Source organism: Poecilia mexicana, unplaced genomic scaffold, assembly GCF_051168715.1.
Source record: "Poecilia mexicana isolate PSO_F unplaced genomic scaffold, ASM5116871v1 scaffold_2, whole genome shotgun sequence".
NCBI classification, from domain to species: domain Eukaryota; kingdom Metazoa; phylum Chordata; class Actinopteri; order Cyprinodontiformes; family Poeciliidae; genus Poecilia; species Poecilia mexicana.
In genome coordinates this window covers 4,708,455-4,769,402 of record NW_028263371.1, presented here as the reverse complement: position 1 = coordinate 4,769,402, position 60,948 = coordinate 4,708,455, and the positions used below count along the sequence as shown (strand labels likewise).

Genomic DNA, 60,948 nt, shown 5'->3' with positions numbered 1-60,948 from the left:
TCAGATTTTTTTTTTTTTTGTCCTCAGTCCAGGTCAGACAGACCCGTTTGATGCTGTCTCAGGTTCAGCAGTGGCAGGATGTGCATCAGTTGCAGCCCGTATTTGTGCAGTGGCTCCTGCACTGGTAGCTGTGTTTCTGTTACAAATGTGCACAAAACTTTGTCGATAATCCGCTAATGTTGGCAAAAAAAAAACACAGTTTCACAATTTGGGTCTTTGTATTACATAAGAAACGCAATTAAAATCACACTTGTGTACATTTGTTCATTAAATCACCATGATCCACGACCCTCCAACCACTTCCTGTCGTCTTCTTCGTGATTTTCACCAGTAGTAACCATCCGGTTGTTGTTTCATTCGTTTTGCAAAATAAACCAATTTCGAGGCCAAAAACAAATAAAGCAAAAGCACCTCATCCTAGTATCAAAACTTTTTTCTTTTTAATCAAAAAGCTTTTTTTGACTAATTTGGCGAGTTTCTCTTATGCAAATTCAATGTACGCAGCTACTCACTCCAGCGGTGATCTGTAAATTGTGGATCTCTTCTAAACGCTTGAACATTTTTTCTACTGCATATTTTCCTTCCAGTTAACTTTAAATATTCAATTCTGTAAACAGCCAAATTCCTAAGAAATATTTTCAGTGGCTTATCGGTTACTGACTGCTTGAAAAATTTCAACTCAGGTCTCCTTCCTGCGATTATTTAACCCACAACAAGACAATAATATGACATCTCTAAATTTGAAAAAGCACTTCCATTTGTCTTATGCAAAGTCCAGGTTACCGGGAGATTGAATTTTGTCCGTTTTCGTTCGCTGTTGAGTCCAAAATGAACAGAAATAAACCTCCGGCAGGCCACTCTACGCTAAAGGTGTCAGCTGATACCGAGTAATAAATGAAATGTTTGATATTCTTCACATGCGCCAGTATTTACATCCTGACTGTTTGGTGACGTTTCCCCGCCCTCGCAGCCAGGCGGAACATCTGCAGAACACCGGGTCCTCTCATGAATCTTTTTTTAGGGAACTTTCGCTTCCTGGCTCTTGCCCGTTTCCGCATTGTTGCGCCTCTTCAGCCACTAGATGCCCGAAGCGTCTCTCCTCCCTTTGACGTGTGAGCGATTTATTCTTTTCTAGCTCTCCTAACAGGCGCTTCTACTCCGGATCGTAGTCCCATATTTTTTTTTTCCTCTTGTGTCCGGAACCGAACTGCGCGCAAAACATGTCTCAGCCGCAGCAGCTACGAGACGAGAGGTGAGTGTCCGCAAAAACTGGTAGTGAAAGGAGAGAGTTCAGTTCATTTGATCGTTCACCTGATTTCTGAAGAGGTAATGAAAGTTTGTGACAAAAAAGTTTTTCTTTTTCTTTTCTTTTTTTTTATTAAGTTGCGCAATGTTTGCATTGTTTTGTGCTGGAAACGATTAAGAATTTAATTCAAATTCAGCCCCTTTTTTGGATGCAAATAAATTTGGTTCTAATAAGAACAGAAGAAGCGGAGAACTGAACATTGTAACTCATCACGTCTTTCCATTTTGCCAGTGACTTTGACCAGCTGCCAGACAACATCCCCATCAGCGCCACCATCGCTGACATCGAGGAGAAAAAAGGTTTTATTGATTACTTTGTAAGTCTTAACGGATTTATTGTCATAAATCATTCAGGAAAACAAACCTGGGCAGTTTAAACGTGACGTTAACAGCCGTTTTAAAAATCCCTGACACTTTTAAAAGTTGCAAGCTATTATTGGTTGTAATAATTATAAGCACTTAATATAACTTGTTTTAATAACCAGAAACAATAAGATAGAGTAAAACATAGATGAATGAATCAACTTGTATTTTGAAGACATTTTCACATGGCTTCAGAGTTTGAAATTAGCTTGCATAAACAGCAGTAATAATATATAATATTTTCATGCAGCAAGACTGTCAACAGCTGGGAGGAAAAAAAATCACAAAACCAAAAATTTTATTTTTCAATTTGAGAAGTGAGAAGAAATAAAAGATTATCCTGACTGATTGTTTATGACCAGAATAGAATTGTTTATATCACTATGTTTAATGTATTTCTTAAATGCGTGTTTTTTATATGTCCATATTATCTTATTTTTATTCTCTGTGATTTAAAAAAAAAGCCTTTACTGTCCTTGAATTGGAGAAAATACCCAGCGATTCCATTGTTCGTACACTACCATGTATCTTTGTTATAAAGTCTATTCGTTTCTATGATTAGTATAATTCTCAAACAAATTCTGTAATATAGAAAATGTAATTTAAATTTAGATCTCTAGTAAACTGTAAAAAAACAAAAATAGAAAAGGTTGGGTTAACTGAAGAATGAGAAAACTTATTGGGCCCCAAATAGATTCTGCCCAGGGCCTCCTTCATTCTGGGGCCAGCTCTGCATGCAATGTTTAAAATGTTTTTAGTGCCGCAGTGACGTGTTTTTCTGTTTCTGTTACCTTCCTAGAGGTTTGTGGTGGAGGTGAAGACAAAGGGAGGCAGTAAATATCTGATCTATCGGCGCTACAGAGAGTTTTTCAGCCTCCACCAAACCCTGGAGAGCAAATACTCCCCTGATGACCCGGACCGGCCCGGGCCCAACAACTGCGTCCTGCCTCCTCTTCCAGGTCAGCTGATAGAGAGACACACAATTCATCAGGGTGTCACATCCCATGTTGCTTAGATACGTGTCTGTCACGGCCTATAATTATGTCATTATTATTGTCAAATCAGACTAATGTCCCTGAGAAATCCCTAATATGAGGGTTTTTTCTAGTTGTGATTCTTTCTCCCATGTCAGACAGAATCTACACAAAAAATGGGTGGAATTTTTTCAAGCTAAAAAACTTTAGCCTGAATTTTAGTTCAGATCAGTTACAGAACAGCAGTTCATGGTGAGCGTTTGATTTATTTTAAGAACTGGTCAAATCTACCAAGGTGTCTCGTTATAAGGCAACTAAACACAGTTCCTCTGAGGTCATTCCTTTTTTTCACCTTATCTGACTGTAGTGCAAGCGTAGTGTTGGAGTGTTGCCTTTTTTTGCAGTCGCCATTCCGGTTCTTTCTTTCATTAACAAATGCCACGATCAAACGCAGAGAAAGGCGACTGCTACCAGGCTGTTCGTCATCCGCCGTGCTGTTGTGACAAGTAGAAGCGGTGATGACGTCACGCGTCGAGACGTTCTCCATACGTTGCTAGCTGGCTAAAGACTTCTGTGAAACGTAGAACAGGAGCGACGCCAAGTGGAATAAACCACATTTTGTCACACCCTCATCATGTCTTTGCTATGTTAAGCTAAGCTAAGTTAATGTTATCTGTGTATCACATCTCAGTAGCATGGCTGTTAAAGTTCTTCACATGATAAAAACGACATACAGTCACCAGCTATGAAACAACCAAACATTGCGTTTTTCATCTACCATAATATAATAAAACATCTTGTGATGTCATCAATGTAAATACACACAGAGCAGTATTTTATCGTGGGGTTTTAAACGTGTTTAGCCGACGTGTCATTCATATTTCCTTTGGATATTTTTGCACTTAGTGTGCATAACAAAGCAGACTCTCTCAGATATGATAATTATTGGAGCACTGATTGCAGTTTTCTGGCCGATCACCAATCTTCAAAACACCTTTGTTGTTCATTCTGATTGTTTTTTGTTTTTTTTGCAATATTTTAGTCTGAAAAGTGACTAAACATGGTGACTAAGGTGACCTGGTTTCTGTCAGTCAGTCCTCTCTCCTAGCAGAGCAAAAGGCAACAGTGGCTGAATTTTAGACCTTTGGATCAGTTTTAGATGTAAATATTGACCAATCAGATCACCCAGAATTAAGGAAATCTATGCCAATATACTGCTGCATTCCCTTAATAGCAATCAATAGGACTTCATCTTGCTTAACAGTTACATTTCCTAGAAATGTGCTGTCTGTTCACTTTAATGTAACAGCTATGCTATAAAGGATTGAATATATTACACAAGAACAGATAAATATGATTATGTTTTACTGCCAGTGGCAAGATGCAGAATAAAGTTATCTGTGGTGAGGATAATTCATCCTGAAAGTCCAGAACACCAGGGAAGTCTTCATCGATCCTCCTACTGCAGATTTCTCAGAAAACGCTAAAAAAGAAAGATTTTCCCAGAATGAGTCAAGAACACACACCAACAACTCCCAACACACACACGCGCACACACACGCACGCACACCCACGCCTCATCATTGACCTTGTAAGTTAACAACTAGCATCATTATTTATCAGTATTTTTTTCTTTACAGCAGGACTAATTTATTTTGATTTGTTTGAATACTTTCCATATTCTACTTCATTGAATCCCTTTGACTGTATGGATGCGCTTTTAGAAAAAAAACCCTGCAAAAATTCCTCACAATTTAATGAAAACATTTTCTTCCATTAGCGGTGACTAATGGAACAAAAACATTTACTACTGTTTGTGTGGAGAAGAAAAGAAGAAGTGTAATCAGCGTGGTGGCTCTAATTTCTGGTTTCACCGTCGCCGTGGTGATTTTCTGCCACCGGCCAAACAAAGAGGAAACGATCCGAGGCGCTCCGCCGCGCTGGAAAAGCCCCGCCGCTCTCTAACCTTTACATTAAAATGTTTATCCATTACGCTTTGTGTGCACAGAGACAAATAGATTTTATAAAAAGTCTTTCTCAGCGCAGCATCAAAACATCATGAACGCAAATTTAAAAGCAGATGAAGCCATTAGTTGTGTTTAACACTTTTTGTCACTATTTGTAAATCAAATATATCCATTTAAATCCTGAACTGAAACACAAACTGGGATTTAGAACTTTAGTTTTTCAACCGGGACAAACTTAAAGCTCTCATATTTTACCATCTTGGGTGGCTGTTTGCTGTAGAAAGAAGCTACAATAGCAAAAACTAAAAATAAGAATTGTGGCTAAATTAGTCAGAAAAGCATCTCCCACCTCTGCTGCTCCAACTTAAAACTTTCTTCTGTAAATTCTGTTTGCTGCGTAAAGTTTCTTCACCGGAAAACAGAGAAGTGTGTGTTACACCGACAAATATTTCATTTTTATTGTTTACCACTAAGTAAAGATTATTTTTTTCCCAAAATATTTTAATCTGTCAATACATACTAAGAGAACAACAACAAAAATCACTTTTAGTAACTTTTCACAAAATGTAAAAATTGATCAAAGTTGCCAGGTTTCAATAACATCCACCTTAAAAATGACTGGATGTGCATGATATTCAAAAGAATATATGGAGACTTGAGGGTCTGAGACACACTGGGCCTGTTTAGTCCACCTTAATCCTGTTTGTTTGCCTGTTCAGTCCGGTTTGTTTGTTGAGGTGTGGATGTGCAATCGGGAACCAAAAACCTTTAAAAAAAGAAGCATCACTCTAATTTTCAAAGGCATCAGAAACAGTGCATCCTCGTTACGTTGCCTTCGTCTTTTCTTTGCCTTTGTTCAGCTCGTTGTTTTTCCAGAAGTCTGTCTTTCTGGGATTTGTCATCAGCGTCTACATTGATTATGCCTGGAAGCCACTATTTGAACCAATAATAAGCTGGCGCCTTCAAGTTGGTGGCATTGATCTGGAGGGTGGAGGTCGGTGTGCGTATGGACTACATAAACCCATAAACGTCGTTGACATGCGGTAAACAACGTCTATGTGGAATCCGTCTTGGTTTAAGGCTTCATTTAACAAAAAAAAAAAAAAAAACGCAGTTTACTTAAACAACTTGGCGTCGTGTTTTCTGGACAAAGTGGTCTGATTTTCACATAAACGTTGACATTTCAAGAAATCCCAGCATCGCTCTCAGTCCCTCCTGATTTGACCCGATGTGTTTCTGGGTCAGAAGCGATATCTACTCCCTCCGTCAGGTTCTGGATCCGCCCCCAGTTCTCCTCCCATCGGGACGCGACCCGTAAAACATCCACAAGACGAACACTGAAATGTAGATCTTTCTTTAACCCAATTTGTTCTTTGAAAGTCCGTAGTCAAAACGTCTTTATTGGGAACAATGTAACACGTTAAAAAAAAAAAAAAACCTTAAGGCTATGATGTGATTCACTATATTAAGAAAGTTCTACTTTCCCACAAACTCAGATATAGCAGCTGCCACTATGGAGTCTGCTGGTTTAATTGGACTGCCAGATCTCATCAGGATGGAAAGGGAATAAGGAAGACAGTGGGGAGAAGGGGCTGATGGGAAGACGGGCTAAAAGAAAAACAACACAGACTCACTCGCCGGTTTAGGCTTCTCTGATTAAAGGGGGGAAGCACATTAAGACGTTCGTGTCAGAATTTGCGTTGGCTTGTTTCCTCTTTCCCCACTTCCCAGTTGGTGAGGAAAGAGGATGACCGACATTACAACACGTCCAAAAGCCAGGGGGGTGGATGACGACTGTTGGGGCTAAATTTAATTAAACAGCATCGATACATGGATGAATGTCTGGGGAACAATCTACAATCATAGCCAATCTCAGACGAATCTGAAATGTCGTGTTCTTAGTTTGAGTAAAACACACCTCAGTACTTCCTGTTACTTGTTTGATACAGAGACAAAAGGTCAACCTGATGGATGTTTTGACCATTATTACAGCTTAATATTAAAGGGTAAACCTCATAGGATTGTGCTCAGATCTTCCAAATAAATACAATTTTGAATTTTTGCTTGGAGTGTGTGGGCATGCTGATACTTTCACTGCCCTAATCACTGTTTAACTTTAAAAACAATATTATTTCTGTAAAACGACACTTTTCAAATCGCTAAAACTGCTACTGGGTGGTGAAAAACAAGTATTCATCACCCTTCAGATTTCTTCTGTTTGCTTTATTTGTCTCAGATCATGATGGATTTAATATTGGATGAATATAACCTCAGTAATTACAAAAAGCAGTTTTTAAAATAGCGATTCCATAGATTAATGGTAAAAAAAAAATACAAACCAGCCTGGCCCTATGTAAATAACAGTGCAATTTCTCTAGCCACATGAAGTGTATTTACCACCAAAACTTCTGAAATAAATGAAGTCATAAAAATGGCTCCTGTTCAATAGCAAGAAGTAGGGATAACATAATAAAAGGCAACACTGTGCTGCAAAATACTATTTAACTTTGTCAAACTCAAAACGTCAAACATCGTGTTGGTAGTTTGGTGGTTCCATCCTGATGTGATAAAATCCTGACTTGGACTTTAGGACATAAACTATTTGCTCTATTTGTTGGAATCATAAATTCTACCAATAAAAAAAAAAAGAGAGAAACCTCTTACAGAATAATGTGCAACCATCAGTTTGTGACCTTTAGCTCAGGAGAACTCGGGTCACGCAGCAGAACAATAAAAACTAAAAACTAGCCGCAGGTTCTTACACCGATAGTGGAATCGCTCTACTTTGATACCAGATGCAGAATTGATTTAATAAAGTCAACCAATTAATTAGGATACCATCTTAATATATTGATTTTATAGAGCAAAACTACGCTAGCATATGAAGCCAACCAGCGCTGCTGTACGGTACGTCAAGACACATCAAAATAAATCACTGCCCATTCTGTAAGCGGGTGAAAACTTTTTTAAGCTGCAGTAAAATAACCTCTGCTCACTGTCTTTACAGTAACATGTTGACAATAATCCATAGTTTATGCAGCCTTAGTACATCAGATACGTGTGGTAAATTGGGAGTCATGTCAAATCTTGAACATAAAGACAAACACCTGAAGTGCAACAATTTCTGCTCCCCTATAGGCAACGTCTGCAAGGAAAAATATCTTTTAATTCCTCTCATGTCTTTGTGAATTTTCACTTTGACTGCAGGAAAAATCTACATCGGCAACAAAAAGGAGATTGCAGAAAACCGGATCCCTGAACTCAACACGTACATGAAGGTAATCACATTTGATTTTCATGTAAAGCGCTTCTTTTTTTTTTTTTTTACGTTTAGTTCAAAGGAGAAGGAATTGCTGGCGCGCTCGCAGTCTTCTGCGCCGTGCGATGCAGAAACCTACATCTTAGTGGGCAGGACGATGCAGTAGGTGGATAAGCACCGACTCAGATATTTCAGCAGTAGTTTGGAGATGGAGCTGAACGTGTAGGCGTTTCTGCTCTCTTCTCTTTGCTCTGCCCTGTGCCCACATCACGTCTGACTGACTTCAGTTGTGGGACTTTTGACATGTTTTGCTGCTGCTCCATTGCTAAAAACACGATCAGGTTCTGTTTCTCCCACTCACTTTCTTCTCTTCTCTCCTTCACTCTTGTTCTACAACCTACGTTGCTCTCACTTCTCACACTCTTATCGCCTTTGCTTGCCTTGCACGTGTAATTCTCGTCATCTCCTCCATTTTCATCCACCTCACTGCTACACTTTGCCTTGTCCTTGCCTTTTCCCATCACTGCAGTTGTTGTTAAGCCTTTCAAATATTTGCTGGCACTTCCAGATGTTAACTGACAGAAGATGATTCAGGTGTGCCAAACCATGTGAGTTTTACTGAACCCAGGGCAGAAATTAGCAAACCCAATGCTCTTGCTACAATCCTGTCCTTGACTACTCTACTTTTTTTAACCCTAGCGTGGTCTAAAGAGACCATCATTTGGACCCCATGAGTTTTTTACTCAGTGTGCGGTCCAACAGGGTCACACTGACCCCGTGTGCACTTTTACAAGGTTTTTGTTTGTTGTTGTGTAGTTTTGGGAACTGACGGTCTGGCGGGACAAGCCCTCTGCTTCCCCACTGTCAGACTGTGACATTTGTTGTGCTCCTCTTTATTGTTACGCTAAGACCACAGGAGTTTTTTTTTTTTTAATTCTTTCCGTAAAAGATTAAGTGCATAGTTATCCTTTAGTTAACTTTTATGGCAAACAACCAAAGCAGTTCAGTGTTGTACTGTTTCCAGTTTGCCTTCATCAAGACACCTGGTTTCTCTACAAATTCATACATCCACCCATCTGCTGCCTGTTTGCCTAGCCAAAATTGGCATGCAGAGTTAACAAGAACAGTAAAGAAACCCGGATATGCTTCTTCACAGTGACACTCTACAGCTCTCACCAGGGAATCTTAAAGGCATTTAAAGACAAGAAGGGATAAATACTCCCTCCAGTGGGTTTTGCTCCTGCATTGGGGTATCCTCCAAGTACGACATGGTGGAAAACCTCCAAAGAAAGTTACCTAGGAAGGAAGCTCCCCTTACTGACCTCAGCTGCAGAGCAACAGCAGTTGTACTTTGAGTTGTCTCCAAATGACTGAACTCTCTAAGGTTGAGTCCAGCCATCTAAGTCTGCTGCTTGTATCTGTGTTGATGATCAGAATGTAGCTAAACCGGTAATTCATCACCTTTACATAGCAGGGAAGCACCTACATTACTACTGACAAACCTGTCAGTCGATCCATCTCCCACTCCATCCTACCATCTCTCATGAACAGAACACCAAGAGACTTGACCTGATGAATAAAGCTGACCCTTGACCCTGAGGGAGCAGTCCACCACCACAGAGTGGAGCATGGGATGAAGGTGGCAACAGTGGTAGGAGCTTGTCCTGGAACCGATGGGTTGCCAGTTCACTTCCGCCAACCCCACTCTGCTCCTTCAGACTAGCCAGCAGCAGTTAGCAAACACCTGGTGGAGCTGAACATCTGCTGGGCTCATTATAGGAGCTACTTCTCAGCTCAACGCTGGTGAAAATTATGTTAAAGGGTTAATAGAGGAGCCATGTTGTGATGACTTCCTGAAGGCGGAGTTTCAGAAAGAGCAGGAGTTTTTTAAAGAGACAGAGGCCCGATTTCAAGCGTTAAGTTGCAAAGTAAAAATTTTTTTAAGTCACATATTTGATATACAATATATAGCATTTTCCTAACAACTGAAGTTAACATAGTTAATTGCTTGTGCTATAAAATGGCACTTTATGCCTGGAAAACACATAACACTTTAACCCTTGTGTTTTACACACGTAAAACTTGTATCATTTGCCATAGTCCTCAACGTTTACCTCAGTCCTCGCACACACAAGGGTTAAGTCACAAACATAACAAAAACGGTTCAACAGAAAAATTTTATTAATATAGAGATAATATAATAATTATTTTACATGGCAAAAGAAAAAAAATATTGGGGATTTTTTTCACTTTTGTGAAAACCCTCATCCCTGTACTCTTTATTCCAGAGGTGTGCAGATTCGTTTTTCTTAAATCCAGTTTTTGTGCCAAAAAAGGTGCTAATATGATTGTTTGTTACATTGTTCATGCATCTGTTTCCTCATCCTTATTCTTTATCCTTTTCATATCATTGAGGATAGGGAGGCACTGCATCCTTCCAGTACCCTCCACCCCCAACTCATCCTTACTTCTCTCTCCTCAGAGGCTGCTTGGTCTTCCAACATGGCTGCTACTTGATGATACTCTCAGGATGTTCTTCTATCAGACGGAGCAAGACAGTCAGCACGCGCCTCGGGCCCTGAGGCGTCTTCGTCCACCCACCCGCAAAGTGTAAGCCTGGCCGCTTCAAAATAAAAGCACTACTGAACAGACTTACAGTGTTGCCTAAAGCAAAGTGCAGTGAACCTTTCCCAGTGTTTAAAGCAGCCTGACAATATTACAGCCAACACACCAGTGCCTGGATTCTGGTTGGGAATCTGGGAAGTAGGTTACAGTCTCTACGCTGATGACGTTCATCTGTTTATCTTATTATTTTAACCAGATCATATGAGTCGGTAGCGGTCACAGTTATTTGGCAATTGGTTTGCTGGAGCTGAGATTTTATTTTAAATCTGATCAAATGTTAGTATCTGTGAGCAAATTCAGTTGAGACTTGACAACAAAGTTTGTCTTTGCCACAACTTTCTACTACCAGTTTTTGAAAAAGTATCTTCTGCTAAGTATTTGTAGACGCTTCATCCCTTGGGGTCAGCAACCTGTTTTTGCTTTCAAGGTATGTAGGTCAGAGTTAAGTACATTACAAAACACGTTTCTCTGAAACATGGTCCGGATTTAGATTTACAATGTTTGAAAAAACAGCCAATTTTTAAACGTGAACGAAGGACTAAGCATGACCCCAGACCTTTGACCACTTATGTCACTGTCTTGACAAACATTAATTGAATCAAAATATGGTTGTGTTTATTTCAGACAAATTAGGCTACCGTAACTTCTTTAATGTGACCTGCTTTTTTAAGAGCTCTCTAGGAATCCCATCAGCTTTTTGTTGTGTAACAAAGGAACAACCCGAGCTAATAGTCAAACTATGAGGAAGCTCCTGTGATCATTTCCAAAGGAATTATGAAATACTAAAACGGCTTTCAGAGTTGAAGATGCTGTGGGGAGTGTCAGTTTACAGTACGAGTTCATGATAAATGATGTAAATGTTGCTGGATGTCATCAGCGGTCTGATGTCGGACGGAGTCACAGGGATGTTGGAGTGATGTTGACTCCAGTCAGTTCAGTGGAAGTGAAACTTCTCTGCCTTAGTCTCATTAATCATATGTCTGACTGGAACGATTGACACACTGTAAAAAAAAAAAATACTGGCAGCGGTGGTTTTTATACTATATAAATATGTTTAAAGAAATATGTTAAAATCCATAAAATCCAAAAATCCACAGCTAATACCGTATTTTTACTGTAAAATTCTGCTGCTGGTATTTTATCGTAAATTAGAGACAGGTCATGTTTTTTAAAACATAAGATTCTTTATGTTTATATTAAATTTTATATACTTATATATTTGTGCTCTTGTTTAGGGTCTAATTAATACTTTGTAGAATAGCCTTTATCTGAACAACAATCTCCAACTATTTTATCACGTTAATTATTATTATTATTATTATTATTTATTTATTTATTTTATTGCAGAATTGCTCAGGCTAAGTCAGATTGGATAAAGTGCATCATAAAATCCTTTTTGGGGGTAAACATACTGAGAATTATGTCTCTATATTTTTCCACTTCACAGGTATACAACAGGTTTGTGTTGATCTATCTTATAAAATCCTAATAAAATACATTAGGATTGTAATTTGACCAAAATGTGAATGTTCAATTGTATGAACAGGCCTGCAAAGGCTACATATTCTCACATTCCTCTCAGTTTCTGACTGCGTTGAGCTAAGAAGCAGAGAAACAACGCAACGCAACGTTACACAAAAATCTCCTTCCTCTTACCTCACAGCTCTCAGAGCCTCTCATTGGCCTGTTTTCTTGTGGTCCATTCAGAGTTAAGTGAAGGCTCTCTCAACAGGAAATTATGCAAAGCTTTGACTTCTTCCCCTGCCCTATTCCGACCTTAAACCAGTTCAAAGAAAAATTCACCTTTTTTTTTTTGGAAACATTAAAGAATCTGACGTTTCCTCTTTTGAGAGTCTTACTCTGAGACTGTTACTATGTTTGAAACCATTTCTCTCGTTCGGCGTTCCCGTCAACTCTTCAGAGCAGAGATACTTCTTGAGGTAAATAGGACGTTTATTTTTAAACCGGTGTGCTTTTTTTTTTTTTTTGACAACCTGATGCATTCGTTTTCTTTTTAATCATATCGCATTGTGTTTTTGCTGGAGCATGAAGTCGCTGTGATTTCTACAAATTTTGTTTTTGACCAAAAAAGATAATTTTGTTATCTGTATAATACAGGCAAACCAATCTTTTTTGGGAGGATTTCGATTCAATTATTGAAGTATTATGAGTTTTGATTTTCTTAAAATCATTTAGATGTTAAGAAAAAATGTAATTCTACACATACCTTGTTAATTATGAAATTTCTGTACACTATTTGCATTTTTTTTTCATATAAAGGACGAGAAAGAATAAAAAGGCCAGATTATATTTATGCTCGTAGTAAACTTAATACTTAAGTGATTTGTTAAAAATTGATTTGAGGTTAAATTCATTTTTTTTTTTTTTGTATGATGAGGACATTTTGGTGCCAAATTTGAATCTAAGACATCCAAATATTTCATATAAAAAAAAGCCTTATAATGTATTTTTGCATTTTTGGAAAATAAAATTCATAAATCTCATGACAGCACATCTAATTTCTCAGGACAGATTTCAGGCAAACCAATAGCACATAAACGTCTAAACCGCTCCGATGTCCCGACCAAAAATACACACATTAAGTCGTCCTCTCGCTGTGAGCCGTGGATTATTTTTGGAAAAGCTTGCTCTATCAGTTTGCGTGTTTTTCACCTCTGTCTTCTTCTGCAGACGACGTTCAGTTGCGTGACTCTTTCTACGTTTCTCTTTGTGTTCTAGGAAAACAGTAAAAGAACCAAAGATGGACCTCTTCTCCTCCCCCAGGGCAGAGGTACATGCAGCCACATTGGGGTTTTTTTTCTTCTTTTTTTGTTGCTTTGGCTACGATCACATCCCACAGAGCTGCAACCTCGTAGTTAAAGCAACCACGCAGAATGCACTAAATCACCCAGAAACATCCTGTGTTATCCTGTTAGCAGCACCCAGTTGGCTTCAGTGCAACTCATGATACACACACACACACACACGCACGCACGCACGCACGCACGCACGCACGCACGCACGCACGCACGCACACACACACACACACACACACACACACACACACACACATCAGTAAGAGTCCTAACACTACCTGAATTAAACCCTGAGTCGCTACAGAAGTTTTAAAGGGCATAGAAATAATTTTAAAAAGTCGATTAGGCTAATTCTATACAACAATTCTTGCAAATTAATAGGAAATACATCAAAATTTGAAACGGCACATAAAATTCTACACAATCTGAAAATGAAAAAAGTGAAAAGAGTTAAAGAACTAGAACTAACCATACAGTAAAGTAACACTGACATCTTTCATACGATGCTGCTTTATTCAAATTGGAAAAAAAAAGAAGAGGAAATGAGATCCATCTTAAACAATTGAGTTAATTTGTTGAATGTAATTAAGTTAGGTTTGCCAGCCTTAATTTATTTACGTTGGTTCGACATGAAAACTTAACAAACCAAATATTTTACCTGGATGAACTCAGTTTGACTACTTAGAAAGAATTGAGTTAATTTATTACAAGTTGGATGACTTGTTTTCTCATTTAAAGCTTTTCTCGGATTTTCTTCCAATTCCTCAGAATAATTTGCTGTCCGATCATAGTTTAGGTTTGAAGAGCCACTTCACTGGGAGCTAATATCTCCCCGATCCTGGGGAAATATTAATAATAATACTTCTTGTGGGAAAGACAAATTTACAGGCCTGTTGAACTCTGTTTCTTTCACAAAACAATGTCTGCATTCTTATGAAAGGTTGGCAGGAACAAAGCTCCTTAAAAGTCAGTCTGGTTTGTTGAACTGTCATCTGTGTGTAAACATAAACATGGTTAACATCAGATGCATTGCAGTGAAAATGGTTACACACACAAACAGAATGGACTAAAAATAAGTGAATTCAATGAGACACTGGCTCATTTTCTTGAGACAGAGTCTCTAGAAAATGCTTTATCACTTTAGGAAAAGCCTGTTTAACTATTATTGCTAATCATTTTGGTCCTTTTAAAGCACAGCATATACATGTGATGTATTCCAAACGTTCTGCAGTAGATTTAACACTAACTTTCTCAAAATAACAGGCGGAAAAGATAAGTGGAAATTTTTAGACTCCTGTGTCAAACAGGCCTTATGATTTTGAAGTGTTTCAGTGCATTTCTCTTCATCCACTTCACTGTGACCTTTTTGACCTCATCAAAAGTTCCTGTCTCGCTTCACTTCCTGTTTTAATTTAATCTCCTTGCATTACCTCTACATTATTCTCCCTTCAAAGCTCTCCATGACACCTTAAACCCCTCCTAGGTTTGTCCTTCTGTTTTCCCCTCACACAGGTTTTCTCTACGCAACTTTGTAACCTTCTTAGCCTGAATCCTCTCTGCTGCCTCCTCGTCGCATTCTGTCATTATTGTTCTGTTCTTTGCTAAAACTGTTTTAATGCAGCAGTCGTTCACCTTACAGCTGAACAAGTTTGGTTGGGAAGCTACTGCAGCAAAGGTAAGGTAAACATGCTGCAGAGGATCTGTAGGCTAGAGGACATGGAGATGACGCTTGTTAATAACTATCTAACCACTAAGTTATCTAGCTAATGAGCTACGTAGCTAATGAGAAATCTAGCTAATGAGCTAGCTATCTAGCTAAAAAAATATCAGTTTGTCTTTCTTGGTGGTGGGACTCAGTTAAACTTTTTGAATTAATTCCAGGGTCTGTAATTAACAAATTGAAATTAATTGCATTTTTATTGAAAACTATGAACTGAAAAAAATATTTTCAAACCAAAACAATCATTTGCTGCTAAATTATTGAATAAATTCACATATAAGCTCAACAACAAAGTTATTTAATTGGTTTTAACTTTTAATTTCAAGGTTCCAGCTAAGAACTTTTGAATGTTAAAAAAAAAAAGTGATTTATTATATACTTTTTTTTTACATGTTTAAATCTATGTGATTACTTTATCAAGGTTCAGGTGTGCAAGTATTTATTTTCCTTTTGAGAGTGCGTCCTTACTGTGTGGGCTTTTCAAAAGGCTGCAGCTGAACGGATCTGTACAGGGTTTATAAAGTCCAATGGTTGAGCGACCATATCTTCTGCAAACTGAGCATTGAACCACAAAATGTTATTAAAAAGACAAAAAAATTTTGTTTAAAAACATGTTAACTTGATTAAAAAGTAAAAATTGAGGACCTTCATGAAGACATGAAGGTCTTAATTTGTTGGGAATAATCAAATGGATTAAGCCAGTCTGGTTTTCAGCATATTTGCTGTAATTCAATTTGAAAAGGACATTTGAGCCAAAAATCTTGTGTTTTCAGAGTGTTTTTTTTTTTTTTTTTTACTAAATAATGACTGAAAATCAAGAGATACTATACTTATATGTCTTACGTTTAGAAGAAACATAATGCTGTTTACTGCAAAAACACAAAATGTCAACAAGAACTTTTCAATTAAAACAAAACCACATTGCTGAAAAGTTAGTTTGAAGTTGGTTTTGTCTTAATTCAAGTGTACTGAAATATTTGCATTAGAAACTAGACCAAGTGGCTACATTAGCATCAGCACGTTGCTAACATTCATGATTTCAACAACCAGAACAACGTCTGGCTCTGAAGCCAAAAGTGGTGTCGTCCAATCAGAGATGTCTGAGGTTTCCCACTGGGACCTAGCTCTACCGTTTTGCTAATGTCGTCGTGTCTTCTTAATTTGTAGCTGTACTTGGCTAATGCTGTTGTGTTTTTCAATTTGTAGTTGTGTTTAGTGGTTTGAACTTCAGGGCCACCGTAGAAAACCTGTCAGAGGTTCACTTTCCCTCAGTCACGACTGTAAACATTTGTTTAAAACTGGAAGAGACAAACTTTGCACATTTTGTCTTCTCCTTACTGTGGCGCTGTCAGTGAGCTCTCAGTATACATTTTCCCTCTTGTGTAAGTGGCTCGGGCTGCTAGGCTAATAGCCTGCATGCTGAGTGCGTGTCTGCAGGTGAAGTGAAGCTCTTGAACTATCCGTGCTTTATCCCCTCGCTAAAGCATTTAGCTTTCCTGACCTTGTGCTGCACCAAAAACCATGGGACTCTAATACACACACACACACACACACACACACACACACACACACAGTACATTTTCTTTACTGCATACTGAAATAGTCTTTAATCGCCAAACTTCATTTCACTGCCTCCTCTCTGTCTTCTTACCCTCTCTCCCACACAGAAGTAAAACACTGATGTACTCCACTCATGAAGCTGCCAGCCTACTCAACATTTATTTTAGCTCTGTCTTTTTTCTCTCTTTTCTCTCTGGAAAATTGAGTGATCCTCTGTGCATTTTTGGGGCTATGTTGTGTGTGTTCCCAGTGCTGCTGGAAAGAAGCTATTAAGCTCTATCTGAGCAATGATCAATGGTTGGTCTGAGCCTTATGGATAACAGGAGAACACGGGCATTTGTCACTGGAGAGCACTACCGTCTTCTCTGCAACACTTCCCACTCCGCAAGGATTTATTCCAGGCTTTGCCCCAAACAGCGTGATGAGTAATTGTTGTTAGCTGTGCTACTATGAGCTTTAAACGAGGTCAATGAGACAAGCTGCTCTCGGTTGGCGGGAGTTTCGTACGGATAAGCTAGAGGCACGGTTTGTCCAGTGAGGAAAATGAGCATAAGTGAACAGAAAAGCAAAATTCAAGAAGAAAACACATTTTAAATTGCTGCCAGAAACGGGTTAGATAAACACCTTGATGCAGCGCATGCTAGTAAATATGGCATTGCAGAGTTTTTGCAGATTTTCTAATGAATACTAATTAGAAAAGAGGTGGTTTAATATGTATGTACAAATATGCAGAAGAATAATCAGCCTCAAAAACATGGAGGTCGTTTCCTAAGATAAATAATAAATATTGAGGGAACTCATCTTCACTCTGTGTAAAACCTTTAAACTAGGGATGCAAACAGATAATTAACTTACGGTTACTTGTTGATTAATTGTTTATTTTATTAAAATTAGTTCCAATTTATTAACTGATAACGTCCATTTAGGCCTTCTTTTAGTGTTGTAGTTTGGCCGCCATCCAGCAGAGGGCGCTGCTGGTCGTCCATAAGCTGCAAAGCCATAGCCAGCTGATAGAGGATTCAAGATGGCGGTGACATTGAAGAACGGAAAAGAGAAACGGTCCAAACAGAGTCTGGTGAGGGATGGAAAATGCACTTAAATAATGTTTTGAAATATAAAAACTCGACCAGCTCACCTTAATAGCTCTCATTCAGCCGAGTTACATGACAGAGCATCAACTCCTGATTCAAAAATTACTTTTGTGCTACGAAGGCGAGAACATGATGACAGAAAATCAGAGCCTGACAGAAAAAATTGTACCATTATGGAAAAAAAAAAAACAACTTAACAAAAAGCATGGTTTGTTTTGAGGGCTTTCGTGAATTAATAGACTTCATAGAGCGAAGTTTTAACAATACCTTCTAGAGTTCTGTCTGTTCTTCTGTACTTCATACAAAAGTACAGCCAGTACTTAGCTCTCTTCTCATGAGGAATTAAGCATATTTAATTATTTTCATCTTTTATTTTTATATTTGGCAACCCAAGATGTTCCCGCTATTAAATTTAGATGTCTCACGCTATTAAACTTAGAAATCACAATTTTCTGTTAATTTAGTCAGTATTAAATACAGCTGAAAAATTAATGTTGTTTTTTTTTTATTATTCAACATATTATGAAACATGTTGCCCTTTATGTTATGGAAAGACATTCGACCCTCTTGATACAAGAGAAAACAAAAGTTGTGAAGAAAATGTCCGCTTACCAATTAATCATTGGTCGACGGATAAGATCAATTAACTCTGGATTAACTCATTAATCGATAACTTGCGTCAAAACTAATGACAAATAGTGAAAATTGGCTACGTAATTTGAGTTTTAAGTCTTCGGACATAAAACTGAACATTTTTGTCTCAACTGATTATTCAGTTGGTACTCCAAGTGAAAAAGTAGACTTCAAAGGAAAATATTGTTGCATTGTTTCCACCTTTTTACAATTACTCTTTCTTGTTGCTCTTTAGTTTTACTATATAAATTAATTTTCTGTAAGACCGTCAATTGCTATGGATGGAGACAACAACAGAGACGACAGAAAAACAATCTTAAAAGGATATTAGGATGGAACAAAGATGATAAGGTCATAGAGCGACAGAAGGCATATGGAGACGGTAAATTGCTTTGTCACAGCGTATTTGGTGTTTAAGTTGGAAATGGTGGCCTCAAACACATTTTCACATCATCTGCAAATTACTGCAACCTGAAGGTCCACACTGTAATAAAACAGTGTGAAGAGCCATTTATTAAAAATAGCGGCCCTGGATTCATGCGGCGAGAACAAGTGTGTGTGTGTTGTCCTCTGGGTGAGTGTAATCTCAGCGGATTGTTAATCCAAGCTGCTCCCTCTTTCCCCAGCTTCATTAATCTGCCACCAGTATGTGTCTCATTTTCTCTTGACACACATCCACACACACTTCCTCTCCTGTGTAGCCAGTGAATGAGACACACAAGAGAACATGTGGAGGATTCTGAAGGAATGTTTCTTAAATTGTCGACATGTCGGACCCAATTTCTGATGCAATCTCTCTTTTTGGCTTTAGCTATTCATTTTCAAAGCTTGTGCATTCACGCCACTCTACGTACGTACATGTTTTACAGCTGAATGTATGGAAAGGAACATGACCTCTTGTCTCAGTGTCTGACATCAGATTGAACCGTTCCTGGTTCGGATCAGTTCGGATTGCCTAAATTGTCATTTATATTGTTTATCAAATACCAAAGTTTATCACATCACTGCAAAAATAGAAAATCTTACAAAGTACTTTTGGCCTAGTTTCTAGTTCAAATATCTTAGCAGACTTGAAATGAGAGAAAACTAACTTACAAGTAACTTTTCAACAAAATATAAGAGCTTGTTTTAGGTCAGTTTTGTCTTAATATTGATGAAAAAGTTCTTGTTCCATTGGCAGATAATTTCACTTTAACATGGGGGAAAAATGTCTTGTTTTAAGTGAAATTATTTGCCAGTTGAACTAATACTTTTATATCAATATTAAGTAATTATTTACTTAAAGCAAGTAACTACATCTTGCATTAAAGGTACTGGTAAGTAATCTTTGTCTTATTTCAAGTGTACGGAGATATTTGCTCTAGAAATGAGACCAAAAACACTCGGTAAGATTTTGTGTTATTTCAGTGATACTTTTTTTTATTTTTTATTTTTTTACCTTCTTCAAATTCAGAAGTTTACTTTTGTGTTACCAGTATGGTTGCATTTTAAGTCACTGTCATTGTAGAGTAACTTGTCCTTTAAGCAACGCAATATTTTGGGGATTCTGTCCCATCCCTTGTGACAGACCTGGTGTTACTGTTTCAGGTATTTGGGCCACGTTGCTCATAATTTTCAACTTTCTTTGGAACTTTGAGGTGGCCACTCTAAAATATTGACATATTTTGTCAATATGTTGGTAATGTATATTTAACAATATATGAATATTTTGTCAAATATTTGGCTCTAATATTTGTACTTTCTGGCTTTTGTTACTACCAAATTAGCCAGATTAGCTATATTGTACCTATTCTGGCTGAATATGTCGAGTGACTGTCCATTTGGAAGACCTTTCCGAGTGTCTTTTCATCCCAAGTCAGGACAGGATTTGTTTCATCTAATGATACAAACTAGTCAGTGGGGTCAGAGACAAAGTGTCACTTGCTGCGTTTCCATTACGAATGTGAACGAAACTTTGTCAATATTCTGCTAACGCCCAAAAACACAATTTCACAATTGGTGTGGTTCCATTTAAATAAGAGACGTAATTAGAGTCACACCTGGATAAGTTTGTTCACGAGATAAATCCCTAAAAATCATGCTGCGCCGTTGTCCTCACACCACTTCCTGTCGTCTTTTTCTTTGTGACAACATCCAGTTGTTGATCATGTGACGTGTGTGATGCAAATAAAGTGTTCTCATTGGAATTTTGCACAATAAGCCAATTTCAATATGGCCAAAAAAAAAAAAAAATCTACCTCTTACTGGCGCCAAAGCAAGTCAACATGTTACTACACAGCGAGGTTATTGGTCACACTCCACCTCTTACATCCATTTCCTGTGTAAAAGCCATCATCTTCTCTGTAAATAGCATTCTAATGCAAACACAAATATGGTCCTAATCTTTATAAATTAGCATTAGCATAAACTGAGCTGACATTCTTGAGGTTGTAAAACTGGAGAGGAGAAAACAAATGTTTTAAATGTTTTAAGTTTAGCAAAATGACAATATCTGTGCAGAAACATGAAGACAAAACATGTTCAGGTGAGACAGACTTGTAAAAAGTGGAGGCAAACTGCACTTAAAGTTAAAAATGAGGTTAGTTTCCCGCTGAAACATACTTACAAAATGTCACTTTTGCAACACATAAAAAGCAACTAGCAGTTAAATAAATGATTAACTGATTTCCAATTAAATAATCATAATTTCTATTGATCTGATCAGTTTGCCTATTTTTGTCCTTTTTAGCCACAATAATATTGCAAATTACAAAAATAACCTTTTTCCCTTTTATTCCAGAAACATTGTTGTTACACCAATGGTACCATCACCATTTCTCTGTGAGAAACAAGCAGCATAAAAACAAGCAGCATCGATCAACTCTCTGCAGCGCTGGCTGCACCTCTGCTTAACTTTTACTTTTCTTATTACCCACCATCCTTTTCCTCCTACTCTTCATCCTCCTCCTCCTCCTCTGCACCTCCCTCCCACTGCTTTTACTGCTCCTTGTTCTTTTTTTGGTCACGGTTGTAATTCTCTCTGCCTTTTCTCTCTTTATTGTTGCTGCTTGCTTTCCTTTTTTTTGCCTCTTAGTCTTTCAAGCTTGACTTCAGCAGATATTCAAAACAAAAATGAACATAAGAAGGGTTTATTTTTTAGGTAAATTGTGGCCAAAAAGTTGCATGGTGAATGAAGTAGTTTGTGTGAGTGGATGTGTCTAAAAGGCTTTATTTAATTTTTTTTTTTTTTTGTCTAAAACGCGTTAATGGAGTCTGGTGAGCTCTACTTTCCATGCACATTCACTCTGACAGGCTTTTATTCCACACACTAATGACAACCTGGGAGGTTAAGAATTCATCCACCTTTTCAAAACGCCTTTTATTGCTTTCCAGCATTTTCACATCTGCTCTTCACCTACACAGTTTTTGCATCTATTCCATGAACATGTAGCAGCTCAGTCACAGATTGTACCTCTGATGGCCTCAGCTTCCTAACTGGATACATTTCTCCTTTTGTTTGGGAATACTGATTATTTCTTAACAGATTCCAGTTAAGAAATATCACCAGGTGACACCAAAATGTCAACTTGCTGCTTTTGTTTCTCTGTCAGTCTTGGGTAGAATAGTTCATATTTGAACTGGTCTTCAAATAATTTGTTGAACTCTGAATTTTCAACTTATTTTACCGTGCCTTCATTTTTAAATTGTAATTTTCATGGTATTTGTGTATCAGTTTCCACCTTTTGAGCAAAAACCTCAACTTTCTAAGCAGAATAATTTACATCCTTCATTAACTCGCACACAAACACTCACCCATCACTCTCCAGAAACTAAAAAGTGTGTGAAGTCTTACCCGTCATTGCTCACTCTTGGTGCTCAGTCCGCCTGCTTCGCTCTGACTCTCTCTGTTCCTCTCTTCTCGTTCTTTCACTCACTTGCTTTTTTAAATCTTCTTTTTTTTCTCCCCCCCGTCTTGTTCGTCTCAGGCAATGTTTGACTTTCGCGGGAACGGCAAGGCAGAGTTAAACCTGAAGAGGGGAGAAGTGATCTTCCTGCTGCGACGAGTCAATGCCGACTGGCTGGAGGTAAGAACGGAGAGCGGGGAGAGAGAGGGAGAGACGGAGAGCGGAGGAGGGAGAGAGGGAACGCGTGAGAGGTGGGGGGAGGCGAAAAGAGTTGGAGGAGAAGAAGAGGTGGATGGAAAGGAACAGAGAAGGATAAAAAATAATTGATAAAAAAACAGTGGAGCTGGCAGCCGTTAAAAATCTAAAAAGTGCTGAAACGTATATTATCCATTTTGATCTGACGAAATAAAAGGGCAACCAAGTCCAACTTCGAGTTATTCAAGGTTTGTAGGATGAAGGGAAAGAACCAACCGCGTTATAAAGACCAAGGAACAAAGCTGATAAAGTTGTAGAGAACTTTGAAGCTGAGTTAGGCCATAAAGTAAAACGACCAACTCTGAAAACCTCACAGTTTGTTCACATTACAACAAGCGACGCACTCCAAAAAATTCATCCTTTATGTAAGAGAAAGAAGCTAAATGTGGAAAGATGGAAACCGAATCAGAACTTCTGTCCAACTAATAAAACACATAATGGAGAAAACCTCACAACCTGCAGAATCTAAGGAGCCAAACTCACTAAAACTCATGTAACATGGTATAATATTTTGAAAAAATAAGACAACTTACATGTTTTTTTTAAACATGAGGCAGTTTATTGCAATTGTTGAAGAATGTGATTTTTTATTTAGAAGGGCAGTATCATGTGAAATAAACTTCTTTGAGCTTTACATCATGTTCTCATGTAAACACACCTGGAGTTTCGCTTTGATTCTTTCATGCAAAGAATCAAAGCAAAACTAAATGGTTGAATCTCCCTTATCAACCATTTACCTATATAAAACGCCTGGTTGGACCTAGCCCCGCCTCCAAGGACGAAGCTCCTCCTCAGAGCTGCAGCCTCCAATCTTCTGCCTCACGGAGCAACTCCTCCACTCAGCTCCTTCAGACTAGCCAGCAGCAATTAGCAAACACCCGGTGGAACTCCAAAGCCGACTTTTGACCACTGAGCAACTTTTGCACATTAGCTCAGGTTAGACGCCTGTGATGTCATTTCCGGTTCAAGTGTGGCTTAAAATAATAATAATGTATCCAAGCAGAGCTTCTTTAGCAATGATTATGGGTTTCCTCTTTGTGGAAATAAATCTGATTTATTTAGATTTACATGGATGTACAGAAAACACAAAAGTGTTGTTCTTATCCAGGAGCAAAGAGATGTTAGAATGAATAACAGTGAGAAGAGAAGACAGAAAAAAGATATTAAATGAGAAATAATAATAATGATAATAAGAGGTCTGATTAGAAGCTAAGCCTGCCATCCAAAATCACACATTTTAATTAGCAGCTCGACTCTGAAATACAGACGTCGGCAAGCAATATAATTGGAATAAATTCTGGTCAGTCTTAAAATAAAAATATTAAAACAGTTAGGCAGCATGATATGTATAAAAAATGTAAAGTTAAGAAACAAGAGTTGAAAGTGAGTGGGAGAAAGAAACAAAAGGTGGAAGCTGATGTGATGGAGTGAGAATAAACATGGAGGAGGAAAAGGCACTTAACCTGAACGGGAGTTCAGAATTGGATCCAAAAAGGCAGAACATAAAAACCTTGGTCCGTTCGTTCTCGCCAACAAACGCAGCACAACGTTCTGCAAAAGTGTTGAACCAGTCTGAATTTCTTCAGGTTTGCTTCCAAGGAGAAAAACTTTGATGTAATCTTTCAGCAGGGTTCAGATCAGTTTTCCTTCAAGCTATTTCTGGATATTTTCTATCCATTGATTTTGCATCTGATTATGATGTTATTTTACTCTATTCTTAAAGAAAAAGAGACATCAGGACAAGTGAAAGAAAGAAAGAATAAACAGTGTTAGGTCTAAGAAACCAGCTACATTGTATATGCAGTAAATAAATCTCCTGTGTTGATGAAATTAAAGACCTAAAACAATGATTTGTGTCTCTACATGCAGAATTTGCTGCTAAAATCCTGTTTTCTGTCTCAAGCAGAGCTACCTTTAATTATTTCTTATTTAATGGAAACGCCACAATTGTGAGATTGTTTTTTTTTCTACATTAGCAGAATACTGACAAAGTTCTGCATGAATTTGTAATGGAAACTAAAAAAGCTTCCATTAAAAAAAAAAAAAAAAAGCCATTGTCATTTTTGAAGATTCAACAAAATAAATGAAAGAAACATATTTCATCGAGACAAGAAACTGCGCCTAAACTCTTTTAATGGCTGTCTCATTTACAGGTTGGGTTTACTGAAAGAAAATAACATAAAAAAGGAAGAAAGGTTCACTGGACAGATATGTTTGACTGAAAATTAGTTAAAACATTGTTTTTTATTAATCTTCAATAGATATAAAGAAAACCTGCAGAAACATAGATCCAGACCACTTAATGTTTAAAATTAAAATTGGTTTGTTTCCCTTCTTGGCGTGAAACAACCGTAACACGGTTCCAAAACAACTCTAGTTATAACTTAATGATTTTATTTATTTTTTTCTTTTTACAGACAGGCAGCATTCACTTAATTTGTATCTGATTTGTCCTCTCTGGGTTGTCCAATCACAGTTCTTTGAGTCAAGTATTGATTTCAGGCTCATGTTGTGAAAGTTTGCACATGGTTTTCATTTTTCCAGACTAACAGGCTCAGATATCACGGCCGTGCTAACGGAGCTTTATGACCGCGCCAAGTGCCTCTCACATGAGCAGCACGTTATGAGCTGCCTAATTATTCCACCAAGCCTCTCTGGCTGCGGATCTGTTCGGGTTCTTTTTTTTCCTCATTTCTCTCTTTGAATTACCTCCATCCTCCGAGACTCTCCTCATCACATCAGTGTTTCTCTCTTCTCTCATTTTCTTCAGGGGACGGTGAACAATCAAACAGGTATTTTCCCAGAATCCTTTGTGAAGATTATTAAGCCCCTCCCAGAAAGTGACTCTGAGGGTGAAGGCGGGGGCCACACCTACAGCTGCCTCCGCTGTTTCCTGCTCACCCCATCCGGAGTGGAAACCAGGTCGGTTTGATCGATCAACGACGTTTCTTGTGTTTTATTGTTGCTCTCTGTATAACATGAAGTACTAGATATTCACATTTATTGCAAAAGAAAGACACATTCCTCTTTTCTCACTTCCTGACATTTAATCAGACTAAACATTTCGTCTTTTAGGTCGTTTAGATTTTCCAATATTTCTGTTTCTGAAATACCAGAGATTTTTTTTATTATTATTATTCTTTGAATTCAGATGTTTACATCCATTTCCTTAGTAATAATTAAGTCCTTTCACGAGTTTCTTCCAACAGTTTGCAGGATTTCTGTCCCATTCCTCCAGACAGGATTAGTATAGACATGATGCATATTATTGCTTACATCAGGAAATTTTACACATGTGAACAATGCTGGAGGATAAAAACACAATTTTTTTACATGCCGCTCATGGCAGCGTTGTTGCGGTAGAAAACTTCTGTTAACTAAATGAAACCTGGAGATGGTGGTGTTGTTAATCGTGCTCTGCTCCACAGCAAAGGGAAAAATAATACAGAAGAACCATTAAAGAACAACTCAAAACCACTCTTTTTATTTTATTTTTTTTTTCGCTCACTGTCTCGTCTATGCTGCACACACATACACAGAGCCGTTACCATAGCAACTGACTTACAACAGCTCCTCTATATGACAAGTCAGACATTATGTTCCAGTTTATCGGGATTTAACACCAAAAACATCTGAATGTTTCTCACACAAAGAACAGGACATTCAGTCTGTTACAGTTTTATGTTTTCAGGCTCGATGTTTATTTTGTGATAATTAATAAGTGGTGCTGGTTGATTAGCTCAACATCTGCTCTATTGATGATCAGTCAGAGAGTCGGTGTGTGTAACTGAACCGAAACACACCGAATTACACAGCATGTCTACAGTCAAGCTAGCATAACTGAGCTACGTCCCTCTCACTTGCTATTTTTCCGTCAAGCTTTTTCCTGGCCTGTGAAATGTGATGACCCTGAACCCTGATAACTAAAACACTGAGTCCCTTTTTATTTCATATTTCACCTGCACATTTAAGACTCAGTGTGTTGTGTTGTCAGCTTGACAGCTAAAAATTGGAGTAGTGATTGTTAGTGAGCAGGTTTTTCTGCCCTCCAGCAGGGAGATGAGGGCTGGACGTCATGGTGCAACCTGTCTGTAAATGTAAATGCATGTAAATATATGACTTCTACTGTATTTCTAAACAGTACTGCTACTGCAGACATCCTCCAGGTGCAGATGGTCAGAACAAAGGTGGCTGTCTGCTCTCAACAGGGAACCTGTATACTGTCTGAGGTTGACAGACTTTGTTTTGCACCACTTAAAATCTACTGAAATAAGACAATAAAAACCATCGTCCTCACTGTGGAATTTAACTGTTTCTCCTTCCGTCTCTGGTAATTAAGGTGTGAATCTTTACAGGCTAATTTTTGATCATCTTTGCCCATTCTCACAGAGACGTGTGTGTACAAGAGGCGCTCACCATCCAGCCAACGTACAGTGAACTGGTGTCCCGGATGAGGTGAGTGCTGTGCTGCTTCTGCTTTCGTTGTGCCGGTTCAACGTTTTTGTGGGTAAAACTGAGAATTTGACGTCTGTAAGAGCTTGTTGCATTTGCATCGCTGTGAGGAAACACAAATATAGGTGTTGCTCTTATATGTTTCATAAGCTGTGCAGAGGTAAAGGTATCATGTGCAACTTCACACCTTTTAGATATGTGATAATGGCTTATTTGTTAGAACAATGGGGTGAAGATTGGGGACACGCTATGGATATTTTTCCATGTGTGAAGGAGGAGTCGGGTGTCATTTGCCTCTTACTGCAAATGAGAGACAAAATCTGTTTTCTGCTGTTATTAAAACTGAAATCATCCAAACGTATTTATTCAATTGACAGCTGATCTAATTCATCTAGGCTTCGCCTCTAGTGCTCATTCAGATAGGTAAATCATTTCACTTCTATATGCTGCACAAAAAGAATGAAAATCTTTTGAACTTTTTGTCAGTGCAACCAGTTCTTTACAAAATTCTTCTGTGTGTTAATCTCAGGATAAATCCAGTTTTTCTGAAGAAAGTGGGAGCTGCAAACTCATTTTCAAGTCCTATTTTTAAAAAAACACTTTATCACTTTTTATAAGGTGTTGTCACATCCTTTAAAAGTTTTATGCAGTCTTAAATGTGTGTGTGTGTAAAATCAAGTTCTTAAAATTTCTTAAAAATGTCACATTGGCCTTAAATACATTAATCACACGTCTTAAATTTTGTTGTGACAGGACTGTTTAACGGACATTCTCACACAAGTAGTAGTGGGCAGAAATCTTTGTGGCGTTCTGTGACTCGAGGTGGTTGAGGCTAAAGCTAACTAGCTACTAATATAACCTGACTAGCTAGTTAAGTGTTTGCTCCTATAATGGGCAAATTTATCGCCAGTTGGATGGATGACATTAATTTTCGCCTCTCACTCATTTCTGTTGCCAACCAAAATGAGGCAAAGCGCAAAAAACTTTTTCCCTTTTAAACGTGACACAGGCAGCGTGTGACGCACAAAGCTGCTGCCGAGAGCTGCAAACAGACCCAGAAGTTTCACGGTTTTTGCCAAGATTGATAATCCCCCAACCATCCTATATTCTTAGTTTGTTTTTTTGTCTGAAGTATTATTCAGGGTGGCATAAAAAAGGTCTTGAAAAATCGACTTGCTGAAACCTGCAGGTGCACTGTTATCAATGAACACATTTTGTTACTCAATCACATCCCAGTCAAAGGCATTCCAGTTTGGCTGTAATGTCATAAAAATGAAAAAACAAAACGAAAGTGGGTGTTAGTACTTTCACAAGGCGTTTGTTTTTATTTCTTAGTTTTGCTGATGTGAGTTGATTCTCAGTCTCTGCCTATCTTGCGATGATGTTCTACATCCTAAGGCGGCTAACGGTCTGTTCGCTGACCTCGTTATGTGCTGCAATACTTACCACTTTCCAATCATCAGAATCAATCAAAATAAATTCCTTTGGGACCGTTCTTCTCCTCCACCGCCTCACTGGCTGTCTGTTCTTCTTTGTCCCTTTTTCTTTCATCCATCCTCTCTCCCTCCATCTCTCATTATTTGCTCATTTAGATAGGTGAGTGCTACGACGACTGAACCCCCCCTCCTCTATTTATAATCAGCTCATTTCCTCTGCTTATCTGCTCATTATTGTTTGTCCATGTTTGGGGCTATTGTGCCCCGGAGTCAGACGGATGAGACTCTGCTCTTGAGTTTTAATACGGCTCAGCGCTGATAACTAGAGGGAGAGAGGCAGATTAGAGAGTGAGGGTGTGATGCTGTAAAATGAGTAAATGGGATTTAGAGGAAGAGGAAATATTAACACTTTATTGAAAAGGAAAGAGGCTGTGATTGAGTTGGGGGGGGGGGGGGTTTAGTGTAAATTAGTCAGCAATTTTAATTGATTAAAAGTCTTATTGTAGTTTAACTTTTGACACATTCAATCCACGGTTGGTCACTAGGCAACCGGTGTCTACCTCCGGCAGTAGTTCACAAAATTTGTTTTGCTGTTAAGATAATGTAAAAAAAAAAAACAATTTCACAGTGGCAGTTTTTCCTTTAAATAAGAAATGCAACTAAAATCACACATGAATAAGTTCATCCTCCTACCACTTCCAGTCGTTGTCTTCTTTGTCATTTCCGCCAGTAGTAACATCCGGTCATTGATCATGTGACTCGCGTGGTTCAAAAAAAATAAAAAGTGTTTTCATTGCAGTTTTGCGAAATAAGCTAATTTGGATGCAGCTGAAAAACCACCTCATCTCAGTGTAAAACTCTGTCTCAGAACAGCCAAACACCACTTCAGACCACAGTAAAACATTTTCTTTTTTGGAAAATTAGTTGGTTATTTTGACTTTTAGCATTTCTATCAATCTTTTTTAATGCAATACTTAAAAAAAAAAAGCAGCAGACCACTTCCTTCAGACCAAAGGCGTGTCAGCAGTGAACATTAATTGTGTAGCAATCTTTTATTCTTTCATTCTCAGGGTTTTTCGTTCATTATGAAGGGCTATAAACAATACTTCTAGGAACAAACTCACTTTAGGCCAGTTTCAGTAAGCAGTAACATGATTGCTGTGTGAAACGTTTGCTTCATCTATTTGACCCAGAACATTTTTCCCCGTTTCTTTAATTTCTCTAAACGTTTTATTTTACATTAGCCATCAGCTTAGTGCATTTTCACTGTGGGGTCCAAAACCATTCTGTTTACATAAATTCTGGATTATATCACTGCTCTTCCTGTGGGAGTGTTACTGCTCCAGGTTCAGCTATCTAAGGAAACGAGTGACTGCCCACTGCAGACCGGCGTCCACAGAGAAACCGCCGAATCGGCTCTAATCTCAGATTGATTCATAGCAACTATGGTTTAAAAGACGAGTAAAGTTCCTTTTGTTTTCATCAGTACCAGTAAGTTGTGGATTAGAGCGGAGGTCCAGTAGGGATTATTAATCTGTAGTTTCAAACTACATCATTATTATAATTTTTAAGAGGTTACACCCTAAAACTGAATTAAAATCCCTTCTAAAATGCAGTTAAGTGTAACAGATCTAAAATGGTCAAAACCAATTCTACAGCACACACTTGTTGAAAATATGTTTCATCTAGATTATTACAGACTCTCTCTCTCTCTCTCTCTCTCTCTCTCTCTCTCTCTCTCTCTCTCTCTGTCAGGAATGTCTTCAAGGTGGACGACATCGCCCTGAACTACCGCGACCCCGAGGGCGACCTCATACGCCTTCTCGACGACGAGGACGTCCAGCTGATGATCAAGGAGGGCAGGCGTCAGCAGGGCCGAGTCCAGAGGCCGGTCAACCAGTTTCCATGGGAACTGCATGTGAGCATGGCCTCTGACCTCTCAGTTTACGGCTCTGAGCCCTGAGAGAAATATTTAAACGTGGCGCAAGACAGAAGGAAGTACGGGAGCTAATGATCGCTGCTGTACGTTTTATTCCTGACGGGTCCAAACATTTCACTTAGCAGAATAAACTAATTTCAAATCTTTCTTGTACACTTGTATTTATTTAAAAGGCTTTTGCGGGCAGTTTTAGGACAAGAAAATGTTTTACTTGTCCTAAAGTAAACGAGTTTGGTGTTAAACTTGTTGAGTCGCACAGAAACCTCTTTCAGACAGTGAGGATGTCCAGATGTCGTTATCCTTTTGCACTTTTATGGTAAAAACATAAGTATTTTAAATGTTGGGAGTGCTTTATAAAGTGCATCTACCTTCCAGTAAACTGAAATTACCTGCATTATCATTTCATGTCTGCATATTTCTGTCAGCCCTCTCAGGGACTCTGACATCCTGACATTTCTCTCCATCTCACACCCTGCATAACCCACCATGGAGGCACATTCACCCTCTCCCCGGAATATAATTACCGGCTCTTCCTCGGGAGTTGCTGCTATACGTCAAATTAAGGAATATAATGAATGTTATTAAGGCCAGCACTGCATCAGAGTGCAGAAACGTACTGAGAACTGCTGATAAAAGGTGGGAAACGTTCCACAAAACCCAGAAAACTGGAAGTTAAGGTCACATTTTATTCATGTGTTATTATTTGTATTTTTTACAGCATATTTTCAGAAGCATTATTGGTTTGAATTAAGATTATAGCCGTCACAGAGGCCGGGTCTCGGCAGGTAATTTAAAACACGTTGAGCTGAAATGACGTTTCACGGCATACTTGAGCTGCAGGCGCTGACAGAATGCGGCAGAGGAACTTGGTACGCTCCGTATCTTTGACAGTGAGGACCCTGACAGGAAGCCGCTCCTGGGAATTTGCCTCTGCTTGAAGAATCAACAAGGGGAGAGCCACAGGGAAGACAGGCAGCTCAGTGGCTCTGCACCAGGAGAACGGCAGCGTCTCAAAATGATCTACCTGACGGATCAGGATACGTTGGATCACACCGGTACGAGCAGCAAAGTGCTAAATGTGGAGTCGCTCGGTGCGATAGGTTAATTGGGTCGGATCTTCTTTAGAAGCGTTCGCTCCTCTGAGTCCATTCTCGGCCAGTTTCTGGTGTCAGAATCAGAGAAGGGACATGAATCCAGAGGGGCGGAGACAGGAGAGCTGAGGGAGGTTACAGAGGATGACGAGGTCGCAATTAGCGCTGCTGTCAATGGAGAAATGAGAACGTGAACTCATCCTGTGTGATGCATCAGTGGCAGCAGGATTTCACCCTAAATTATTATTCACTGTTCTCCTTCCGTCAGGAAGACGATCCCCAACATTAATACTAAGGGTGCATCGATTTATCGACCAGCCGATTTCCTTAATTTTGGGAGATCGGTGATCCGCCAGTACTTACACGTGCAGCTGATCTTATCACAAAGGTCTAAAAATGAGCCAATGTCCTCCTCTGCTCTGCCATTAGACAGGTTTTGACTGACAGATTGGCCGGTCGGGTTATATTTGCACGTTTGCACTTAGTAGTAGTCACCGCACTGTTGCCAAATCCATGACTTTCTTGCTATATTTAACGACATTTCACTTGTATATTTAACGACATTTCACTTGAAAACAATTGGTATCGGCTAAAATCTGAATCGGTAGGTCAGACATTTTAAAGATCGATAATCAGCGATCAGTGAGAAAACTGCAATCGGTGCCTAATTGATACAGCAAAATGGTTTGTCAAAGTTCAGACCAGTATCCAGCTGAGAATGTGTCAAGATTTAACATATATAACTAGAGTTAATCTGACTGAGCAGTATCATGTAAAATCAACATTTTTTTTTAGCTTTCCATTATGTTATGATAATGTAAAATACATCATGTGTAAAACAAACCTGGAGTGTAACTTCTTTCATGCATGATTATTGAGAAATCCTTTAATCTTCCGTGGAAACCATTCAGCTGTGTAAACGCCTGGGTGGACCAAGCCCCGCCTTCGAGGACGAAGCTCCTCCTCAGAGCTGCAGTTTCCTCCTCACAGAGCAGCCCTCCCACGTGACTCCCCCACTCAGCTCCTTCAGACTAGCCAGCAGTAATCAGCAAACACCTGGTGGAGCTGAACATCTGCTGAGAGTTTATTGGAGCTCCGTCTCGGTGAAATGCTGGTAAAACATTGGTTCAGAGAGGAGCCATGTTGTGATGTCAGAATTTTTATTCTTGTTTCTTTTGTTTGCCTGCTTTTTGTGTTGAATCTGTAAATCAGTGGTCCCCAAACTTTTTCCTGTGAGGGCCACATAACTTTTCCCTTCTCTGGTGGGGGGCCGGAAATTTGTTGAGAGGGGGGTAGGGGGCGTTTCTCGATCGATTTTTACCCAGAAAGGACTTGGGCAAAAACCATGAGTGAAACGGTCACTGGGACTAACTAGTATATATTCAACTGAGAGAATGTAACTATAATATATTAATTTATCATATGTTAACATAAAGGCTCGTTTTGAAGTATAAGTTGCTACTTACAGGCATCGCTTCGAAGAATTCAACCTGGAATGCGGCGTTCATAACAGACACTTGTGGTCATCTGCTCTACCGCTAGCAAACAACTGTACTGATTAAATAACATAAAAGTCAAGCAGTTCCCTAAAAGTCCAACAGATGGCAGCAATGCAAAACAAAACACCCACAGTTTACAGGACACACTTCCTGCTAAAGAGCCCCCTGGTGGTTGAAGAAAAATCCACATATAAACCGGAAAATACAATAAATAAAAAAAAAAAAAAAAACCCTGAATTCTCTCTGGTATTGTTCAGGGGGCCGGACCAAATGTGGAGGCGGGCCATAGTTTGGGGACCCCTGCTGTAAATGAATATATAAATGATTTATTTAAAAATGGAGCAACATACGAAAAATTGTAATTTAACATTTTTAGAAGTGGAAAACTTAGTGTTTAATGTTGAATATTATGTACTTGTAACATTGACTTTATTTCTTCTATCTGTTCACTTCTGTTACTGTTAACTTCAATGTATTACTGATTAATTTTGGACTCTGTGTAAACCTACATTTACTTTAGTAACTTGTATTTTGTGATCACTGTTTGATCACAGAGCAACATATAATTATTTTTTGCATTTTTAAATAAATGTTCTTATTTATTTATTTATTTATTTAGTTTATTTTTGGAAATTTTCCTCTACACAGCTGTTAGTTGCTGTTGGAATGTCTTTGTGTTTTTGTAGTAGAACACAAGGAGGCGCTGTTTACACATTAGAGATTCATGCCCTTGGTTGCTCAAACTAACAAACACATAAAAATTATACATACAGAAAACATGTCTGAGTGTTCAGTTAAATTATCTGTTATTTTCAAATATGATAAAAAGTTCAAAGCAAATTCCAAGGTATCAAAAAAGTGTCAGAGAAACATGAGGAAAGCCATTGAAGTGAAATGTCAAACTGTTTCACTTCCCTGGCTGGCATTACAGACACTGTTTTTTTGTTTGTTTGTTTTGTTTTTTCATTTGAAAACAAAATAATTAAAGCTCTCTATATATGTTAAAAATGATGTTCTCATATTTCTGACTCAGGCTGAATTTACCCTTGCTGCCACAGAGAGGCGCTGCTGCTGTGCTTCTGCCACACATTTGGGGCAATGATCATGCTGCAGAACCAATGCACTTCTCCTTGAACTTAACCTGCTGCAGGGGTCGTCATCCAGAGCCTCCCTGGGTCCTGCAGTTCAGGCAAGAAGCATAATTACCTCACACTGATTTCTGAACAGGCGGTATAGCGGCCCACTGTTGTCTTACAGCAAAAAGATTTCTGCGTGGAGTTTGCATCCCTGTGTATGGGTTCTCCGTAATCTGGCTTCAGTCCAGAAACATGACTGCTAGGTTTGTTTTCTCAGGTAGGAGTGCATCTCACCAGCTGCGTCTCCATTACAAATGTGCACAAGATCTTGTAAATATATGAGAAACGCAATTAAAATCACACTTGAATAAGTTAGTTCACACCATCATCCTCCTACCACTTCCTGTCGTCGTCTTTGTCGTTTCTGCCAGTAGTAACATCCTTCAGTTTTGCAAAATACAATAATTTTGATACGGCCGACAAACCAATTTGTCCTTTATCGAGAACCATGTGGGTTTTTCAAAATTGTCTTGTTATTAAGCAAATTTATTTTCATAACTCCAATTTGCATTACAGTGTGGTCAACGGAAACGCAGCTAACGTTTCCTCATGGTGAACTACTGACCTGCCAGCGTGTACACCACCTCTCGCCAAATGACCACCGCTGTTCGGCACCAACCCGCTGCAAAGATAAACATTATAAACAATGAGCAAACTTCAATGAACAAACTTATTTCCATCTGGTATCTTAAACCCATCTTCCATTATTGCAGAATTTTAAGATTTCAAACGTTTGCTTGACACTTTGATCCACTTTGAATCCAAAGCAAATGAAAAGAATGCCCAGTAGTTACCGCGTCACGGACGGCGCATAAACCGATGTACATCAAAACACAGGGTGATACGTCGGTATCCTGCAGCAGCAGATTTTCCATTAGATCAGAGATAAGACCCAACGCGGCAGAGTGTGATTGGACAGGCGGAGGAGAAATGGAGGACAAACAAAATGAGCAGAGATGGGTTGATGAAAATGTTCAAACAGGGCGACTGGAGTCACACAGATGGCCAGACACACACAGAAGGTCAATTATGAAGCTGTGGAGGAGGCAGAGACTGCGTGGAGTCGCTTGTCAAGAACTTGGCTTGTGATGTCGGTGTGAGCATACAGACTGTGTGCATCTCCGGGCCACTATTAGGCGGTGTTTGTTGTTCCTTGCATGAATTCCTATGTCTGTGTTAACTGCTTTGCATACAAAAATGTGGGCATCACAAAATAATTCTGGGGTTTATATAGAAATTCATGACTGGTTGGTCTCACAACGCTGCTTTGGGTGTGTCGCTGAGGGAGGAGGACTTTAACGATGACGATTTTCAGTAACAGGGAGATGGTTTAAAATCAAGTCGCATGAATTGGTGAGATGTAAAAAGCTACTCGAGAGTAAAATATGTTTTCTACAACGTGTCAGTCTGGTTTAGCAAGAAAAGGTACACGGAGAGTAAACAACAGGAAAGCTGTAAAACTTTGGTTTGGCACCCAAACGTTTGGGATCTGATCTTTCAAAGTGGAAGAAAGTGAAAATAATGATAATACACATTTATGTCATAGATGTTGGAGACAAAAAAATGCATTTACAAAGAAAAAAACCTGAATAATGGCTGTTAATGCATTTTTTTCTTTGTCGTCACCACTGTACAGCTGAGTTATGAATGTCATTAGCATTCGATGTTTAAAGGGACATTTTCCTGTTAAGCATGTTTTACATTTGAAAAATTAGCTCCTAATCAGGCCCTGGTCTGAGTAGCAGTTAGCTTGACTGCTGATCCATCAAGCAAAGGCTAGTTTAGTTTCAGTAAGATACCGACTCACAACAACTACTGTGAAATAATAATAAAAAAAAAACATTTCCATGTCAAAGTAACTGTATTATCCCCTTTTCAAATCCAGCAGCTCAGAATATTAATTGTCTTTAAAGTGTAACTCAGCTTTCTGCTTGCAATATTTCCTTGTTATTTCAGTAATAGTCCTTGTGGGTCTTAAACAAATTCAACGAAACCTGTACGTTTTTCAGGAAACCAAATGTTTGTAGGATTTATCTACAACGTTTAAAAGAAAAAGCATATTTAAAGTCATTACTAGATAATAAGTCGCTTGATTGTAGAAGGAAACATTTTGCTGTGAGAGGCGGTCATCGTCCTTGTCTGATCTTTCAAACATCTGAAAAAATAAAACCAGAGACAAATGTGCCGTTGGAGTACAAAAGCTCAAAGCGGATATGATGTGGAAGAACCACACGCATGTGGACGCCTGCCATAAACACACGGCCCTTTTCTTAATAAACTCACACATAGCCACTGAAATAATTCTGCATCCTCACCTACACAGGAACCGTCTGTTCATGCTTCAGACAAACAGGAACACGGCAAATCATTTGGTCCTAGACAAACACACACATACACACACACGCACGAGAATAAACTCTTATCAACGAAAGACAGCATTCCTGACACCACACCTGAAGAAGTACTTTAAACACCCAGAGACGCTTTATTTAGACAACCAATTCCCCGTTCCCTTAACCCATCTTTAAATTTTTCTGCTTCATGTGAAAAAAATCTAGATTTTAGTTATCTAAGTGGCACTTTTAGTAGAGTTGAACATCACTTGTGTATTTTTTTAGGTTTTATCTCAAGCCTAAAATCACAGTAGCTCCAAGATTCAAATTAAATTTACTAACAAATATTTTATTTTTTTGTGTTTGTCCTGTTATGTAGGACGGAGATTCTTTATTACTTGTACATTATCATTTTGCCAATATTCTAAGGGGCGCTCAATACAGCTTCTTCTTCTTCTTCTTCTTCTTCTTCTTCTTCTTCTTCTTCTTCTTCTTCTATGCTTATTGGCGGTTGGCAAACAGTCAAATAAAAAACTAAGCTCAAGCAGAACTAGAGAATGAAAATGACCCAAAACTTATGAGTAAACCCACCGTCTGACTGAAAACTAAACAAGATTGATGTTGGTTTTTGAGATATTTTTATCTTGCTTTAATTTATGTACTTTAAGTTCTGATTAAGATATTTCATTTCTACAGGTGACGTTTTGATGAAACATGGGCGGAAATAAGAGATACATGGATGGATAGACTGATGTATTGACACATTGGCAGCCAGATGGATGGATTAATTTAGAGGATGGGAAAGATATGTGTCTGGAAGTATAAATGTTTTTCTGTTTTCTATTTTCATATCCAACCAGACCTAAGATACTTAACTCAAACTTTCTACTTTTTCTCAGTTTTCCAGACTGCGTTGACGCGTCATGCTGATTGCTCAGGCATGACATTGGGATAACTGGTGCCCCTCCCCATGTGGTGCAGAATAAACCATTGTTGCTTCTGTGCAACAAAGAGAGGAAAACCGTTTCAGAAATGTCCGTCCAACACACACAAGCGTGCGATCTCCAACTGAACCAGGATGATGAAAAACCCGCTCATAAAGTTTGTGAATCACCCCCCCCGCTCCATTGTTCCAACGCTGTTTTATCCTGTCCACCAAACCGACAGCTATTTACACACTCACTGATACGCAAGTGGAGCTCTCGTCCAACATCCATCATTCTTATCATGTTTCCATTTTTTGTTCATTCCCGTCTGTCTCCCCGGTGCCGTTTTTGTCTTCGCTATTGTCTGCGACAAACCGGTACTTCTGCCAACTCCCTGCTAGTCGTCTTATCTGTTCGCCGTTTCCTCCTTGGTTCTACGCACCTTCTGCCATCAAAAACAAAGGGGGGGGGGGTGAACAAAAATGAAAGCCTTTGTACTTCAATGACTTTGCATTTGATGTCAGAACGGAAGCTTTTTCATGACTGTCCAGGCTGTAATTAGGGTTTGCCCGTACAAAGAGCCAATGCCCTTGATGGGGCTTGTGTGGATAAACTACAGAAAGAGTCACACTTCGGTGTTGTTTTAGAGTGGTTAAGTACCTGCGCCCCCTGACCAAGGTGTGTTTGAGGTGGTCTCCGTGGCTTATACCTCACACAGCACAGCTGAGTCAACAGCCGTTTCATGAGGTTGTGACGGATCTCTTTGGTGATTAGGCCGCCATGTTTCTCACCGATTTTTGTCTCGCCACGATGGTGTGAAGGACTTTACTGTAACTCCGTTTCCATTTGCCATAAGGTGTTGGACATGTTGAAATTATGAAAATAAATTTGCTTAATGGAAACTATTTTGAAAAACATCTCATCACAAAGATGACTGGTACATCTACAGAGGGGGACTTAAGTAAAAAGTAAAAAGTATCCATCCAAGAAATTACTCAGGTAAGAGTAAAAATGTATTTGGTAAAATGTCTACGCAAGTAGAGTAACAAATCAAATCACTTAATATTTAAAAATTACATAATCAGATGGACCAAAGTGTAGAGTTGAGTGAAAATTTTGGTATTTTAAAGAAAAAAATGACAATAATTTACATAAGTAGCAAAAATAAAATCAGGTAAAAGAAAATTTTTCAATATAAAACTTGTGTCTGTGTCTGGTGAATTATTTTTGGTTGAATATGTTCGTTCTTCATTCAGTGGGTAGAGAATCCAGACATTTTACTCAAGTAAGATTAGAAATACTTCAAAATGAAATTACTCAATAAAAGTAAAAAGTACAGCGTAGTAAAACTACTCCTAAAAGTAACGTTTTTTTTTTTTTTTTAAATGTAGCTAGTTACCACCCAACTCTGTACATCTGTACCTGTTGATGCTAAATGTGGGTTTGGGTGAAACAGGTTTTTACTCAGATAAAATGGTCCAAACTTGTTGGTACCCTAACAGCACCATGAACATCAGTGAGAAATTATTGTTACAAAAATGCTCATAAAATGAACATTTGCTTTTATCTATCTGAGTAATGACAAGCTGACAATTTAATTTCTCATTTAATAGGAACAAGGTTTTCTAATATATAGCCAAAGATTTTTTTTCTTCCATTTTCTAATAAAACAGAAAAACAGAAAATCTGTAGAGGCAAACTTCATTTGTCATGCAGGAGCCAGAAAAACCTCTCTGTTATTTCAGTATCCGTATTTTCCGCTCTATAAGGCGCACCTAAAAACCTTCAATTTCCTCAAAAGTCGACAGTGTGCCTTATAATCCGGTGCGCCTTATATATGGACCAATATTGAGCCACAACAGGTCTAGCAACTACGTAAGCAGCCGCCGACTTCATTTTCGCTGTAGAAGAAGAAGCACGTGGTGCATGCTGGGATAGCTGTCAGAACGCTGGTTCATAATCTATAAATAAAGTTTGACTGACCCATCTACCCACCAACTGTCTAGAATCAGGTTGTCTGCAGGTCATTTAGCACCACGTTTTTCACAAACATGCTGTGCGCGAACGGAGAAGGGTGACCATTGTCTGGCCATGTCTCAGCCCAGTCGCAAAGGCTCTCCTCACGGAGTCGGACTATTTTGTTTAGTGCAGCTCCATCTAGTGGATGCATAACGTAACTCCAGCCTCTACTGAAGCGTCTATTCTATGCGCCTTATAATGCTGTGCGCCTTATATATGAAAAAAGTTGTAAAATAGGCCATTCATTGAAGGTACGCCTTATAATCCAGTGCTCCTTATAGTGCGGAAAATACGGTACTATTTTTTGATTACCAAATAAATTGAATGAAAAATAATGTTTTTTTTTTAATCTTTTTCTAATTTTCATGCTTCATTCTCTGCTTCTCCAGTGAACCACATCCAGATCAGTAATGAAAAGCGGCAGAGAGCTAATTTCACAATATAACTGACTAGTACACCGGTGGCTAATTAAACACAGAAATCTGACTGATGTGTGTCTTTAAACATACCTTAACAGTAATGGAAGGAAGTGAAGCATGAAAGTCATAAACCCTTCCCAAGCAGTTGTCAGAAAAAAATAAATCATGTAGAAAATATGAGGTGTGACGAACTCATTCGAACAATCAGATAACATCCCAGATGGAGGCTCTTCACTCCTGATTTAATGTCTGAAGTGTTTCTCTTTGTACCGTATTGTAACTTTGCCTCTACACGCAACTGTGTGTTCGCTCCAATTCCACGTTTCCAGCGGCAGATGCAGGTTGAAATGTCGGTGGTGTGTGTGAGTGTGTGTGCTCGTCTTGGTAAACCTGAACCCATATGTGAGCGCGACAAGAAAGATAGAAAAACGCTACAGTTTTCCTTTCAAAAACATCCTGCGAAGGAAACCTGATACAGGTAGTATACGATGAAACCCTCAGCGTGTACGAGAGGTGAAGGTGAGCGAGAGTGCACCTGTCCCCTATAAATGACTTGATGGGAGACTGAAACTCTCCAGGCCGCCACCACTACCACCACACAACAGAAAACCGTACGATAAGGGTGTTGACATGCAAAACTGGTTTTACTTTTACATTCAAGGTAGTTTTTTTTTTTTTTTTTGGAAATGAACAGATACGAGATGTGGAATCTGTTTTGTTGATATGTACAAGGCACCATTGTTCCTGTAATTTTATCTGCTTGGACCCAGGCCAACACTGATCACGAGTAAGCATTTTTTGTGAAAGATCTGGTAGGCACTCGTGACTTTTTTGTGAAAGATCTGGTAGGCACTCGTGACTCTTCACCGTTTTTCTTTCAGTTTTATGTTGGTGGTGTTTGTTTTTTTTCTATTGCTGGCATTTTTTCAAAGTGTCTTTGTTACATTTACTGAGTTATATTCACTTGAGTAACTTTTTGTAGAAAATGTACTTTTATATGCTGTTTTTTTACTTTACTTGTGTAATTTTATTATGAAATATCGCTACTCTTCAAGTAAAATTTAGTTAAACTAATGAATTCACTCATTTGTGGCTTACCCTATCATTGTCATCGCCACACACATTTAAACCACTACTTCACTTTTGCTTTAGTTGCATTAGAAAAAAATCAGTGTCTTTTTCATAGAAAACTGGTCATTTTCAGGTGGAATCTGTGCAGCAAAAATGTCTGAACAATCCTACATAAACCTGTACGGAGGAGCAAAACCTCCAACGCTCGAAACGGGTCGACAAAGATCTGAACCGGGATGTTTTCATGGTGTGGGAGTTGCAAATAAGGTAGCTCAATCATTAAAAGAAGTAAAAAAAAAAAAAAAAGCTCTGAAGCACTACTTGAGGTTAAACATTTACTCCCGCACATTTACACCCCCCACCTGAAGTCTGCAGCCCTACTAGGAAAGCTAGTTCACTTGGTTCAAAGCTTCTTCTGATGCTCGCCGAGACCTAACGCCATCTGTAATGTGTGTTTGTGTCTTCTTCTTCTTCTTCTTCTTCTTCTGAACAATGCGTGTCTGTTAGTCCGCAGTCTTTGATGTGTATAGTATAGGTCTGGTCATGTCTTCTTTCGTCGTTATATCGCTGTGGATCTCTTGCCTGCGACATCTGGACTGGTGTGAAACAGCTGCTTTAGTCCCCCTTAGGATTTATGGCCCATGTACAAACACACACTCTCTCTCTCACACACACACACACACACACACACACACACACACACACACACACATACACACACACACACACATTGACAGTTCCTCATATAACCACTTATTCCTTATCTTTGCACCACATCCAGTATCACGCTCCACTCGTTGCTAACCCGTCTTTCACCTTGGTATTTCTCCTCGGTTTGGGGGGTTTGAAGACGCGCTGAGAGACGCCAAGTCTTTGTCGGCGCGTTTGGCGAACAACTGATGTTGCACGTATGAAAGTACACCTCGCCTTTCATGTGCGTTTTAAGCCTGCAAGCACATACACGCGGACACTTAAAAGTTTTATACGGTTTGTAGTTTTGCATCCCCATGGCAAGCATTCCTCAGCCTCTGATCTTCCACACTCCTCCTCTTTTCATCCCTCCGTTTCTCTCCTCCTTTTCTTGCTCCTCTCCTCCGCTTGTCGTCATCCTCGGGGCGACGGTTCATGTTCAAGAACATTCTAGTTTTGGTCCGTCGAGGGGGGAGAACTGTGTATCCTTTCATGTTTTGGCCTTTTTTCCCTCTCTCTGTGGTTCGTTCGTTAGGAAGGAGTTTATTCATTTGCGAGATGATTTATGGGCTGATTTTGGATGCAGGCTAAATTTCGCAAAAAATTTCGCAAAATATATAATATATATATATATATATATATATATATATATATATATATATATATATATATATATATATATATATATATATATATACTCTTTGTGCTTCCTCCTGCTCTCAGATTGCACTGCAGTTCCATGGATGTGAAGTTCGATTTCATAGAGTAACTCATCTGCTTCACCTACATATTGGACAATAAGAAATATATATCAGTTAATCGCATGATAAACTCAATAAGCTCAATAATTTCCATTTGCATGATTTATCGTTTTTCTGTTTTCTGTCTTTCTACTGAAAACTGGTGCTTTGGTCTCAACTAGACCTTTTTTTTAAGAACATTTTTGTTTGTTGAGACTTCATAATTCATTTTCTTGTTTCTGTTGTTTTATTTATTTTGGATATGTCAAATGTTTTCCAGTTCCAGTGTTAAATCTTCATTAGAATTTAAAATGTATTTATCTTTGAAAATCTGTTCTTGCATTATTATGTCATTCTTGAAAATGGTCCCAAACAACATTATTATCGTTTATTGCGATAACTTCAGGGACAATTTATCGTCCAGTAAAATTTGTAATCGTGACAGACGTAGACACACGTTTGACCTGATTAGTAAATCCCTATTGGTTCATCTAAATAAAGGGAGTACAACCTGTGGTGTTGCTGATTTAAAAGGCCTTTTTTACGGTGGCATTGAGGAGGTGCTGGTTAAAAATCACTGAGTTTCCTTTAGAAAGGTCGTTGAACAAAAACTAGGAACATTCAGATTCTACCAAGAAATCCAAATGTCAAAGATGGAAAGAAGTAGTTATTTTAGAACAACCGCGTCAAAGAAACATATTGTACCAGTAATTTATAACAATCTTGTTTTTGTTTTTTTTTTTATCTGCAACATTCAGTTTAGGAAATGTTATTCTGGGAAATACTAGAATTTGCTCTAGTCACCTCAGGAAAGTCCTTTGACTCACTTGATTCGGACCAAAAAGACATTTTTCTTTTTTTCTCATGTTGTAAGTTAAATAATCTGCCAGTTGGAACTAATAAGTTTTCATCAATATTAAGGAATTACTGAGTTATACAAGCTTCCTGTAGGTTAGTTTTATCTTAAGTTTGATCTTAATCCAAGTGAACGAAGATATTTTGCATTAGAAACTACACAAGAATACTTGATAAGATGTTGTATTTTTGTAGTGTACTCAAGTGTCAAAACAAGTTTAAGGCATATGTAGCAAATTCTAACGTTTCCCAAAATAACATTCGTTAAACTGAATGTTGCAGATTTAAGGAAAAACAAAAAAGAAGTTTGTTACAAATTACTGTTACAATGTGTTTTCTTTGTCTCAGTTGTTGTACAATAACTTCTTCTTTCCATCTTTGACATGAACAATAACACCTTAAGGTGGATTGAGGCCTTTACAAGCGGGCCCTTTATTCAAAATGTTGTAGCTTAAAGTGACAAACTAAATGCATTTGTGAAATATGTCATCAGAGCAGGTGCATCTGGATGTGCCAAACTTTTAGTGTTCCGATTTATGAAGACTTGAGCTTTTTGTTTTTTCCACAGGCATGGAGGGAGTTTGGCACTAATTGGAAACTGCTCCTCTCCGTGTGCATGTGCACGCTTGTGGTGCTGCACAAGATTGACTGTGTCTCCCATTATAGCCACAGAGCAGTGATTAGTCTTGTCTGTGAGCTGATTAATATTCTCCAGAGACGCCGGCCGAGGTGAGGGAAATGATTATGGGAGGGACAGATAATGGAAAGATAATGCCCCCATGGATCACACTGTCAGAACGGAGAGAATGTGGGAGGGAGGAGGTGAAAGGGGCAGAGGGAGAGAAATATGCAGGTGCACTGAGCAGAGCATTTCTTCTGAGGAATTTACAAACAGAGGGAGAAATGTGAGCGTGATGTATTTCATCAGATCAGTAGGATTAAATAAGCAGACATACAATAAAGCACTTTTTTTTACTCAAGTTTAGCCAGTTATTGGGTATTCTGTCATTTTTATTTACAGATTTTCCTTCATCATTGAAAGGAAAAAAGAAAGACTTGACAGGTTTGCACAGAACCATGACTTCAGAACTCCACGGTGTTTCTTAGCACCAGAGATAAACCGTTGTCAAAACTTTCAGGTTGAATGAGAAGAATGTTGCAAAATCTTGTGCCAAACCTTTTCAGATAGCGCGGAACCAGCTTCCAGTTTTAGTTTGAGACACACGCCCTCTCTGTTTCGGCCTAAAACATTTATTTTGATTTTTATTAAGCTCATAGATAGGGTAGCACAGGTTATCTTGAGTTAGCTATAGTTATGCTTCTATAATCTAAAGGAGATAAAGACGTAATGAGCGCTCTTCCTGTTGAGAACGTTTTAAAAACAGGATCTTACAGCAAGAGAGAAGAAGACAGGAGGGAGGATGGAGTAAAACTGAGGATGAGGGAGGGTTGATATGATTTAGGGGGACACATGTAGGACCCCAGTTGGCAAGCGAATAATGAAAGACTGAAGAGGTGAAGAGTAATGGGCTCCACACACTGGGAGCGACCAATTGCGGCGTATGTGACAGTTTTCCGCCATTCGGGGTGAACCCAACACACGGGGCATGAACGTTTTTCAACCTTCTTGTTTCGTCGTTGTGTATGAGCTCCAAATTTCACATGCATGAATTTCGCCGGTCGCTTGGCTGGAATAGGGCAAGTGATTGTCGGCTCTTCTTCAGTGGGAAATGAAAGGATAGAGAGAGAGAGAGAGAGAGAGAGAGAGAGAGAGAGAGGAAGAGAGAGAGAGAGAGAGAGCGAGCTGTGGCCTCCCGCGTGTCGAGCCCCTAATGCAGAGGGGAGTGAAGTAAGATGTGTCAGAATGAAAGAAATAGGACTCAGAAACCAGTTAGGGAGTTTAATCGCCTTCCTACACAATTATGCTCGATTCTCATTTCCCTTCAGTACCCCGTCTCTGCTTTCTCCCATAGTGTTATGGCCCCTGGCCTCTTGAGGCTGTGCAGGCTCCATTTTTGTTATGCAGGTTCAGCTGTGAGAGCACACCTTCCTGATTGGCTGCCTGAAGGCTGCAGGAAAGCAGCTACACCATTGGACCAGCAGAGGATTGCCAAGCCAATCAGATGTTGATGAGGCCCACCTGCACCATATAAAAGGCTCCTGAATCCATTCCTCCAGTGGGGGCAGCTAATTGGAAGAGGTTTTGTGAAGTGGTTGCCCATGTTTGGTGTTTGCAACTGCTGTGGCTGTTTTGAACCATTTTAAACCATTTTGTTTCTTTTTGTTCTGCTAAGTAGCTTGACTGCTTTAGATTGCTTTGCCAAGCTAGAAGCTTGTTTGGGAGGCTTGGTGCTCCCTTTGTGTGTTCTCCCCCCGACCCTGTTTTGGGTTATTTTGAGTTTACTTTGGATTGACTTGTGTGGACATTTTGTATCTTTAATTTGCACTTGATAATCTTGAGTTTGTTAACCCCTTTTGTTTTGCATTAGTTGGGTTAAATTGTATTGTTTTGTGAAACCTTCTCTTGTAATAAATCATTTTACATTCCACTTGTTACTCTGGACACATTTTATGTTGCCGCCCCTGGACCTCTAGACCTTGGGGGCATAGTGCATGGAGCTGAATTTCTCTGGTAGAATTTCAAGATGGTTGTTTACAGGAATGTCCGGTAAGCTTCATAGCGTCAAACTGATGCATTACGTATATCTGGGCCAAACGTTAGCGGCTGTGTAAAAAAAGGTAACACAGAAATCCACTGCCTCTCTATATTTGGTAAAACGGTAACAAAAAAATACATTTGTGTCACATTAATTACACAAAACAGTTACAAGTTGAGGAACAAACATTCACACTGCAGATCCTGATACTCAATTTGTGTTTTTTGGTGGTTATTCACATTTTAGTTCAGAATGCATTTAGCTCCATGGGTTGATTTGTTTTTTGTGTTAACCAATTAAATCTGAGTACCCATACCACCATGCTCAAAGTGTGAATAAAAGTACATTTCTCATATTGAAACTTATTCATTAGGGCAGGATAGTCATATATGTTAAATAGTTTCTAATTTTTATTAAAACTACCTCTGGAGGATCTTAAAACATCAACGCTACAGCAAACAACCACAAGCTTTATCTGTGTCGACTGTGTGGGAGACATTTACAAAAGGAAAAGAAGTTGCTTTGTCTCTTTGCAAGAAATGTGAGCGATACAGTTCCTGTTTTCTACTGAAACAATTATTTTTTCTAACTTGAGTTTATATTAAGATTTCCCTTCTGACCTCCACATGGCTGTTTTTGTGGTGAAGTTTTCAGTGAGTGATGGATGACCTCACCCCTGCCACTGTTTCTTGAAATATGTGCATAGCTGCTTTTTTCTCTCTCTCTAACCAGCTCTTCATAATTGACCTTTTGTTTGTGTCTAGCCATCTGTACGACTGTGGCTCTTCAGTTTGAATGTTTGAGTCTTCTTGGGGGGGGGGAGTGTGTGTGTGCGTGCTGTTCATTGTTTCCCGTCCTTCTACAGCCCTCCCTGGTTTTGGTTCCTTTGCTCGGGTAAGAAAAGCGCTGGAATTTGAAACATGCGATTTGAACTTCCTTTGTTTTCCTCTGGTCGCTAAGGTAGCACTTCCTGTCAGTGGAGCTGTGAAACCTGTGTGGCAAAAATCTACTATGACAAAAACAGATGCACATGCATCGACATATAAACACAATGTGGTTTAAAGGAAAAAGGATCAGATAACAGTAAAGCAAACATGTAGATACTTCAGTGTAATTGAGGACAATGAAGTAATAACCATACAAATTTTATTTATCTAAGTGAAGCATTTAAAAACATGCAAATTCAATATCACTTCAGAAAACAAGATTTTGTGACCAGAGGATAACAAGATACCATATTTATTCAATCAATATGTTTTCTAATGTCGATCCATTTGAAAACACGGAATCCATGAATGCATCAAAACAATTCAGATTCAAGAATACTTTATTGATCCCAAACTGAAATTAAATGTTATCAACGGTTCTTTAAAGAGTTGCTGTAGATGCCATTGACTGCGGGCAGGAAGGATCTCCTGCATTACAGCAGGTGTAAAAGGCTTGGACTGGCGGTCCAACCAGACCGCCTGGTCTGGTTGGACACACAGTCCTTCAGTCTGTGTCTGACTGAAGACACTGTGTTTATGTGACGTTCTCATGAAGAGGATGCTCAGGATTGTTCATAGTTTTCCTGATTTTGTGTGAAATCCTTCTTTTCACCATCATCACCAGAGGTTCCACGGTCATTCCTGGAACAGAACCAGTCTTCTTTATCGGGTTGTTGAGCCTTTTTAGGTCGCTGCCTCTGATGCTGCTGCCCCAACACATGATGTCAGAAGATATTACACTCAACAACAGAGTTATCAAATATGTAGCACCTTGTTGCAAACCTCGAAGGATCTTACCTTCTTTGAGAAGTACAGTTTGTTCTGTCCTGTCTTGTGGACGACTTCACTGTTGCATCTTCGGTCCAGATAAACACAGAGATGTGTATATCCATCAACCACCTCCACTTCTTCTGCCCTCATGGAAATATGGTTTTATCTAATCTTGTTTATCTTGAAATCTACAGTCATCTCCTTTTATTTGTTCACTCTCGAGATGAAGTGACTGATCTCACTCCATGCCACAAAGCAGTCCACCAGATCTCTCCACTGAGATTCTTGTTCATCGCTGATAAACACAACAACTGCAAAGTCATCTGAGTATTTCTGTAGATGACAAAAGTTGGACTTGTGCTGGAAGTCTGAAGTGTAGAGAGTGAAAAGGAATGGTGAGAGTACGGAGCCCTGTGGTGCTCCAGTGACCGCCTGGTCTGGTTGGACACACAGTCCTTCAGACTGTTAGTGTGGTAGTCCTGGATCCAGGTGATTGTTGAGGCCTCCGCCTGAGTCTTCTGGAGTTTCTCACACAGCAGATTAGGCTGAATTGTGTTAAATGGACTGGACCAGTCAAAGAACCTGATCCTCACTGTGCTGCCTGCTTCGTCCGGATGACAGCGGGTTTGTGGAAGCAGGTGTCTGATGACATCAACTCCAACTCCATGGCGATGAGCAAACTGCAGGGGGTCCTGATATGAGCTCGTCTGCTTCCTCAAGTGGGCCACCAGGAGTCGCTTCATGATGTGGGACATCATGGCAACGGGTATGTAGTCGTTGATGACTGATCAGAGAGTTTTCTGTGATACAAGGCAGGACGACTTCCACAACTCTGGGACCTTCTCTTGGTTGAAGAGGTGCTGCAGGCTTTACATGTTCATTTAAGTTCAGAAAGATGAACTTCAGCCATGATCTAATGTCACCAAAGATTCTTAAAACCCACTGTAATGCGTGTATGCATTTTAAAATATTTTCATAAAAACAATGACAAAAACTTCCAGTTTTTCTGTACAGATGAATGGAATATGACAGTGATTAGATTGCCTTTTATTGATTTGTACCATTGTTTGGAATGACTATTACATGTTAGGAACAAAACATTTATTCACAAGTATGTGAAATACAATTTCTTTCCCTCCACTTTATCACAATAAATGATGGAAAATGGATCCCTTTGTCTTCTTCCCTCGGGACCCTTTCTGTCTCCTTTTTGACAGTCACTGTAGGTTCATGACCCCCGACCCGACCACAATGGGGGGGATTGAAGCATCGTCCTGCTGTCATTTTGTCGGACTCATCTTTCTCTCTCTCTCTGGCCCTGACAGCCTGTGACAGTACGGAGAGGGACACGGCACAACGTCGCATACAGACTCTTGTTCTTTGAGTCTTTGTCGTTGGCTCACAAAAATGGCTTTGTTGGCACGCAAGGAAACTTGCAGCGTGGAGGAGGTTGTGAGAGGTACTCGTCAATGACGGTACCCCGCTGGAAGAGGGCCTGTGCCCCGTCTTTGTTTGGGCCGACCATTGTTGAAACCGTTTTACATTTTGATGAGATAAACTGTGCATCTGACGCGTCCCGTTCAGGAGAAATGCTTGGTAAAGCACAATACCACGGATGAATCTTGCAAAAAAGACATTGCATGCTTTTTTTGACTTCAATACCTGAATTCTGCTTCAGTAGCTGCTCCACTGCCTTTCGGGTACGGGTCAAGGTACATTACTAAAGTCACTGACTCGAGCTCCAGACTCACCGAAGGCCTATTTAAATGTAAATTAATAGATAAGGATGATTATTGATGCCAGAAAGATCCAAAAGATCTGTTACTTATGCAATTGCTTTAAAAAAAACTGAAGAAGTTGGTTTTGGGCTCCTGTTTTTTTTTCCAAACTGAAATCTGAAAAGTTTCATCAATGCTCCAGTTGATACATTAATAATCCTGCATATTGTTATTAGATACTTGTATTGTTATTCTTGCCACACGCGATGGCTTATTTCTGTTACCTTAGGGCAAAAAGGGTAAAAAATAAATAAATTTGACTTGAAGCCAGCTGACATAAATCAAATTTGTAACTTCTGTTTTGAACCAACCACATGCTTTAGCCCAATTAATGTTTGTACATGCTTGTGCATTTCCTCGTGTGATAAACGGATACCCACGGCACACCTCCTCTCCGAGTTTCCACTCACTGCTCTGATCTCATGAGGCTGATATGCACAGTCACACGTCTAAACGCCGCTTAGACATTCCTGTCGGGAAACGTTACACTGGGATCTGGAAAACAAAAAGTCTCAAATGTGAAGTTATTGGAAATACGGTGCACACATTGTTCTCTGTGTTGGGGTTATTGTCTTCTCTGTTGTTGTTGTTTTGTTTTGTTTTTTTTTCAGGTTAAGTCGAGGTGTTGAATCAGCACCAAGCAAGCAGTGGTTTAAGTAAAGAGAGAAGTCGACTCGCGGTGAAAGTGGAACACCACACGCAGAGGAGGCGGCGCGACAGGGCAACATGCGTGGCATAATAACCAACGGGCTTGGACAGACGGATTACAGAGTGACACAGAGTGCAGGGGAGAGATCAGGGTGATTAGAGAGAGAGAGAGAGAGAGTGAGTTTAGGTGGAGCTGACAGCAGAACCAAAGAGTGCATGATGACAATCTGAGAAGGTAAACAACAGATGGTCACAGAAATATTCAAGTAAAGTTTTGGAATTGCTCCGAACCAGGAGACGATGAACGTGAAAATCCTTTTCTGTTCTCAGAATTTCAGATGTGATGTCATTAAAAAGCCCCTCTTAAGCCAACCTGCCCTGGTGAGAGAGAGAGTTTTAGTTTGACCGTTTGGTTTTTGGAACCTTGCGTGAAACTTGCATGATATGTGAATGTTGGATAGGGTCAGTGGTGCCGCTTTCACCTCACAGCTGGTTCTTCTGACTCTCTGCTGCAGCAACAACTCCACCGGTGGTATAATGTCGTCACTTTCCTAAAATAATGACCAAAAAATTAATAATTGCCAATTCTTTCTTTCCAAACTATGTTTTAGGCAAAAATAAAAATCACTTTTGGTAAAAAAAAAAAAAAAATAACTAGGAAGGTGACGATACGCAACAACATCACATCTCCAGGATTAGAAGGAGAGGCACAACCAGAGGTCGCGCTGATGATTTTGTTGTCTGTCATTTTGACTGACAGCATCCAAAAAAAAAAATCTGTCATATTCTCTTTTTACCTGTCAAATTCTAAATGATACTAACATAGCTGGTCAAATTAATTTACCAGATTAATTTGCAGGATTGACCACAACTGGACACTAAAACATGAGGAAGTTTATTAGGCCAAACAAAAAGTAACAATGTAATAATTCAAGAAATCCAACATTCATCTTTGGTACATTTTGTAGTTGGAGAATGATGGAAGTTTTTTTAATCTACAAATTCATGAGTTCAGCACTCATCGGCAAAAGTAAAATAAAATCATCTGAAGCAATCAGAAGATGGTTTCCTTTCAATTCATGAAAACATAACTTGTGGGCAAAATCATTCATGAAATCATGTCATTTATTTATTTGTTTACAACGTATTATTTTTGGTTTATAGTAAAATTAGCTACAGATGAGGTGGAATTTCTTATCTTTTCAGCTTTTCCATGTCATTTGTTTCATCAGTGCATGTGAAGAGTGAAATGTTTGAAGTGGGGCGTCAAATTTAGTGTGAAAAACATAAAATGATTGATGTTAGTTCAACTTCCCAAATGCACCTTTGAATAATGATGAAATCTGATAAATTTCTAAGAAATGTGCGAATAAGAATAATTAATTTTTTTTTCTAAATCACAGACTTCTGCAAAACAAAAAAAAGTCACCGTATTCTGAGGATGTACGCATGTTGCAACATGGATGTTGCGTTATGCCACATCCCTCGTGAAACCAGAGTCGAATATAGTTCTGGTCAGTCCTGGCGTTCCGCTTTCAGTGTTACTTTCTTCATCTTTGCATGAGGAAACATGCAGAGCAGCATGAGGAGAGGAGTCTGACTGGAAGAAGGGAATACAGGGAGAGAGAGAGAAAGAGAGAGAGAGAAATTTAGATTTTAAAGCTTTGTGAAAAAGAACACAAGAAGCATGAACTTCTTGTTTCACTTCTGTGTATCTAAAATGGAAATCTGGAAGCAAACGAACGCCTGGTTACTGTAACCACAACTCCCAAAACAAATAATGTGACTCTAAAAATAAAAATGTGATTCCTCTGATTTATTGGCTGCTCCACGTTTCCAACTTTTCCCATGAGAAGACTTTAAAAAATGTTTAAAAAAAAAAAAAAAAAAAAAAGGTCAACTGATTTCAAATCAATTATGGGCAAATCTAAATGTGTCCAAAACCTCAGACTTTTTTTTTTTTTTGCTAGAAAGAAGGTTCAAGTTTTTATCATGGACTACATAACGACTTCTAGATTAAAACAACATTTACCACCTTGAATAATTTTTAAATTAACTAATGTTTTCTGTATGTTACTTTTAGCTGTACATTGAAATCTGTTATAAATGATAAATCATGAATGCTGTTCATTTTGTTGACTACAGAAGAAAATCGACAATCTGCCTCTTTGGCTGAATCTGATGTATTCACAATGACTGATATACATTATTCCCTTTATGAAGCAACTCAAATTCACTAATTCCTGATGTCGGTGCTGTGCAGACGCTGTTGGGACACGGTGGTGACACAAAGGGCGACAGATAACCGCTGTTGATGATTTTCTCCCATGAGCGTAAACATGACTCGAGCTCCTATCAAGATCATAACAGGAAGCGACGCAGGAGGATGTGCAGAAGTATTGAATGCTGAGCTATTGTGCAACACAGTCTTGCTCCATGTTTGTCATCACTTGACTGACAACCCGAGCTCTTTGTTTTCAAAGCTTTTTGTACTTATTTGGAGAAATTAGGGGAGAATTTTGTTTTGATTTTTGAGCATTTTTGGAAAATGAGATCATTTGGACAGAGCCCTGACTGTCTCACACAATGGATTATTGAACAATTTGGATGGAGGCTCTGGCTGGAATTTGCCTGGTGGCTCATTAGTGACATGAACTGTTTCACAGAAATTAATTATGAAAACTTGATTTTCTAACTCTAATCTTAACTGTGCAGAAATGAAGCTCAACATGTAAAACCTACACCGTCATTCAAAGCTTTACATTATATAATTTTTTGTTGCAAATATATATATTTTTTTCAGAATAAGTGGGTATAGTTTATTACAGAGATTCAAAATTTTTTTAGAAAATTATTTTCCAGGTTAGACATTTTTAAGACGTATCAGAGATGGTGTGGTGTTCTGAAGTTGCACAACTAAGCTGCCAGTTTAGCAGCGGACTGGGAAACCCCCCTGAACTTTTCCAAGTGCTAAAAACGTCTGAATTTTGCTTGTTGCGTAAACATCTGAATAGAACAGTCTCGGCTTTGTCATCCATCAACCGTCTTTCTTTTTACAATAATCGTAAACTCGATGTGCTACAAAAAGTTACCATGCCTGCTGTAGACTTCTTTACTTTAAGTTCACCTTAAGGCTTCTAATGACCTTTTAACATAGGTGAACAAAAGGACAACAAATGTTTTGTGGAAAAGCACTTTAACAACAACACTTTAAAGTAGAAAGTAAAAGACATACTTGTGTTAAAAAATTACTTTAAAACCTGTTATCTGTATAGTGTTTTACTAGCCTGGCCACTGCCTAGTTATAAAATTCTGCTCGATTCTCATCTCCCCTCAGTCCTCTGTTGGGGTTTTCTCCCATTGATCTGGATTATTCTGGTAAAATTTCAAGCAGGCCAATCAGCGAGCAGAACAAGTTGTGAAAGATGACACTGGTTTTCTGCACTGTTTTAGAAAGAATCGCAGTCGGCCTGCAGTTTAAGCAGTGGATGAAGTAAACAAAGCCGTTCAGTCCGTGTTGGCCATGCCTCTAAATATTGAATTAACATTAACAATTGATTCGTCCAGCTTCCTCTTCACAGTGATTATGGTTGTTTACAGCACAGGCAGTTTCCAGTAAAGTTCATAGAGTCGAACTGGTGCATAGCAAACATCACAGCCAAGCGCTAGCATTTGGGTAAAATGTAAAACATCAAGAGTCCACGACTCCAGCAAGCAATTGTTTATCAATACCTCAGAGTCTAGACTCCGGTTACGAAGCAAAACATAGAACAAGAGGCTTTTTTTTCTCTTTTTACCAGTTTCTACCTAAATGTTCATTTAAAAAAAAAAAAAAACAGCTTCTGGTGTCTTTGGTTTGAATTTTGGATCTCTAGGCAGCAGATGTAACCAGCAATCCGGGTAAATACCACAAGGTTGTGTGGAAGATTCTTGGGCGTACATGGAGGAGACTGAAACAGAGTTCTTGAGTACAACACGAAGTCAACAGGTTGCATGCAATACCTGGTTGCATGAGTGTTTGTAGCCAAATTACAGGTTGCATGTGAGATGTTTCTATAAAACTACGAAACCATTTCTATAGAAGTGTTGTCACTAGATAGTTGCATGACAGCCGGACCAACGCAAAGAGAGCTGCTTTTTATGCCTTGACATGCCAACATTAGTTTCAGTTTATCAGTTAGATGAATAGCTAATTGAAAATTACATATCAACAAGCAAACAAACTTGGCAACGCAATTAAATTAGGAATCATCAAAGCAAAATCTCAAAGAACTCTCTTCAGCACTGGAAAGCAACGCCAAGGCTAACTCTGCTTTCACTTCTGCTTTGAGAGTTGCTTTTGTTTGAGAGATGTGCTAATGGCATGTCTAAGAAGAGCTTAGGTTGGACCTTTTTTTCTTTTCCTTGGAAGACTAGCTGACTCGTCTTTATGTGGAAAACTCACCGGTTCAGCAAGTTGACTGCAGATGTTTTATTGCCGCTAATTGTTCCAAATTGTTTTTGAAACGATGAATAATGGAGAAAACTTGGCAGCAGATCGTAGTACGTTCCTTTTCTAGATTTATTTTTGTTTTCTTACTCTATTTTGAGCCAAAATGACAACAGAATGATGCTTCGCGCGCTCTGTTGGGGTCTATCATAGTTCAAGTTGCCAGTGTGTCAATTCTTTACATCATAGCTAACCATTAATTTAGAATAATATTCTCATTAATTCCTTGATCTGTGACTCACAATAAGCACTTAAGAGTCTTGAATAACATTTAGAACAACTGTTTACCAGCTGAATTGATTGATTTACAAAGTCATCAACATCTTAACATGTCACTTTTGGCATTATCTTTAACTTAAAAGCTCAAATCTTGATTGTGGATTGTAACAGGATTAAACCGTTTTGAGTTGTTAATGGCCGACTAGAACTGTTCTGTCTACTTTTTGTGATCTTGGTCTTGCTTTAGAGTGTGAATCAATGTTTCAGAGAAACGCCTTCAAGGTTCTCCACAGACCCAAAGCTTTGGTTCTCACAAGCTGATCGTAGAAGCAACAATCAAACTTCTTTAGTTTGTTTTTTGGGTTGGTTTAAGTCAACAAGGCCTTTATATTGATGAAGATTTACTAGTTCCACTGGCAGATTATTTCACCTGGAACATGGGAAAAATGTCTTTTAGGTGAAACAATCTGCCAGTGGAACCAATACTTTTTAAAGTCAATATTAAGGAATTTACTTGAAACAAGTTCTTATGTCATGCTGAAAAGTTAAGCTAGTTTTTGTCTTATTTCAGTTGTAGATATTCGAACTAGAAATTAGGCCAAAAATACTTGGTAACATTTGGTGTTTTTTGAAGTGTTTTGTTGCGATTTTCATGTGTTCAAACTGTCGATGTAAACACTTCCTAAAAATACAACCTCACATTTGATAATGGTCCGCACCTAGAAGTATAAAAAAAAGACTTTATATCCCAACGCCAGAACACGATCATCCTCCAGTGGAGGGTTAGGGTTTGAGCCCAACCTGTCCTAACTTTGTAGCTTTACTTGCTTCATTTATATAAAATGCAGTTCTACACTGGAGTGCGTCATGATCTGGTGGTTTGGTGGTGAGGTAGGACGCAGGCAGACCCAGGTTGAAGTGATGAATAATGGTTTTAATGATGAAATAATTCAAAAGAACAGAATCCAAACAGGTTGCACAGGGAGCAACGGGGAAGACAGAGATGCACACACGACGAGGATCCGACAAGAGACAAAGACAACAGGTGGGACTAAATACACTGGGAGGGTAATCACAGAAACGAAACACAGCTGGGAACAATCAACAGGGAAGACTGAGACTCACAGGGGAACAGGCTAATAAACACAGAAAAACCTCAAAATAATTACACAGAAAACACAGATCACCACAGAGTGGGAAGATTCTCCCCTTAGTTCAAAGTAGTACTGAGGTTTGTGAAAAGAAAGAGCAGCTGTGATTGTGATCTGTGACTCAATCAAAATCTACAGCAATGATTAGAGAGTTGGCTCCCATTCTGGCCTCATAATTGTAGATACATGTTCATCATAGTGGAAAACGCTCACATGGACGTTCATGTGAGCACTCTAACACATAGTGACCCCAGGACAAACAGTGGGTGGGGGGTCTGAGACACGTGGAGCCTCAACACCCCGACAGCCAACGGCACAGAGACCAAACTACCAGTCCAGCCCATACAAACCCACCATCACCACACGACAACACTATTGTGGCCGAGGCGGAGTGTGTTTGTGTGTGTGCGGGCGTTCACTCGGGCGGGGCCGGTCATCTGGGTTTCCTCCAGAGAGCGAAACAAATGGTTTTAGGGAGATTCACTTCCCCATCGGGACAGACGGATAATATTGACAAAGTCTGTCACAATAAGAAGCAGACCGAGCCAGAAATGTGCAAACTGCTGGGCAGAGAATGGAAATCTCTCGGCACACTAAATCTAATTTCGGCTAGTGTGATTTTTGTTTTTTCTTTTTTTGTTCTTTTTAATCATCTAAACAAATTCAACTTGAAATGCATCATTCACACTCACATCATGGACAAACTCCCATCCAGATCACTGTTTTTACAAATACTTTATCTCTGCTGATACCTGGACTCCTCAAACAATAAATCTTCTTCATATGTTTGTTTATTTTTTTTTTTTTATCATTTTTGTTGAATTTCATGGGCCAAATAAGTGCTGGTTAATCCTTTAGGATTTATCGGTTCTTTAAAGCTCCATAACGCCCCATAAATGGGATTTGTGGATTTTCTTTAAAACCTCAGGGAACGCAGAATGCCAGAAGGATGAAACTAGCATAATATCTTTTAGCTTTTCCAGTGAAGCAATTTATTAACTTACTGTTCTTAACTTTGTTTTTATTCAACAGAGTGCTTTGACCTTTACTGGGCTTATGCAGACAGCTTTGGACCAACCTCAAGGGAATGAATCAAATTTGTTTAAAAGAGAGCTGAGTAATCATAAGCCAGTATCTTTCTGGAAAGTAGCAGAAGTTGTAAAACCAGGGGAACTTTTCTTTAAGTGAATTGCAGTCAGTTGACTTTATGTTTTTGCGTTGACAATATTGCTAAATCAAGACTTGACCAACAGGCGTAAACAGTGGACACTATCTGCTTCCATCCGTCCGTCCGTCCCTGGTTAATGGTTTTGTTATGGCGACACAGCTGTTCAGTCCCAGTCCCTCAAATTCCCATCACATTTTTAATACTGTATTGGACTGACCTTCACCTGCTTTTTAAAACTTGGTCTAACAAAACACTCCTCATGGCTCGGTGGGAGTTTAAAACAGGCGGCTCACCAACAATATACTGTGAGTTTAATCAGTTACTATGATACTAATCATTTAAAAACCTCTGGACTAGGACATCCCCAGTACCCTGGAAAAAAAACAGAAACATACCTTTAACAATATGATTTTTGGGAAAAAGATCCCAGGGTGAATGTCAGCTGCAGGAGCTCTTGTGAGTGGAATTCGCCTGGTTTTCCTATCCATGTGTTTTCCTCTCACACTCCAAAAATATGCATGCTGTTAACTGGCTTCCTGTGAGTCTATTTTGATGCCTTTGACCCTGAATAAGACAAAGCAGGGTACATTTGGTATAATGTTTTTTTAGAGAGAAATGTCTATTCATTCATTTGCTTTACTGTTCTTGCTGTGAACTAGCTAAGAGGTGGGGTACACTCTGGACCGATCACAAGTCCACCATGCATCAACTCACACTTACACCAGACTAACAATCAGTTCACATGGCAAGATTTTAAAATTCTCAACCAGCTGTCAAAACCTCAGAGACCCCATTTGGTCCTATAGTGTGTGGTGACCAGCCACACATGAACGCATTTCCCTCATCAACATTCAAAATCTCAAAACAGAGAAATCTCACAAAACCTCTTCAGACAAACACGAGGAAACAAACATGGCAGCAGTTTGTGGACTATGTATCTTTTTTTTCTGATGAACAAAGACGTAGCCAACATCCTCCAGGATTCCGGTTTGCCGTTGCAGTCGTTTTGCCTTCTTTGTATTTTGAATTCCCATCGCCTCACTTTCTGATTGTGGATCAAAAAGCTCAACCAAACAAGAACGGAACAGGCTGCGTTCTCATTTGTCTCCAAAATGAGTCTGTGCCTAATGGCCTAAGCATCATACAAATACCTTTAACAGTATGATTTTTGGGATAAAGATCCCAGGGTGAAATTCAACTGCAGAAGCCCTTGTGAGGCCGGGAACAACACACACCCAGTTATATCAAGCCAACATTATCCAATTAATTTTTTTAGATCAGAGTGGTCCTGAAGTCCTTCGGAGCAGACCGGATCACTCTTAGTACCCACCACACACAACAGGAATATCTAATTGGGGCATCGTTAAGTTTGTTGGACAGAAGAAATCACTAACAATCATCATTATAAAAATCTTGCCGTGTGAACCAAGCATAAAAGACACAAGTTACCCTAACAAGCATGTTTTATTCAAACAAAGGGAGAACCATGAAGTCTTCACTCAAAGTACAATGAGGCCCAAGCCAAGATTAAAAGTCCTGGATATTGTTTCTAACAACTGCTTGTCCTGACAGGTGAAACATCTGTGATAGGTGAGAAGTTGAATGCGTGTACAGATATCGCAAAACTCTGTTTACCTCAAGAACCTTATGTAATCGCTCCCCACTATCATAGGGTTAACTTCACAAAAAAATGTGAAGGCAAACACATAGTGGTGAGCAAGAAAGTTGTGTTCCCCCATGTCGACCTCTGTGCACATAACCATCTGTATGTTGATCGGCTAAAGCTGTGCCAAGCTGCTGTGACCTCTCTGAAAAGCGTGTGTACTCGTCTTCTCGGGCGAGTGTAAAATGTATGAAGACCCGCCGAGCTGTTGACAGAAAACACCATGGTGCGACCCCGGAGGGTGCCACCGACCCTGAGTGGCTGCCAGCTACCAGCTCATTAAGCTACCGGCGTGGGGGGACATCGTGCCAAAAGACACTTTCTCCATTTGGTTCACAACACCGTGAACACAATCACACACACTTGTCAGAGGAACACCACAGGGGTGGCAGGCGGCTATGTTCGCATGCCCACCATGTGCATGTGCAACCACTCTCGTAAACCATCATAATGCATTGGGAGCAAAACATTTGTGTGGCCTCTGTGACCTGGCTGAACTTTGGCTCACCCTCAATGGTTCATCAGACCACAAAACCTCACACCTACTCTACAGACAACCGGACCAGATCGGGGGGTGGGTTATGATTTATTGGAGGAGAGGCCTATCAGGAAGAGAAATCTGTAAGAAGCTGCAAAGATGCACAAAAAATTGTGTTTAAAAAAATACAGCAAATAACAAAATCACAAGGTGATAGCAGTTTTGTTACAATATATTTTCAACAAGACAAGATGTTCTTCAAACCGTCCTGTGAGTACAGGAGTCTTATCAGCTGAAGTTGTCAGATTTTTATTTTTTCTCAGCCCACAAAGGAGCATCTCAAGGTGGGAAGTTGCCACACAATCACAGTCTTAGCACAACATTGGCCTTATTTTCATTCCTTAAATAACATTGTGCTCTGCCAGATAAATGTCTGGGGATGAGATGAGAACACGTTTCCCTTGTAGGCAGGATAACTTAATATGTGCGTGCTTCTTTTGCATGTTTTGACATCGACTGGACTCATGACAGGACCTCTGGGTCTGTGGCACAGTGAATAGTTTCCTGTCATGAATTCTGTTGATCTCTGTGAAAGCTTTTTGTTTAACCATGCTTCTCCTTGAGAGTTTTATGAATTGTACTTACTTGTTTATTTCAGATTTTGAAGCAGTAGAGAGAGACCTTCCTTCATTGAACGTTGATCAAGAAGACATGCAGTAAATGACGCAGGGGCTTAAACTGAACCTCGAGTCAAGAACAATAACCTCTGCACGTGATGCTGGGCCTGCTGAACCACTAAACCAGTTGGCACCTACTTATTTGTTCAATTATTACTTTATGTCTTTTGTCTTCCTGTACAATGCTTTTTGATAGTGTGAAACATGGATTATATTTACATTTCTTTGTCCCACTAATCTGTGATCCTCAGTCTTTGATCCTTCATGGTTTAGTCAGTCCTTGCTGGATTCATCTGCTGCACACCATCCAGGTGTTGTTGTCTTTTATTTCTTGAGGGATTTTAGGTGCAGGATGCACATTTTTTATTTTGATATTAAAGTTTTCCGCTTTAATATCTCCTGCCTGCATTCATCCATCTATACATTATCTTCCACCAGAACTTTCTACTCCCCAGTGAGGACATGTCTGGGTCAAGGACACATCCTAACCAGATGCCCAAGTCAGCTGGGTCCTCTCAATGCAGATGGCGTATCAATATTTTTATCAATCTTCTGTTTCCCCCCTTGTTTGCAAACTTGGGGCAGGACTTGTCATCAAACTGGAGAAGGAGCTTTAACCTTTTCCAGCTCAAGACCTTAGTCCCAGATTTGGAGGTGTTTATTTAGGTCCTGACCTCTTCACATTTGGCTGCGGATGACTGCAGATCACAAGCTGATGAAGCTGACAAAACACTATGATCTGTGAAAGGCAGAGACACAATCCTGAGCCCTCCAGAATGAATCCCTCTACACCTCGACTGTGGATAGAAATTCTGACCCTACAGATTATTAACAGCTTCCATGTCAAAGGGCCGCTTGGCAGAGTCCAAGTCTCACCATAACATGCATGCCTGACTTACAGCCTGCAAAGCAAACCAAACTCTGAAACTAGTCATACACAGGAACCTAAAGGCGCATATCAAGGGGCTTGGTGCTCCAGAATCACCTCTCACCGAATTTCCAGAGGGACAAAGTCAAACATCTTCTCCAAGTCCGCAAAACACATTTAAACTGGTTGGGCAAACTCCCATGCACCTCCAGGTCCCTGCATCCTACTGGCAGTGTTTACATGCTAGTCTCTATATGTGCTAGTGATAGCCCTGATGATAATGTTTGCCTTACAGCTAAAATAAGCATTTTAGCTTATTTTTGATATGTTATCTACA

At 39.2% G+C, this 60,948-nt stretch overlaps 1 protein-coding gene across 1 annotated transcript; it reads left to right on the top strand.

Moving 5' to 3' along the window:
• Nucleotides 1–1,010: 1,010 nt before the first annotated feature.
• On the top strand, nt 1,011–30,426 carry ncf4 (neutrophil cytosolic factor 4). Its single transcript, XM_014990353.2, has 10 exons — nt 1,011–1,252; nt 1,538–1,622; nt 2,468–2,627; nt 7,817–7,887; nt 10,351–10,478; nt 13,233–13,284; nt 22,279–22,377; nt 25,223–25,374; nt 26,842–26,907; nt 30,096–30,426. The coding sequence occupies exons 1-10, from the start codon at nt 1,221–1,223 to the stop codon at nt 30,301–30,303; spliced, it is 1,053 nt and encodes a 350-aa protein (XP_014845839.1). The 5' UTR covers nt 1,011–1,220; the 3' UTR covers nt 30,304–30,426.
• Nucleotides 30,427–60,948: the final 30,522 nt, after the last annotated feature.

Coding starts and splice junctions, on each gene's coding strand:
- ncf4 (XM_014990353.2), top strand. CDS start 1,221: ATGTCTCAGCCGCAGCAGCTACGAGACGAGAG. Junction 1,253..1,537: donor CAGCAGCTACGAGACGAGAG/GTGAGTGTCCGC, acceptor CCATTTTGCCAG/TGACTTTGACCAGCTGCCAG. Junction 2,628..7,816: donor CGTCCTGCCTCCTCTTCCAG/GTCAGCTGATAG, acceptor CTTTGACTGCAG/GAAAAATCTACATCGGCAAC.